Raw genomic sequence first — 72,089 nt, 5'->3', positions numbered from 1 at the left:
GTCCACGTGTTAATAAGCTCACAAATTGGCTCTGAAAATGCATTTCTGCAGAAATTTCTGGCAGAAATTTGTTTTCCCGCAGAAATTTCTGGCAGAAATTTTTTATTTCACTACCAGAATTATCTTAATTTAACAAAATTAGAGAGTATAAGTAATGATACTGCTGCATGAGTGGTAGTTTCATGTTTATTCCAAGTAATAAGCACTTAGCGTGATCAACGGATCTGATATTTTTGTTTGATACCAGAATTATCTTAGTTGAATAAGATTAAACACAATCGTTAAATAATTTAATATAGACTTTCTTTAAATGGTGTCGTTTTCCCTGTTTAAAGCCTATTAGTACCAGTACCAGTATTGGGTTGCATTTTCTAATCTCAATAAGCCTACATTGTTTTTGCATGCGACATGGGTTGAAGGCGAATAGAGACGAAACCGGACATATACTACATACATACAATATAATAACAATGTAAGACGTGTGAGCCATAATTTGAATTCATCAACATGCCCGAAAAGACCAGCGTACCAGATGAAATAATAAACAATACCTATGTGACAATGCATCAGTGTTCAAAGTGTCAATACCCGCGAAAATGTAATTGCCTGTTTGAAACAATGATTTTTGCCGAAGTGGCCACCGAGTTTTCACACCTGTTAATCCCATTCAAGAATGACTAATGTGGTACAATATCCCCTTTATATTTGTTATTCCTACCTTTTTTAACCCTAGTGAGTGAATTATCGTCCCATCATGACAGAAGCTAGTGAGATAACTTGATTGGCGTGTTTTCGCAACAAAGGCCAGTGGTTGAAATTGTATAAATGTGTCTGTGATGATGGCAGTTTATATCACTGTTCTAGTGTACCGTCGGCATATTATCAGTTACATGTTTTTAAACAGGAATAGTAAGAACTATGTTGGTCACTCGTGGATTCGTGCAAAATACAGCGTTAAACAGTTTGAAAATATTCCAATCATTATGATTCATCCATCCACTTCTAAGCACACACAATAGAAAAAGTTGTTATCCATAAATATTATATATTGAAATGTTGGGTTTTGTACATACAGACCTTGAAACTGACAATTTGAGTTTGCACTCAGTTCCGTCCGACCCAGTCATCCGGGAAAATGGAGGTAGTTTGTTTGCAACCCACAGACGTAATAACATGTCATGTGTACAGGAATCGCACCTGCCTGTCTGTCTAATTACATAATGTGACAGAGACAGACCCCAGGTGCACAAGCCATAAAGCAGTGTGGTTTGTTTACGGTGTATAGCCTGATAGGTGTTAAGTTGGTAAATGATTGAAGCTAAGTACTGCATATTGTCATTAGCAGACAGAGTGACAGGTGACAATAAACAGACGTTGCGCTTTGTCTATGACATAGACTGCTTGTCACAATCAATGTATTCTTTGTTTCCATATACATGATTTAAAACATTTCAGTTTTCAAACTGAACTATGAAATTAGCATTTCTAATACTATACATTTTTTTTCAAAAGCATGGGTTGCAAATATGCAGGTACTGTACCAGTGTATTGTTATTATTGCCGAACCAGGATGCTTGTAACCACAAGAAACATCTCTTGTTCTCCCACTTCGACCGCAACGATAATCTTGCACACATCACTTGTGTTTATACGAGTTCAAGTTGGCTTTCCGGTTCAAAATAATCACTGCACATGTGCTATGGGTGGTGAAACCACTTTCCCCCCCTGCGCTGGGGAAGCGTTTTTTCAATCGCGTTATTTTCAACTTCATAACTTTAATTTGCATTTTTGATAATTTGTTACCGAACCGATTCAGAATGTGCAAAGAACTGTTTTGTGTTGCATGTGACCTTGAACCGACAAGACGTACTGGATATACTCTATAAAACGTCTATTGTCCATGCAGCACCAACTGGCATTGTTTCGCTGTATTTCCCCAGTGGCCGCTCTCTGGCTTGCGCAATTATTAACCGCGGTGTCCACTCAAGGCCAACCGAACCGGAACAATGACCGCTTATAGAGACAACCTGATAAACCACGTTAACAGGTGTGAATACTCGGTGGCCACTCCGGCATAAATTATTGTTTCAACGAGGCAATTACATTTTCGCGGGCATTGTCACTTTGAACACTGATGCATTGTTTATCATCTCATCTGGTACGCTGGTCTTTACGGGCATGTTGATGAATTCAAATTATGGCTCACACGTCTTACATTGTTATTATATTGTATGTATGTAGTATATGTCCGGTTTCGTCTCTATTCGCCTTCAACCCATGTCGCATACAAAAACAATGTAGGCTTATTGGGATTAGAAAATGCACCCCGATACTGTTAAATTAATCTTGCACGACGTGAATCCACTAAGAAGTTACAACTGTGTTATGATGAAACGGATGGGAATAATGCATAAGCCTTTTAAATTGTAAAAGCTATAATGAAATACGGTTAAATTCACACTGTAAAATTCTCGGGTGTCTGGTACTAATAGGCTTTAAACAGGGAAAACGACACCATTTAAAGAAAGTCTATATTAAATTATTTAACGATTGTGTTTAATCTTATTCAACTAAGATAATTCTAGTATTGAAACAAAAATATCAGATCCGTTGATCACGCTAAGTGCTTATTACTTGGAATAAACATGAAACTACCACTCATGCAGCAGTATCATTACTTATACTCTCTAATTTTGTTAAATTAAGATAATTCTGGTAGTGAAATAAAAAATTTCTGCCAGAAATTTCTGCGGGAAAAAAATTTCTGCCAGAAATTTCTGCGGAAAAAAAATTCTGCCAGAAATTTCTGCAGAAATGCATTTTCAGAACCAATTTGTGAGCTTATTAACACGTGAACACACTGGCAAATGAACTTTTCGTGTTCATCTCCTCGAGATCTTTCCAATGATATAAAATATGTCTTTGTAGCTTGCTCCCTTCTGTATGTCAAGTTAGGACTCGCTGGCCATTCCTAAGTTGTCCCGCCCGGCCTTTATGTAATGAAATAAAAGTAGGCTTGTTGCTCTACACCCACAGTCAATAACGCATCCACAGTCAGTACACCCACAGTCAGTACACCTTAAGGTGTAACTGCTTCCCGATCAGTACCAGGGACACTCGTCAATACATCCATATGCCATTATTGAATGCCCTATATAGTCAATGCCATTTTCCACCTCCAATTACCATTCAGCACAAATGAATTGTGGTTAAACCGTTCAGTCGTCACGTGGAAGGTCCATGTTCGATTCCCCACATGGATCCAATGCGTGAAGGCCATTTCTGGTGTCCCCAGCTGTGATATTGCTGGAAATTAAAGCGGCGAAAAATGATAGTCACTCACTCACTCTTCCCGTAAGCACGTTTTCCCGCATACATGGTCATGCATGAACGACAGATATTGATTAACAGTGGATATGGCCCTTATTGGACGTGGTCATCGTTGTTTCTGTCTACAAAACGGTCAACAAGAATGACATGGATGGTTCGAAATTATCGCATTTAGGATCAATAATCGAAACTGTTCTATACTCCTCCCAAAAATATAAGCAACACGTATTTTCAGTGTAATATCTTTATCAATCTCGATAGCGATTTTGCCGACGTGTTACTGAAAGGTAAATGTTCAAAGAATACATAACCTTTGGTTATTGTCACATTTATATAATTAATATCAACCGATCACAACCACCATCAGAACTACATGCAAATGTGTGGCAGGAATGTGTTCATCTCTTCACACATTCACTGTGATCGCTGCAAATCTATCTGTAACCATTCCTCTGGTACAACATGTGGGCACTAACTTGATAGTGTCCGTCAGTGTCTGCTAAAGACCGAGAAAGAGTTGATGTTGAATGATGCTGTTTAGATCAACAAAATCACACATATGGCCAGCAAGTCCACCTGATGTCAATCCTATTGAGCATGGTTGGAGCATTATTGGAAGCCACGCTTAAGGTCTCCTTGTTTACCCCCTGAAGTGAAAAGACGTTTGTAAAGTCACCCTGTGAAAATGAATGAAAGGTGCTGTCGTCTAGCTGCTTACAAATAACGCCTCCGTGTTAAACACACTGAACCCATGACATGGTACATTGACACGCAAGTGGAACGGTACAGTGACCAAGCAAAACAAACTGATAACAAGTTACCACTGTGTAGTTTTGTTAGGTATCTACAGTCACCAGTCCGTGCTCAGCATTTAATGCCGTGATAACGAGGAGTTGCGTCATTGAGGTCGGTGAGATGGGCACCGGCCTTTTACATGAAGTTATAATGATATGAATTTCATTGGAGTACAGAAGAAATGATGAATGGGGCTTATATGTCTTGTGAGCTGTATCATTCTGCTTTCCTTCTGACGAAGCGTTCCAACAAACGTGTCGTTTTCTCGCCCTTGTGTTTCTTGAGTCCCCCGTGAAGATGTTGGTTAGAACCGATCTTCAGCACACCGCACTTGTAAGTCGGGTGATCAGACGCACTGATTTGGTTGACACATATCATCGTATGCCAGTGTAGATCAATGCTCATGATGTCTATCACCGGAGTGTTTGGTCCAGACTCGATTATTTATAGGCCATCGCCATGGAATATTGCTGAGTGCTACGTTAGACATGAAACCACCCAATCATTTGCGAGGATCACTGGCTTATTTGCCCCAGACTAGAATATTTACAGATCGACGCCAAGCTGGTACATTGCAGGGTGTGACGTTAAACAACAAAGATTTATCCAGTCATTAGAAACGTTAAAATGATATTACCGCGGGCTTCTTCCGAATTTAAAATAATCCGAAAATAGAATCATGTTTCATCTTTCGTCCACCCACCTCACAGAAGCGACACTGATGTGACACGACTCTGAGGGACGGTTCAAAATTTATCGCTCGGGCGGGAGGGGAATGGGAACCTGTATTCAGCGCCTGAAAAATGGGAACAAACGCTCATCTCGTGAGATTCGTCTATTAAAGGTCATGGAGGAAACAAATCAACCAGTGCAATTCGCACGCAAATAGCTCACGAAGTATTTCGGAGACCACTCCAGCTGAATACCGAAAACCAGGAAAAGAACCGTTGACGTCAGGAAGTCCAGAAAGACCGGTCAGACAAATTGTAGGATGTTGTAAGATAGTGTACAACCATTCACATAGCAGATTGAGGACGGGTACTATAGTGTGTATCTGAGTAGGGTTGTACGCCGCTACAAGGAATGTTCCTTCAATACACATCGGAGTATGTATGTCCATGAAGAAGGGTAACAACCGCCTTCCCCGCCCCATGGTTGGGCGTCAGTAAACCCTATAACAGCTGCCTACTAACATGGTCGTTCCACATTGTCAGGGCAGATGTGAGTTCAAGGTCTGCACTTGCTTGATCTCTTGATGAATGTTAAGTCAAGGAGTGAGGGATCGGATGACCGGTCTCTAGTTCAGCAGCCTGTACTCGCGCACATTCATAAAATGATAAAATCAACACCAAGATCCATATACTCAGTCCCTCTCTTTGTTACAAACCCGCGAAGGTTCGGGGTAGAATAGGCCTTCAGCAACCCATGCTTGTCATGCAAGGCGACTATGCTTGTCGTAAGAAGCGACTAACGGGATCGGGTGACACGTGTCATCGGTTCCCGATCGATGTTCATGTTGTTGATCACTGGATTGACTCGATTATTTACAGACCGCCGCCATATAGCTGGAATATTAATGAGTGCGGCGTCCAAAAAAACTAAACTCACTCACTCACTCTTCATTACAGGGTTACTCCCGCCGGGAGTAAAACCAAACTCACAAAATGACTCGGTTTGGACAGGACAGGCAAGCTCTTAACGAAACGTGGAACTGCAACGATCAAATTGCGAACATTCTGCTGACTTTGCAACACGCACCACCTTGCTCATATTGGCCGTGTTTTTTTAATGTGTTCGACCTACTCCGTCCTTGTCACATTTCCAGATACAACATTTCTGATTTGTTTAAAGTTACACTCTTCATGGTCTCATGTCGTACCTTGTGACAGGAGAATAACTGTAAACACCTCATTGGTGATTCACCGTTAACTAATATTATAAGATCAGTGTTCGAGGTAGGTTTTATACAAGTGCGTGCAGAAATACAATTATAAACATGTAGTCCATATCTTTGTGAAATTTCATTACAATCCCGATTCAGTAGGGGTGGGTGCAGGTACCTCCCATATCCTGAAAGGTTGTGAAAGATTACAACTCATGAAAAAAGGTTAAAATGAACTGTGCACTTCCCCTCCTACCCCAACACACACGCTTTCTGAAACGGCTGTTAAGAAGATGCATTTTACCACGGTTGTTGCATTCGTTAATATTGATGCTATAATTGAACTATATATGAATGTTCATTGCAGGAGAGGAAATCTCTTAACTTGAAGGTCAAGCTGTTCGCCTTCAACCTGTCAATATTCCTGCTGGCCGTTTACCTGTACTTCCGACATCATAGCTACTGTGAGCCTGGAGGTATGCGTTCTTGATGATTCTGGTCCTAACTGATAATTAATAAATGGCCGAGGGTTGATTGGTATATGTACAAATTTGCATTGTCATGGATGCTAAACCCCACTTCCCTTTCTATAGGATTACATAAAAATACGACCCAGGAAGATCCCAGCAATCAACGCTTCTCGTAAGAGGCGACTAACAGGATCGGGTGGTCAGGCTCGCTGACTTGGTTGACAAATATGATCTTGCCCCAGTCGAGTGGATCGATGCTCATGCTGTTGATCACTGGATTGTCGTGCCCAGACTCGATTATTTACAGGCCATAATCTGGCATACTGCTGAGTGCGGCGGTAAAAAAGAATCTAACTAGCCAATATAGAAGTACCTATTTTACATGCTCATGGTGTGAGATTGTTGCATTTTTTTAATATATACTTTTCAGTGTACACTGGGTTTGCAGTGTGTGAGTACCTCACAGTCATATCCAACATAGCGTTTCACGGCACTGTGTCACTGGATTGGAGGGACTACACCTTAATGCTCAGTCACAACGACTTCGTGGACAAATTACAGCGGAAGTCCGAGTGACGATCGCCTCGTGATGAGCTTAGTTATTGTACATATAGAATGGGTGTTTGTTACCGGGTGTGTGTGATTATTGTATGTATTCTTCGCAGTAAAAGTGTTACAAATACTTCAGTGTTACTGAAGCGTCATTGTTCATTGCATATTTGTAGAACCGAACAGTTTGAATGCTTCCTTCATAGAGGGTTCGTGAAGTCGGCGTGTGGTTGGCGATAGCATCGTAAAGCTATCGTCATAGTAACTGATGGTCTGCCTCCGAAATCCGAGAAAGATAAGGAATGAAGGTCAAGGGTATATCACATCAGCTCTAGTAGAAATCAGATTCGGATTATACATAAAATCTTCTTTGTAATAATTTAGCTCTATTTCTGGGGCTAAATGTCGATCCGAGTGATGAAGATGTAGATGGTGAGTGAGTGAACTCCAGCAATATCACGGCGGGGGACACCAGAAAAGGGCTGCACACATTGTACCCATGTGGGAATCGAACCCGAGTCCTCCGTACGACGAGCGACAACTTAAATAACTATCCGACTATCCCATCTCCCCTGTTGTGCGAATGGGATGGTTTATCCAGGTGTGGACCAGCGAATGGGAATGTTTACCCAGCTGTGGACCAGCGGATGGGATGGTTTACCCAGCTGTGGATCAGCGGATGGGATGGTTTACCCAGCTGTGGATCAGCGGATGGGATGGTTTACCCAGCTGTGGACCAGCGGATGGGATGGTTTACCCAGCTGTGGATCAGCGGATGGGATGGTTTACACAGCTGTGGATCAGCGGATGGGGTAATTTATCCCAGTCGTGGACCAGCAGAGGAGCGTCTGGAAGGTGACTGTCGAGTGCAGATTCCATTCGCTGTTTATCTGAACTCGAGGCTTAATTTTCATGCTATTTTTAGTAACCACGAGTTGTATGTGCAAGAGTTCGAGTGGTACGTCGTGAGTAGAAAGAGATCCCATTACGACCGTTTTAGATTACGTGTGCCTGTCTTTGGGTATCAAACGATGACTTGACTTGAGTCTTGATCTGAGTTATAGTGATGACACAGAAGGAATACCACGGTGACTCATGTCCAGTATATTAAGACGACGGGAAATATACCATGGATACGCGAGGATGGACGAACCTTTGGTGACCATGTCTCTGCTGTGACCCTTCTAAATTTAGTTTTACGCCGCTTTTATCAATATTCCAGAAATATCACAGCGGAGGACACCAGAAATGGGCTTCACGCATTGCATCCATGTGGGGAATTGAACCCTGGTCTTCGGGGTGAAGAGCCAATGCTTTAACCACTTGGCTACGCCGCAAACCAAGATGATTCCAGGGTGTCCTGTGTGATATCGTATACTACTAATAAGTGAATGGTTCCTCTTACTACCAACCACGTCCATGTGATTTACAGGTCTCAGAGAGTGATTGAATATTAATGATCGCGACCTGTACCACCACTCACCGATACCCTTCACAGACAACTTTACGTGAACATTTAGCACCCAAATCAATCAGTCAGCCAATCCTTACCCAGATCAAAAGAAATCGGTAGTACGATTTCGACTAAATCCATATGTGACATCCAGGATTGACAAGGGCGGTCGGGTGGCTTAGTGGTTAAAGCGTTTTCCCGAGTTCGATTCCCCACATGGGTACAGTGTTTGAAGCCTATTTCTGGCGCCGTGATATTGCTGGAATATTGATAAAAGCAGCGTAAAAAACTGAACTCACTCAGTCACCTCAGAGTTTACATACATGTATCTGACATTTGCCCAAACAACCTTTTCCATAATTTATGGAGATACTATACCTGTTTAACTACTCTGACTGTAGCTCACAGTTGCTGGTAAGTCGAAATATCGGTTTATACTGACAAGACGAAACCTGTTCATTGCAAGGATACGGGAATGACATGTTCAGCGAACTGGTTTGTCTCATTCAACAAAAGTTCATAAACGATTTATCTGTTTCGCGAGCAGATGTTATTGGATTGTATGGAGGATTTAAGTCAGTTCGAGCAACAGCTGTTTATAGAAATTAAGCTGAGGATACATTGATCTCAAGTGAACAGATAGACTAACGCTTAGACCCTGAATATATGTAACTGTGATTGTAACAAATACATCCATTTAAATTGAAAAGGTGTCCCAGTGATTTTTATAGATTCAGGACCTGAAGAAATTTAGACTTGTTTCATGTTGGGTTTGAGCATTGCAGGTAGGGCTAGGCAATAGGGAAATAATGTGGCACAGGTACTGTGAGACAGGCTATCGAACAGCTTGCGGCGCTTGATAAGAAGAGCGAGGGTGCGTATCTGTATATACACATACACGTCCCGTTAGTTTCACCTGAGAATGTCAGGGCTTTGTCATCCTGACCAGGCATTGAGAAGCAGACGATTGTTTTTGAACTGTGATTCATGGATGTATTATTAACACATGTGATAATTATTTTCATTATTGAAGTCTGACTCGTGAAGATCCGGGTTAGAACTGGTCATTATTAACCAGTGCTCGAGGTGACTGATAGGACCTGGTGGTCAGACTCGCTGACTTGGCTGACACATGTACAGTGATGTGCCATAATTATGTCATAAAATGGCTGCCAGATGGCAGTGGCTAGTAGGTTCGGTAAATTAAATTGTCTGGTGTGCCATATATACAAAATAGAGTCCCAAATTTAACAGGGTACATTTTCAGAGATCACAGGTCACCTAACGGGAATAACTCTCGTCGTCTGCTGCATATAAACAAAGTCAAGGTCAAGTTGACAAGATGGGGAAGGGAAGGTCAAGTTTGTCAGAGGAGGTCCCAAAAATAATTATAGAAATGAATTTGAGTGGATTCAAACAGTCGGATATTTCAGATGCTGTCCAGAGGGATCAAAGCACAATTTGTAAGTTTTTGAAAAGGATTAAAATGGGTAAAGATGAAGGAAATAGACCCAGACGTGGTAGACCTCCACCTTTGACAGAGAGGGCAGACCGTGTGCTAATGAGAACCGTTGAAACTTACGGAAGGAGATCTCTTGAAGACATCACAAGTATTGTTAATGAAAGATAACCAACCAAGGTAAGCAAAAGGACTATTCAGAGGCATTTACACAAACTCAAGTACAGAAAAGGGCTTGTTAGAAAGAAATTAACGGTAAGTTCTGTGAATAGACTGAGAAGAATGGCATGGTGTCGGACACGTTTGCATTGGAAAACTTAAACAAAATGGTGCAAAGTAGTTTTTAGTGATGAGAGTCAAGTGGTCCTTGGAAGAAATACCAAACAATCTGCGTGGAGAACACCTCTCTCTCTCTCTCTCTCTCTCTCTCTCTCTCTCTCTCTCTCTCTCTCTCTCTCTCTCTCTCTCTCTCTCTCTCTCTCTCTCTCTCTCTCTCTCTCTCTGTGTGTGTGTGTGTGTGTTTCCTTTCATGGAGGTGGTACACTGGTTGAAATTGATGGAAGAGTGAGAAGTATGTTTTTATTTTTAGATGACATTTTATTCCCTGTTCTTGCCAAACACTTCCAAAATGATGATTATCTTTTCCAAGATGACAACGCTCCATGTCATGAATCTCGTTTCACTAGAGAATGGAAAACAACCAACAATATCAAGTGTTTACCATGGCCATCACAATCATCAGACTTGAACATTATTGAAAATTTGTGGTTATTGGTCAAAATCAGGTTGCATCGAGTAGCCCACACCATCAAAACAAAAGAGGAACTTTTTCAGCAGATCTCAGGATTTGCAAGCCATACCTCTCCATCATATTCAGGTACCGTATCTGTCTATTCCAGGAAGGATAAGAGCTGTGGGGATTAATAAGGGTCATATCACTAAATAATAACCAACCAAACTTTCTTGTGTAGGGTAAGTAACCCTTACGTTTCACTTTTCTTAAACGCCCTGCCAAAATTGCCCTCAAACATGGCTGCCATTTTATGACATAATTATGGCACATCACTGTAATTGTATCGAGTCTGGACCGGCCAATTCAGGAAACCAGTGCTTGTCGTAAGATGCGACTCATAGGATCGGGTGTTCAGGCTCGGTGACTTGAAACATACATCGGTTCCCAATCGGGTAGATCGATGCTCATGCTGTTGATCACTGGACTGTCTGGTCCAGACTCGTATATTTACAGGCCACCGACATATAGCTGGAATATTGCAGAGTGTGGTGTTAAACAACAAACTAACTTGGATCTCCGAAATCCCCGATTAAGTATGCGGATTTCGGGGTAAGAGTGTCCACAACTGTCCAGAGTGGTCAACGTAGGAGACCACAGATGTAGATTGGGTGGTCCTTATATCTATAGCTGGTCACACTGTCCTCTGTTCACTCCAAGGAAACATGTTTGTTGTGTAACGCTGCTCTCAACAATGGTCCTAATCCTCTGTAGGTATCTGACCCTGGGTGAACTGCTTTGTGCAATCATGTCAAATCTCCTTTTAATCCTGAAAAAAATATAAACAGAGTAGCCTTGTCCCTGACATTGTCAAGTGCGCTTTACCTGGCAACATACCTGGCAACATACCTGGCAACATACCTTCCAGGTGAAGGGTGATCCCTGTGTGATCAGTCACAAGAGCTATATAATCACCGCTTTTCTCAACATTGGAAACGACCGCGACTCACATTACAATGGCTCATGCTCAGCTGTCCTGTGTCCATTGTCGATGTAGGTCAGGATTTCAGTATGTTGTATTTGAGTTATGATCCTGGGTGAAGCTGGGGTGATCATTAACTGTCAAGTGGATCTTCGAGTTCTTCCCCCTCCCTGTCCCCCACCCCACCCAGAAACAATGGCGTTATTGCGAGTCTTTGTGCCTTTTAAGTTACCCATAATCCTTTTCACCGTATTGATGCATGACACAGTACACAAGCTATGATCAAAACAGCGGTCGGGTAGTCGCTCGTCATGCTGAAGACCCGGGTTCGAATTCCCACGTGGGTAAACCCGGGTCCGATGTGTGAAGCCCATTTCTGGTGTCCCGCCGTCGTGACATTGCTCGAATATTGCTAAAGGCGACGTAACACCAAACTCCCTCCCTCGGTCCTTTTTCTACCGATACCCTTCTACCGCTATCTCACGCTTTCTTCTTCTGTCTCTGTCTCTCAACTCAATCTGTCTGTATATCTCCGCTCCCATTCCCTGTATGTATCTCCTAACCCTATACCTGTATTTTTGTCCCGTCCCTGTCGCAGTATGTTTCTATGTCTGTCTATTTTTCTATTTGGTTACCTACCCTGTTCAATGTGTGTATCTAACTATCTGTCCAATTCCCTTCCAGTGTTTGTGATTGTTTTACATAACCCATATTCATTCCTTGTTGTAAATCTTCATTACTTGGAAACTGTAAAAGTACATGTTTGCGTACATCGGTGCTCATGATGTTGATCACTGGATTATCTGACACGGCCTATTTACAAACGGTCGCATATAGCTGGAATATGGCGGTGGTAAAAACCAAACCAAGCATTTTTACAATCTTTCCGCTGCACACCGCCGAGGTTTTCGAATATCGCGTGACAACTGCATGATGTGACGTCATCAACGACGTTTTTGTTGTTTACTTCAAATAAACATAGGTCTGAATACTGAGTTCTCGACGTTTTCATAACATATATTTCCAAATGTGAATAATGTGCAAACATTCGGCGGTTTTCAAGTTATTTTCCGAGTACCGAGTACATATACGAAATTTAGGAGAAAACTACTCCATTGAAGCGTCGCTAAAATCTGTTATCAGTAAACTTTGTCTTCCACCACTATATTTGATTGAACATATTAAAACTTCATATGTATCAGAAATTTGTATCATGACAAGTGTCAACCAGGTCAGCTACCTTGACTACTCAGTAGTACTAGTCGCCTCTAACCACAAGCAGAAGATCAGCTCGAACCCGATCGACACGCGTTTCAAGAAATGAAATTAGTCGGGTCACCAGAAATATGTCCGATTTAACCACCCTAACATACAACAAAATTGGTGTTTAATCACTGAATACCGATTGCTGAATTGTTCGTGAGTGAGTTTAGTTGTATGCCGCACTCATTCCAGCTATATAGCAGCAGTCTGTTAATAATCGAATGTGGACCAGACAATCCAGTGATCAACAGAATGAACATCAATCTACGCAACTGAAATACGATAACACGTGTCCACCAAGCCTGACGACCCGATCCCGTTAGTCACCTCGTGCGTCAAGCATGGGTTACTGAACAACAATTTTAACCCGGGTATGCACGGGTCGAGTGGATCGTGTATTTCAGTAACTGTATACGGATATTATTTTTGACTGGTCGCCTTAGCTGAAATCTTTAAAACAACCTTGTTCCTTGCTACTATCGTGAGTGACGCAGGATTGGTCATGGGTACAGTAATCAGCCTACCACCCTAGAAATATGGTCAACAAATACATACTGGTCATTGTGACTACAATTTATTCTCAAGATGTCACTATTTATATTCCATATAGTTCAACATTACTGTAGCTTTTAAGGCAGTTTCGTTGCTCTGCATCGTTTAACGCCACACTAAGCAATATTCCAGCTAAAAGGCGGCGCCGCCTAAATATTCGAATATGGTCCAGACAATTTAGTGATCAACAGCATGAACATCGATCGATCAAAGCAATTGGAATAGTAAGCGAAGTCAGCGAAGTCAGCGAAACTGACTACCCGACCAGCGTTAGTCGCCTGTTGCGACAACCAAGAGTTAGACCAATTAAATCCGAATCTTCACTGCACCCTGGAGTTTCATTACAAACTAAACTCAACGAAAAAGCCGCCAGGTGATGACTGTTCTCAGAGAATTTTCTGTGCATAGTTCGGCCCCCTATGTACGGATCCGTCAATCGTTTATACAAATGTGAGATTCGGCCTAAATGTGATTTGTCGGCACCATGTTGTTGGAATGGGGTTAAAAATTCCAACATTGATGCAATAGAAGAGTTATTATCCCTTACTACTTGCAATAGATAGTTGAAACTTCGAGGCGTACATCTTCCAAACAGAGAACATTTGCCATACATGGAATGTGAACTATTGTTCCGTACATCGAAAGCTGTCGCACGCAGTCTTGTCGGTGCTTGCCGAACTGGTTTCAATCAGAATTTGTGCGCAACGTGTTCATTAAGAGCTCTCCAAGGGACATAAATATTATGGAAATCGCTTGGAATAATGCTCGCAGGTAGAGCAGTGTTCACAATGGTGTTTCAAACTAACAGGATATTGGGTCCGTTTCAGATGTCTGTCTGACCCACTGAAAATTCACAGGACCCATAGAATAAAGTCAAACAAACATTTCAGATTTAACACTTATTAACAAATAATAACATTATATGACAACAAACATAAAATTTATAAACAGCAAACAAATTTCACGTGGAAGAAATAACAACTTCACACAAAGACATTGTGAAATATTCAGTCAGACACTGGGGCTGGCGGGTTGGTGATTTCTATCTGACCACTGGCGAATCTGCCAGATTTGTCAGAGGGTCAGACGCTATTCGTGAACACTGGTAGAGGGCCCGAGAGTTGATTTAGTGCAAGGTTGCATTAATGCATTCTAACTTCTTAATAAAAAATTGTATTCTAGATAAGTAATTTTGGCTGCATAAATTAAGTAGTAGCCTCCCTGAGGGCTTATGGTTAGCATTGTTGAAAGAAATGCTATTTCTATAGAGAAGTGTGGTGTGATCTAGTGCCTTTAAACTGTTATCAAACTCGGGGTTACGTGCCAGTCGTCATTCGGGGTACTGGCCAAGAGTCGATCACTCGTAAGCGCACTGAATGACACTGATACACATGATAAAACATTGCTACTACTTTCCTACAACAAAACAATGAAACATAAAATGAAGAAAGATTTCTTGAAAAATGGCCACACAGCGAACAGGAAGAATGTTGCATGTCTTCACTAATCTTAAAGCAAGACATGTAGGTAACATTTAATCGAAAATATTATTGTTATGTTCAGAGGATATATTAAATTTCAGAGATGAAGACGCATGACATTAGCTGACAGTGACGATGCCAGTCTCATGGACGTCCGGTATGATCACTATTTGACAGTGATTCATAAAGATATCATCTGCCACCATATGACATCACGTCAGTCACGGATGGTCTGGTCCATACAATTTACAGACAGCCGCCACACAAATGTAATATTACTGCATACGACGTTAAACAAACAAACAACCAACCACACTCAAGCTTGTCCAAACAGAGCTTTCCTACAGACGTGATACGTTAGCAATTTACTTCTTAAACAGTAGCTAATTCATTTAAATGTCCTGTATGATATACCGACAAATATTTTCATGCCATAAAATAAGCATCTATACAAAATTACAGCATGCTACATAAAAAAACAACAAAAGAAAGTTCTAAATGATTTATATCTTCTGTCAGCTTTAGTTTCATGCGTGAACAGAGGTCTACCAGAGAAGTATATACCTACTGAAACACTAGGAATTGGAGAATTTCTTGCATTATGAATGCTGACTAAGGACTTAATTATCTTATGAGGTGTTCATTGTTGTCCCCGGTTTAATTGTACAAACGTGTTGTCGTCATAATAGATACAATGATACAAAAGGAAGCCTGTCCTTGACGTCTGAAATATTACAAACAATACGATCATACATACGGAAGTCTTTGTTTGACTTCTTATATAGTACAAAATACACTGATACAAAGGGAAGTCTTTCTCTGTCCTCTGAAATAATGCACAATACAACAATACAGAAAAATGAAGTTCGTTGACATCTGAAATATTACAAATAATACAATGAAACAAACGGAGGTCTTTGTTTGACCTCTGATATATTACACACTACAGCGATACAAAAAGGAAGTCTTTCTCTGATGTCTGAAGTATTACACAATACAACGATGCAGAAAAATGAAGTTCGTTGACGTCTGAAATATTACAATACAATGATACAAAAGGATGTCTTTCTCTGACTTCTGAAATAGTATACAATACAACGATACAGAAAAATGAAGTTCGTTCACGTCTAAAATGTTACAAACAACGCAATGATACAAACGGAAGTCTCTGTTTGACGTGTGATATAGTACACAATACAATGATACAAAAAGGAAGCCTTTCTCTGAAATATTGCACAATACAACGATGCAGAAAAAATGAAGTTCGATCACGTCTGATATATTAATCAATGCAATGATACAAAAGGAAGTCTGTGTTTGGCGTGTGATATATTACAAAATACAATGATACAAAAGGAAGTCTTTGTTTGACCTCTGATATATTACAAAATACAATGATACAAAAGGAAGTCTTTGTTTGACCTCTGATATATTACAAAATACAATGATACAAAAGGATGTCTTTCTCTGACTTCTGAAATAATACACAATACAACGATACAGAAAAATGGAGTTCGTTCAGGTCTAAAATGTTACAAACAACGCAATGCTACAAACGGAAGTCTTTGTTTGACGTGTGATATAGTACACAATACAATGATACAAAAAGGAAGCCTTTCTCTGAAATATTGCACAATACAACGATGCAGAAATAATGAAGTTCGCTGACGTCTGAAATATTATAAACAATACAACGATACAAACGGAAGTCTTTGTTTGACCTCTGATATATTACACAACACAATGATGCATACGGAAATCTTTGACGTCTGTTATATTACAACGATACAGAAAAATGAAGTTCGTTGACGTCTGAAATGTTACAAACAATGCAGTGATACAAACGGAAGTCTTTCTCTGAAATATTGCACAATACAACGATACAGAAAAGTAAAGTTCGTTGACGTCTGACGTCTGATCAGTACACTTGGAGTGGGGTGGGGTTGCTATGATAGTACCGTAAAATTATTGTCCTTCTGCGTGGGTACGTAAGGTCCAATACACTCAAATTAAGTTTAAACTTACCTTTCTTTAATCGTAGAATATGTGTACATTTAGTTGTTTTACTGCTCTTCGGTGGCAGTTTTTCTAAAAAAAATTCATTGTGTCTGTAATGCAGTTATATCTTCTACGTCAATGGCTGAAATATTGCCAATGTGACTAAAACCTTTATTTGACTCCTCACCCATTCTTTCACGTCTCATATTCGGGAGGGGCTATCAAAAGGTTTTGAGTCTAAAATACTTCTGATATGTGCATGATAAAAATAACTATATGAGTGTAGATGTAGAATGGTTTATATCACGGACATAAACGTAATGTTGGCAAGCACATGTTGCTAGATTCCAGCCAGGTGATATCTAATCACATGTACCCCCTACTGAAGTGGCAGAAATGGATAATCTTGAGTAAAGATCATTCATAATGTGTTTGGTCCTCGAAGGCCACCCAGCGAAGTACATGAAAGAGCGATTGGCAGCAGTATATGGGAAGTCTTGCTCATCATATGCAATCATCAAACGATGAGTGAGGAAATTCCAGTGCGATGATTTCATGTTAGGTTAGTTACTTGTGATGAAAAGTGGATTTATCATTATGGCCTGCGAGCAAACAAGAGTAGATGGAGTGGAAACACGCCAAGTCCCCTCAGACCAAGAAGTTCGACTTGTCCTGACCGACCTGACCCCAAGTGACTACCACCGGTTTCCTAATCTGACGAAGCACCTCCTTGGTAGAATATTTGAGGATGATCATGAACTCAATTCAGTTGTGTAGACGGGATTACAGGACCAAGAAAAGAACTTCTATAGACAGGGCATAAATGTCAGGCAGATAAGATGGGTCAAGTGCGTCGACTTACGAGGCGATTATGTTCAGAAATAAATTGGATTGCATTGATGTTCTGCCTCTAAAACCGTTAGGCTCAAAACATTTTAGTGCCTCTGTATTACAATGATTCAGAAAAAAACGACGTTCGTTGATGTCTGACATGTTGCACAATACAATGATACAGAAGAAAGTTTTTAACCCTTCTCTGACGTGTCACATATGAATCAATTAACTATTCCAACCATAGTTGCTTGACTCTTTGGATGGCACAAGCAAATACTCCCATTTCCCATAATGACCTACGTTTGTTACTGTGCAGAATGTGCACGTGTATCCATACCACATGTTGCATTTAAGGTCAAACCTTGAATATATAGTACTGGAATATACACACATCGAACATGTTCTCTGACGAACATCTTGTAGCTGGCAAATATATGAATATAAATCAATTATATCGAAAAAATTTATTGTCCCTTAAATCCGTGAATGGAACCCATAGTGTCTCAAGAATACATTGTCGTAAGATGATTTTTTAAAAATCATGTTCAAGCTCAATATACTATATATAATATAATATATATATATAATTCCCGTTCAGCAGCCCAGACACCATTCAAAATGACCAGTACATTATAGGACATACTTATAAAGATATCCGCACTGTCCTTGTCGTAGGTGTCTCAACAGAGTCCCACGGTTCAGCCTCTATCTACTGACGAAATGAATGTGACTTGCGTTGTTCAGACATGACAAGAACGTTGTATTAATCAAATGTTACGTTGTATTTCGTTTTAGGTAAAACTGTGTAACGAATGTAACGAATGCGTGAACAGTCCACAAGCGCCTCTGTGCATCATTCACTTCGGCCATGCTCCCCGTAGCTGAGCTGCACCTTACGGCGTTTAGGATTCGGCACCGACTCTCTCCTTTCAAGAGTCTGTTGTCTACAAATGCTCAGAAAGAATCCCATCAAGCGTCTTCCTGGTCATGATGTTGGCTACCACGCCTCTGCCGCTTTGCAAGTCCAATGTCGTTTGTCAGTAGTGTATCAGATGTCCGTTTCTGAGCCTTCTGAGTCGAACACTTCCCATCCAAATTATATTTATCAAGCTTTTGTGTGCTATGCGTCTCTCTTTGATGATACTCAGCATTACTCTGCGGTGTAGGTGACCCTGAGATTCTCAACCTCTCGCTGTCATACGTCCGTTTATTGGGCTCCTCCCTTTCACGATACTCAGGACTACTGTGTGATGACACAGATGATGAGCTTCTCGACCCCTTGTTGTCATGCGTCCGTTTATTGGGCTTCTTCTTTTGACGATACTCAGGACTACTGTGTGATGACAGTGACGTTGCGCTTCTCGACCTCTCGCTGTCATGCGTCCGTTTATTGGGCTTCTTCTTTTGATGATACTCAGGACTACTGTGTGATGACAGCAATGCTGGGCTTCTCGGCCTCTCGCTGTTATGAGTCCGTTTATTGGGTTTCTCCTCTTGACAATACTCAGAACTACTGTGTGAGAAAGGTGACGCTTCGCTTCCCGACCCGTTGCTGCCATGCATCATGTTATGGTTTTCTATGCTGTAAATCCTTAAAGAAAAAACGCATGCTCCTCTGGAAAATTTTCTGAAGTAGCTGTACAACTGAATGAACTCCATTTTAGAGATGAAGGATTTGGAAACACGTTCTTTCAAAATCTTCACGACCTTTTCAGCATCACTGACATTCATATCCTTGATGTCTCTCACTATATCAGCCGTTAACATAAAGATCTTGTCTGTGAGATAGTATTTGCCTCGTCTTTTCTCAACAAAACCCCTTTCTGCCAAATTCCTCGACAGGCTTTCTGCAGCATCTTTTCCGCAAAGTTCAATGAGCCTTTTGCTTGTAGTTGTGGGAAACGTGGGTCTTTGTGCGGTGTTGATATTATCTCTGTATGCCAAAACAAAACACATTTCCCTTTGGAACATTTGTATAAATCTGTCATATCCCACTTCTTTATACATTCGTCTAACAGCTCGTCTGTAGGGTGTTGCCTTCTTCTTGGTAGCAATCCTCCAGAATTCTTGAAGAATATCGAACCTGTTAGTAACATTCATGTGACAGTACAAAAGGTCAGCTGATATTCTAATTTGAGAACAAACGTCCCTCAAGGAATGTCCAAATCCATTTTTGACATGGATCAGATATGTACATTCAGGTGTGTAGTGGAGCAGGTCAAAAAGCTCTATGTTCTTCATTAAAATATTGTCTCCAAGCAAATATCCTGATTCGCTATTGGTCCTTTGTGAGACTATTCTGTTGTACAGTATGTACCCACTGTTGTAATCCCGTTCTCGTTGCTTTGAAAACAATCGTGCGATCAGCTGATTCTCTACAACGTCATTTGTTTCATCCAACAAAAACTCTTCCAAATCAATATCATCCTTGACAGGGTTGTTAGTCTCACTAAATTCAAGGTATCTGATCCAGTATTTGACAGTGTCAGGATCTATGGTTTGCTTTTCCGGTTTGCTTTTCCGGTTTGCTTTTCCGATTTGCTTTTCCGGTTTGATTGCAGGATATAGCCACGGTAATGGCAGTTTGTCCCTTTCCAAACAACACATTTCTATCAGCATAGAAAATTGTTCCTCAATTTTCGTCAAATATTCAACGTTTATTCGATACCAGTTGCCACAATATCTAAATAATGAAATCCCTGAGTCAGTGGGAAAGTGTCCTTCAATCAGTTCTATCAGCTTTCCCTTTCCTTTAACGGTGAATATACCTGTCTCCGTACTACCAAACCGAATAGACACGTCATTCACTAGTTGCTCCAGAGCAGCTTGCGGGATCTTTTTTTTCCTCGCGTAATGCCTGCAAGCCTCAAGAACTGTCTTTAATGTAGGTGAACTTCCTTTCCATTCTAGTATGAATCTTTCAGCTGCCTTTGAACTCTCAAGGCGAAAAGTGTCACTTGATATCCAGCGTTCAACGTCTTTGTGCAGTAGCCTCAGTCGACTTGTACTACATGACTGTTTCAATAATTCGGTCAGGAGTTTTTTCATTTTGTCATCGTTTTTCTTTTTCTCAGCTTTCGAGTTAACAAGTTGTACATGGTCAAACACGTCAAAACGAGGGTCATCTTTGTCCATTTCTACGTCAGTTACATTTCCATCAAATATTTTGGACATCTTTATCAACAACACTGACATATCCTCCCACGTAAGACACTTGTGAAATGTGATACTGGCTTCACTGATCTCAACGTTCACCGAACGTTTTTCATTTTTGGTAAGGAGTGTGTACAATGATGACTGTTTCTTGACAGGCATCTGATATTTGCTCGTGATGTCACCAAGGCAGTCCCAAAATGATAGGAATGTTTCTGACTCCGTCTGCCAGTAGGTTGCATAAGATGAAATCTTTTCCCCTAGTAAATGTTTCGATGATAATACCTTTAAACGGAATTCTAGTATTCGCCGACCAATGCCTTTAGGAAAACGACAGTCGATTTCACCCTTAAGTAATTTCCAAGCAGTGCCAGTGGTGAGTGCATAAATCTGTGGTCCAAGTTCTTCGTCATGGTCAACATCTCTGTAGAAAAACAACAATGCATCATTTCTGTTGTTAACAGTTGGTTCACTTCTCTCTCCTTCAGTAACAAATCGATCAAAGTTCCATGTTTGCTTCGACTGTTTTCTTACGCAATATAACTCAACCAAAAAACCCTTATGCTTCATTTTTTCAACAATATCGGGAAGAATCCTCTTCTGTACAGTAGTCATGGTTGTATTTTGGAGAAATCGACGTATAATCTGCATTGGTGCCATATCATTACGTTTTGTCACAAGTCTTGATATTTTCATTCATGGCATGAGGCCTCGCTTGTCCCTGTTCTGTACACGATTTGCTGAACTCATTTTCAGTGTTCCCCAAGGATAGGTGCGAATTTTACCTGTAATGTTATACAGGAGAATATAAGTTTACAATTACACGAACATTATCAAAACAAAACACAAAGATAAATGCAGGGTATTAAATCGGTTGGGTTTTTTTCTTAATGACATAAAGGTGAATTGGTTTTGGCAATCATTGCCCAACAAGTAAGGCACAACATTAGGATTACCGAACATTGAAATAAACTGCAAGAAACCCGCCAATCTGGTGAGCGGTTGGACATGGTAAAACAAATGTAAATTACAAATTATATTTGAGTATTACTTGTATGAAAACCATGTCTTTAATGCCATGGTATATTTTTGCACACTTTTGAGCAGGTAATAGGTAATTAGGAGCATGAATTATCACATCAAAGAATTGTTAGGATCCTAAATTCACCTCCAACTGAAAAAAAACATGGCTATGTGATATAGTTCACATAATCGTAATCAGGACATTCGAGGAAGTGACAGTTGCTCTCGCATGTACCCCCGTTAAGGTAAGTTAAGGTATCTGATAAATTAATTTCAAATATTCTGTGATGACAGAACTGCATGGATGTTTTATACGAGAATGAAGTAAATTTGCCATTGTAAATAGTGACACGTGGACACCCGTTTTATTTAAAGGTCACAATTCAGCCTATAAAGTTGAAAAAATACCGCGATGAAAAAAGCCCGCAAATCCGAGTTCAAACGATTCACTAATTTTCCCCCATTGCTGAAGGGAAAAGTGGTTTCAACAGCTATGCTGCGCTGCGCTCATAACGAATGGGCAGTGAACAGGTTCGCTGAGGTTGAAACATTATGCCTGCCCGGAGTCGTGAGCTGTAGTCTAATCTTTTAAATAATCTACTCGTTACGTCAAAAAACCCATGTTGATTGTGATGAGCAGACTCTGTCACAAAGAAAACTCCATGTCTGGTTTGTTGACACCTATATGTCTGTCAGCCTGTATTTTAATGACAATCTACAATGCACAACTTCAATCACTGACCAGGTGCAGTTTGAAATTAACACCTATCAGGCTTATGAGCCATAAGCAAAGAGCCGGCTAAGAGTATCCGCAAATGAACCAGTGGCCAATGAAAGTCTCCGTTACACTTGAGTGCACCCCACTGGCTCTGACATGGGTTGGTTTCGAGGAAAGTAAACCTCAAAACAAAATATTGCACATTTGACGTTGATAACGTGGATAATGGCAGTTATTACACACAAACATCAACAAAACAAGAGATAAGTATTTAGCATAATGAGCATTGACATACGAAACACGATGGGATGAGAAATGCGAAGCGAGCCTGCCGAGCCTGGCGACCAGTTCCCATTATTCGCTCGCCTTTTCGATCGAAAATCAGCTCTGACCCGAATAATGACAAAGCGCACAGATCACAGATACATATAATACACAGTAAGTATCTGTCTATAATTTCATAGACCCGTGAAGGTCCCGGGTAGAACAGGCCTTCCGCAACCCATGCTTGCCATAAAAGGCGACTATGCTTGTCGTAAGAGGCGACAAACGGGATCGGGTTGTCAGACTCGCTGACTTGGTTGACACATGTCATCGCTTCCCAATTGTGCAGATCGATGCTCATGTTGTTGATCACTGATTGTCTCGTCCAGACTTGATTATTTACAGGCCGCCGCCATATGGCGGGAATATTGCTGAGTGCGGCGTAAAACTACACTCACTCACTATAATTTCATAACCAACCGCGCTATAATAAATGAGTGCGTAAACAAATGATCTTTTAAACACTCCATCTTCTGGTTTGAACGCGATATGTGTGTAAGATGAAGCTTGGATAGCACATCGCATATGTCTGATAACGGCACTTGGCCGTCTCTATGTATATTGATAAAGTGGTTCTGGACCTTCTGTTGTGCTTTCAAATGACAACGACACCCAGTTACAATATTGACAGTACACATGCACATGAACAGACACTCAGATATATGGTACTTGTAATGAGTTGTATGAGTTCAAATGTCTTCAACATGGGATGAGTTGTTTACTTTGCAAATTTCAGAAACTTGTTTGTCTACATATGTCAAGTCAAGAACAGCTACGTGTGTCAAGTCACGAACAGCTATATGTAGCATTGGGGAAGTGGCAACAACACTGCGCATTGTGCCAACTCTTAACATTTCCCAGTCACCAATAAGCAGATTACAATCTTACGTCATTCTGGTCAACCAAGGACGATAAACGCTTCATTAGAACGACTGTGATACGAGACCGTAGTCCAAGTGCCTCTCAAATTGGAGATGCGCTGAGCTTCACAGACCCACAATCGAGAGGACATTCAAATCATAATCAGTTACATGAATGGAACTTGCATATATACCCGAGGTCTTCTTGACTGGCGCAGCTGTGTTACGTAGACGAAAGTAGCTCTTACTTACCGTTAACGTTAGTTTTGTGAGTGACTCAACCATAGTCCGGCAGTACACCTTTACCTGTTATTCAAGGACGTGTTATCGTCAACAACCACAATCATTCTAAACCAACTTTCTGGAAGAACCCCATGGGTTGGAATGAACCAAACTGACTGTACGTTTGATGAGGAATATATACAACTTGGGAGTGTCATGAAAATAGAGGAAGATATTTATGAACTTGACTTTCATATCGTGAATGAGACCCGTGAAGGTCCCGGGGTAGAATAGGCCTTCAACCCATGCTTGCCATAAAAGGCGACTCAGCTTGTCGTAAGAGGCGACTAACGGGATCGGGTGGTCAGGCTCGCTGACTTGGTTGACGCGTGTCATCGGTTCCCAATTGTGCAGATCGATGCTCATGTTGTTGATCAATGGATTGTCTGGTCCAGACTCGATTATTTACAGACCGCCGCCATATAGCTGTAATATTGCTGAGTGCGGCGTAAAACTAAACTCACTCACTCATATCGTGAATGACATTTACTTCAGCAAAATCTGACTTTCAACGACTAATAGAAATCTGAGTCATATACGTCACTTACCACTTAAGCTATTTATCACTAAAGCTAAAGTATCACTATTAAGTACACCGGAACGGTCGTCAAGTTCATTGCGTCAAACAAAGAGGGTTGTAAATAACTGCACACAGAACAGGAACACCAATGATCGACATCATGAGCATTGATCAATGACATTGGGTTGATAATAGGTAAACCGAATCAGCGCATTTGCTGCTTGAGAGAAGCATAACATACTGAAAACCAAATATAAGGTGTATTTTCACGGGAACGATTGTTTAGTGCTTTATTTCTAACCATAAGATCACTGAAATGTTTAGGCTACATCGGCAGTATTTCAGCCATATTGCAGCTGAATATATTTAACTTGTTAAATTTCGATTACAACTTCTCAGTCAAATACATCCACCATTTACATTGTCAGGCACCAAATCGCCAGAACACAGTCAGCACTCTAACCCACTCAACACGCCACACCTTCCACAAAATAAATCAATAAATGAAAAGACAATAAATAAACACCTCATAATATTTAAAAATGTTTGATAATTGAAACAAGCTGAGGAAATACATAACCTGTATGGACTAATACAGTTAATACGATTAACATATCAACGTAATTTTGCGTCTGAAATACTGTTATGATTGTACATAGGTTACAAGTAGTACGTTTCACACTTACCTAAACTAGGTGCTGAAAAAACAGCACACTTACTCAACGCCAATACAGTCTGCTTCTGGTTGTCGGCTAATCCCTGATATGTGACAGACTAATGTACCGATAACACATGTGTAAGTGATTGTAAGCTCTGTGCGTGAGGCAGGTGTGCAGCCCCTCTGATACCAGGAAGGAAACGTGATCTTATCAGCTTGCAGAAAAAACCCGTTCCTGTTTGATAAACGAACGTTGAGTCAATACTACATACATTGTTCAATATAAGTCTGTTCAAAGTTCGTGACTCAGAAGTTGTGCATAAAATGTCACTGTCAGAGGCATTTATCTCTTTAAAAATGTCAAAATGTTATGTAGGATACGAAACCTAACAAATGTGACATTGTTACAGGCTCTGTACAGAGTTGCTGTTTTTGTTTGTATTTTGAGACGACTGAAATCTACTGTGGAAACTGCTACCACTCCTGAATAAACAAATTAATGCACCAGCAGTTTTCTCAATCGCTGCCTTTAACTTTGACATAGAGTTTTATAATGAATTATTTGATTCTTTTTCTTAAGGTTAATGACACTTTGTTCAAGGCAGTAAATGAAATAGACAAATACAGAATTATGATGAACATGTCATAGTTGAGGCTGCTCAAAAGAAGACTGCTTACTAATTTAAAGTAACCATACGTAAATGTCTTAAACAATATGGTTGACAATCTGCCAGCACATTGCCAGACAGTCTGAGCAGTGTATATACAGTGCTAAGTGACAATGAGTCACATGTGAACACTTCATCCTGGAAAGAGTATTTTAGGACAACGATTGCTCGAAAAGATTTTGATGAACTGCATAATTCACACAAAGTTTCAACTTGGAACAATAGTCAGTCTCTCATCTAATCAAAATATGTATGCCGGTCAAACAGATTACACTGCCACAGTGAACCGGGAATTCATGACAGACAGATAAACGTGTGCGATATTACAAATAGCCTCATAACCCCATTGAGGTGAGCTCAGAATGCTCTTTCCAAAAGTCCAAAATGAAATGGCGGGTTGTTTACAATATGTGGAGTACCAGTTGTGTACTAAGTTGAGGCTAACAAGACTGAATGTTATATTATGTCTAGACAATTTATACTTTGCTTGGAAATTGTGAGCGTAAACCCTATATCAAAATCAAGCATGTCGAGTGTTCACAAAACAACTTGATACAGCATTGAGAGGACGGTCATCAATCCCTTGCAAACCCGATGTTTACTGACAATAATTTTATCGGAGAAAGTGAACAGTTTTCGAACAAATGCTAATCAGAGGAATTTAAAACATTGCTGACATAATAATTAAAATGTTTGTTAAACGTACAATCTTCAGATTCCCGTGCTTTTCGTAAGAGGCGACTAACGGGATCAGATGGACAGTCTAAATGACTTGGATGACACATGCCATCGCATACCAATTGCGTAGATCGATGCTCATGTTGTAAATCACTGGATTGTCTGGATGTTTACAGACCATTACCATATAGCAGGAATATTGCTGAGTGTGGCATGAAATTAAACTCATTCGCTCACTCTGTGTGTTTTTGCTGGTCCGGTATTTAAAATACTCTAGTCTATTCCTTGTCCCCTACCCTTTTCAAATTGGATTAACAGAAGACGTAATTGTTATTAGGTATGGAATTTCAATAGACCTTCCTCTTCTGCTTTGCCAGATATTTTCCACCTGCCAACGACAGAACAGGCATTTTTCTGATGTTATTATCTACAGTTGCTATTAAGACCACTAAGTCGACTCTTCATTTTCAGGAACACTCACATTGTTATGATGGGCAGGTTGAACTCCTATGGGACACACGATATAGAAATGTATATATAAAACAAATATATATAACGTATGGGAGAATCTTGCTTTGTGAACGTTTGGATCTACAGTGTTCAGCAAAACAAACAGATCAAGAGACAGACAGTTTCCGGATAACAGCAAAATGTACTGAAGCAAGTGGAATGACCTGTCAGACTTGAACAAGACTAAATGAGGCCGTATTCAACCAATCTTTTTTCATTGTGAAGCAGCCGAGGATTTTAATTGACATAGTTGTATGAATTCAGTTCATAACAGAAACTGTAGATGCATATTTTGTGGCCAAGAGTCAGCACCAAAGAGTGATTGCTCAGAAATTCTCAATTCAAAGATTGGAGCGCTTTTCCGTCTTACCGAAGGCCTGGATTCCGTTCCTGGCTAGATACTTGTTCATCTCTGTTTCTGCCCTCGTCTAGATTATTAAGATGAATGTAACATAAGCAATCATCTTAAGTGCTGACTGGTTCGTTTACGAGCCGCCGTCTCCAGGGAGAAGTAATACTGCGCCATGCAGTGTTTGCTACTAACCCTAAACATCTGCAGTCACAAAAGACCCAGAACCATAAAAATGTTATCAGAATGTGCAGGCCCTATATTTTAGTTACAATATAGGTGATTCCAATCAAACACATATGTGACAACTGGTCCAGGTACAAACAAGAAATTATTCAATGATATGCTGAATGATAATACTCTTAACTACTGGCAATGAAAAAGTTGATGGCCTGAGAACCTGCAGAAATCAAAAGGTGTGGGTCCAAGTGGTTTTCATTGGGCTTTCGGCGTTAGGACTTATGTTAATTTCGGACGCTGACGCTGACGCTGACGCTGACGCTGACGCTGACGTCATGCTGGACATACGTGTCAAACAGCTTGTGTCGGTGACGGGCACCAGCAATTGGGAAGGAAACGTGTACCCTCTTTTGCGAACATCTGGTGTCATCAATACTTTCCAGGTGTCCAATTGCATGATATTTACTAATGTGTCCTCTGCTCTAAATGAAATCAATTTCTAATGATAGCCATACCAGAATATTCCCTTGCTCTGACTACTGGAATTATTGTCTTGAACCTGTTTATTCTGCCTCAATACATTTAATCGACTTGGCCAAAATCTAAACCTGCCATTGATAACTGAAACACACACGTTGTTAAAACACACAGAAGAAGAACTGAAAACATCAATTCATGATGTGTAGGCTTTGGGGAAATATTTATATTAGACCATGTAAAATGCAATTCAAGGTAAATGACTAGAATATAAACAGAATGCTTGAAAAACGCCGATTTTCCTAAATTTATCATTTTGAATTACCTCCTATTACCTGTTATTGGTATTTCAAATACTGAGAAATATTGTCATGCTAACACCATTGCTGGGATCATAAAGTAAACATCCTTTGTAACATCACTAACATTTTTCTAAAATGATCCTACAATATATCGGTTTAGACTCGTATTTTCTAACTTCGCCAGCTTATAGCAGTGACTCACCAATATCATGTGAAACTTTCAACAAGAAACCAAAAAAGATATTCCAAATATAAACTATAGAAACTAATCCATTTGAAAACAAAGGAACTTCATCGTCTGTATCAAGGACTGAACGAAGCGTACATAACGTCATTCTTAATGAATTGTTTTGCGACACTGACCATGTCGATGTTGGACGCCTCTAGAAGGTAAAACATATATATTTCTATATTGATGTCCAGCCCCCAGTCCAAACTGTCTACAAAGCAGCCCCAAGACGGCATTCAAAATAATCTAGAATGTTGGTCTCCTCACTTCGTTGTGTTCCAGAGGAACCAGATCCTCGTTGCACGGCCACATGAAATATGCAAGACCAACTCAATGTGGGACACTCGGATAAAAACGGTTTGAAAAACGATCATTACCTTACGATATTTTATGTTGAACGGTGACATCGCGACTTAACTATTCGACCGCATGTATAGCTGGTTGCCACACATAATGTCTCTTGTTATCGGTTCTCGCATGACCATGACACGGAAAGTTTTTTCGTCTGCCATCGCTGACCCTCGGCGTGTGTTTTTCATTGTGAAGGCGCTTCCTTTACGTGTGCAATATGTAGACATTTGTATTATGACTCTTCTCTGGCCCTGGTGTCTAGGCTGGGAAGTTGAGCATACCAAACACAAGCCTTTTTCACAACTCACTTTCGCTTGTTTTAGCCTACAGATTAAACTTGACAACATAACTGCTACAGAGGTACTCTGAAAGAGGTAAAATGAGGCCATGCATATACTGAAAGTTTCGAAGGTTCAGACTTGTCTGTTTGTCTCCATGATTTCAACTCCAAATCAGAGTCACACAGCTAGCAAAACATTCGCGGCTACGGCCGATGCTTTTGTTGACACTGGCAACCTCGGCTGCGGAACCAGCAAAGAGGGGTAATAAAACAACCGGCCCGATGATTTTATTACCTCCCTTTGATGTGTCCAGGGTACTATTGGACATTTATTGGAACGTGTACCCTTGTGATTAACGAGGGTGTCCCTGGCTCTGACTATAATGGAAAGTTGCATTTTCGTGGGTTTTCAAGGAGAGATTACTCTTCTTCTCGTCTCACATTACGTCACACGTTACAAGAGGACAGATGTTTTTGTGGAAATCATTGTTACCCTGGATAGTCTTAATTTCTATTATCGTCCCCTATCTCATCTTTTCGAAAGTGTCGGTACAAAATGCAACAAACCTTTAAAATCATTGAAAGTTCAGGGAACGTATTGTATTTTTTATCAAACAGATTCTAACAAGCAAACAAAACTGAACTAAACAATCCTCAACAACATGTACTTAACGTTGTGCATCGCTGACGACACTAAGGATAGCCTTCATAGTTTGTGTTTCCACATCAGGGCGTGTTTACATGACAAACCACGCCACCTCTCGTGCTGAAAACACGGTCACACATCAGTTACAGTTTATATTTACATTGGACAAAGATGGTCTCCTTGCATGCAGCCTTCATCCTCTCTGTCGTGATCACAGTGTGTGAGTAGCAATGTTACATACCATTGTGTACACAGATATACAAAAATAGTATAAAAAAATCACCATGATTTTATTAAGTTATAGAGGTATCAACTGTCTTTCAAGTGTTTTCTCTGTGATGATCCATGACTGTTCTTTGTGTAATGTTATTTTGTAGCTGCATTATGGGGTCAGTATGCATTGTCTAGATCAGTAAAGGTGTAAAAAGAGGTGTGACTGATATATTTTGTTCAGTATGTGATTGGGGTCGACATATTCATACCAGGGAAAATATATATGGTTCAACCTATCCAATGTATATGTGTTCCGTGTGTATGTCTTTCTTGTATTGATTATGTTGCTGAAATTGTATGACTGATATCAGTAAGTAAATGCACGAATCATCTTATTCAGCACTGGCATATGAAGAATGCTCCAAGCGACAGAAACGGTCAAGTGATGGCCCTGGGGGCAGACCCGACAATATACCACAGAAGAAACTGACATGTGCTGATCGCTGCTGTGGGGACCTTGACTCGAGGTATTGTTGCTCTACGAGGTGAGTTAAAAACAAACAACGCCAGCCACCAGAACCTCATGCTGGTCAGATCAGATGGTTACAATGATGCCGGTATTTCCTTACACGAACAGAGACGCTGATCAGAGAGGTCTTATCAAGTTTTTTTTGTCATGGCCAAATGTAAATATGAATACCTGTCATCAATAATGTCATGTACTCTCACATTAACATTCTCGATAAAGCAGTCAGTGTAGAATTGAAGGAACTATTGCCATGGTGACTGGTCTGGAAGTATGTGAGATGACATTACTGCATTGAGGGCGGGAAGGTGTTGGCTGTCTGTCAAGCGTGGCTGGTGACTGTACTGGATGACGTCTATATGGTTAATGTTGTCGCCAACCATGACGAATAAACAATTATCCAGCTTCCAGGTGTAAGGGTAAACATGGAATTAGAGCAGCATACCTGCAATCACGGAAATGGCGTTGACTCAGAGAGGCATGTTATGTTTTGTCATGATATTTGCCGTACTACTGGAGAATTATGACCACGTAGTGAATCAGAATTATTTGAACTCTGACAGATTGAATTAATTATCTCACTATACATTTGAAAATGAATAGCGAGTGTATTTGATCTGAAGCCACTTTGACAGTCTTTCGCTTATTCCACATCGTGTCATTGGGTGAAAGGTTCTCAGGGATGACGGCCGACGATGACCATGTTGCTGACACCAGAGACAGTATGGCTGATAAACAATAATTAGATAATGACGATTAGGTTATCAAAGCCTCGATCATAAAACACTCATGGGGGCTGTGAGGCAATGTAATAGATAAGAAACTCGCTAGTTATGCCGAAGACCCGGTGCTTTTTTCTACAGATTTTCCACCTATAGGGACAAAATGTGAAATCTATTTCAGGTGTCGCGATGTTGCTGGAATAATCATTCGACCTATGGGCTGCAATTATTTGGGGAAATGCCTGAGATGACAGGAAAAGTAGTGTTTTATGAACTAAGCAATATCGTTGAACTACGTTAGGCTCCACACAGAGTACCCATACGGGAAATCGAACCCTAGTCTTCAGCGAACGATTTAACCACCAAGTTACCCCGTAGCCCTTGGATTATTATCACAACACATTTTACATCATTTCAGCGCTACCACGACTGTTCTGTCGACTGCTGCGGTTGCCGGCATCGCAGTTGGTGTCGTGGTGTTCATCGCCATCATAGTAGGAACCGCCCTGTACTGCGCGTGCTGTCGGAAATCTTCGATAAGAGAAGAAGATCGAACTGTAAAGACAAACAAACGAGCTGTCAAACCATCAGGTACAAACAACACTTAATGAAACCTTAGTTCTTGGGCACCTGTGAAGATCCGGGTTAGTATTGGTCTTCAGTAACCCATGCTTGTAAGAGGCGGCCAGTGGCATCGGATGGACAGGTTCGCTGACACGGTTGACTTATGTCATCGTATCCCAACTGCGTAGAACGATGGTGACGATGCTGATGCTCATCACAGGTTTGCCTGGTCTGGTGGCGTGGAAGAGTTGAAGACACGTACGATGTCTTATTATGTTTACTACTGTTGTGTTTGAATTGTGTTGTTCTCAAACTCCTTCTTTCCTTACACACGTGCATTTTAAAACCCATTGAACTCCGAGGCATTTTAAGGCATTTTACACAACAAGGCGGTGAAATATTGTCCATGACTTCATGATCACTCGATTCGTGAACCACCATTGAGTTTAGTGTCCTTGTGCAGGACTCGTTACCTTTCTACCGTAGTCACTTGACACCCCATTACAACATGTATTCAAAAACGATTAATTTGTGTTTCGGAACATACATCTGATATCTGTACCTTGCGCATGTTGATGTCTGCGACTGAGTTTGTCTTGTCCATCATGCTTTGTGTTAGTAACTGATTTAACAATGCATTAAAAAAACGGACGTAGTCAGTGAATGGAAACAGCGGTTCTAACCCATAAGCATGCTCACTGTTCCAGGAGGGAGTGATGGTATGACAATCCCATTCTTATATATATTTAGGCTTAAGGTCGCGTTAGAACTCAAAAAGTTTTGTGCGGTGTTTGGAGTGAACGTAGCTCTGGCTAAGATAAAATCTAAAAAAAATCAGATACGAATAGAACTTCAGATTCAGGATATTTCTGAACTTGTGCACGTACATTTATTACCATACGTCATTTCAGTCGGAATTTGCTTTACATTATACAGACATATTTACGCAAACTTATGTTGTTTTCTACAAATGTAAATTATTTTATCCAGGTACTCCGAACCCAACCTTTAACCCCGGATACGGTTACCCAGCTCAGTCACACCCAGGTGGCGCCCCACCGGCGGGATTAGGTTACCCTCCCCCACCCTACTCGCCACCAACACAAATAATCTCAACGGCACCAGCTTACGTCCCCAACTCCAAGAAGGCCTCACCTCCTCAGGTAGACCCGCCAACGATGAAGAAGACTCCTAGTCCTGCATCCGAGTATCCAGCATCCGTCAGTGACAGCCATGTCTATGAAACCATTCCTTAACGACGGATTTTGCCTTTAAGAGAGCCGTGAGGACTTTCGGTCTACCTCTCAGCTTTGTATTTTGTGACTTGTGTTAATATGTGTCAATTTGCTTGTGTGATAAGGGTTGTCATTCTAACCCTGAAGATGAATTTGATGTAAAATAACTATTTGTAGATAGCAAAGAGAATTTCAAATATTCTGTGCACATTTTATAAAAAAGCTGATACCTTTATGATATAATACATCACCACAGAAGAATAAAGAAAAACAATTACCCACGAAAATAGATTTCATTCTCTATAAAGCCTAATGGCTGTTACCCGTCATGTATCTCTTCTAAAAATGTTCAGATCTTCTTATTGGAGTGGGCACTCTGCAAGTCTCTGCATCAAAGGCCACTTTCGGTGAGCCTTGCCGGGTTGTTTGCATACCTTTCCTGAATCATGCGTTCATGTTCACCTGGGACTCTGGAAAGATGAGCCGCCGTTATCATCAAATGTGTCCGGGGTTTGTGAAGGGTTTGTAATACAGTGGTGGTTGAGTGTGTTCACTCTTTTCCCTATATGTCTCTAAATAACTCACACGAAAATAACACAGATTCAGCAGCAACCGTGAGCTCCGTGACGCCATGTTGCTGCCGCCCATATTCCTGCAGGATATGAGATATTTTCTTGCACTCATCAAAATGGTGAAGAGTTAATCTCTCTCCTGGCATCATGTGTGGTGGTAGTAGATCTTTAGTTGAAGAGGAGAGCGATGATAATAACACTAGTTATGAAAATAACGCAAAGATGACATGATCCAAGGGCATCAATGGTTTCAATAGTTATGATCTCTTATTCCTGTAAGGTCATTAAACAAATTCATCCTCAGTGTGAACTGAGACGTGAACCACTTTATAATCATAACAATGCCCACTGAACATTTAACTTAAAAAAAATAAAACTTAAAAAAATCCGGGTTAGAACTGATCTTCAGTAACAGCTGCTTGTCGTAAGAGGCTACTAACGGTATAGGGTGTCAGGCTGCTTGTCGTAAGAGGCTACTAACGGTATAGGGTGTCAGGCTGCTTGTCGTAAGAGGCTACTAACGGTATAGGGTGTCAGGCTGCTTGTCGTAAGAGGCTACTAACGGTATAGGGTGTCAGGCTCGTTGACATGGTTGACACATGTCATAGAATCCCATCTGCGTAGATCGATGGCCCTTCTGTTGATCACTGGATTGTCTGTTCCAATTTCGATTACTAAACGGCAACCGCCATATAGCTGGACTACTGCTGAGTTCGGCGTGAAACTAAACTCACTCAATATGTGAAGTCCATTTTTAATAATGTGAACCTTACATCTATTATGTACTTAACACGAAATTGTGCTGTAGTAACGACATGAAGGGTCGGACTCTGAAGACCCACTTCTCTCGTGTGAATAAATACAGAATCATTTCCTTGACCACACGTCTGTGCAGTTCTGCTTTGTATATAAATAATTCTACTTATCCCAGTAAGTGACCATGGTGAATGACTTCACACTCCACTGCGTGACCCCTTGCTACAGTCAGCGGCATCCCAAACGCACCTGCGATGAATATACCACAGCATCTGTGCGTCATGCTTTCATAATCACATTGGAAAATGCGACCTTATCCAGATGAACCACAATCACTATGTTTTGTGACAACCCTATAGAAATCTCTCCAGTTGGGTCGTGCATAGTCATGGCGTGTTGTTGTGTTTAGCGACGGCATACCACCACGCCCTGTCACTGTGACAGAACTCTCTTTACAAGAACGCCAACGAATTAAGTTATTCAAACCGGCGGTGTTGGGAGTAACTGTTCGTAATTATATAGAGAGTTATAATGGCTGCAGCTTGAGTCACATCCGTGATGCATGGTCATAGTCACACATTACACTCCCTTATACATGGTGCTCCTGCTTCTCTTGTTCACAACCCTTTCAACAGATTAATTCAGTAATTTAAAATAATATTATAAGATAATGCATGATTAGAGAATAACTCTGGACCAAATTATCCTATTAGCCGTCTCTTACGACAAGCATGGGTTACTGAAGATCAATTCTAACTCGGATCTTCACGGGACAAAATTATATGTATCAATCACTGAAAAATGACGGTGATGACACCGGCTGTTTCTGAAAGGGTTAAACACTTTGCGCCCAATCGGCCGTAGCTCCCAACAATGACAATGGTAGCCTCCCCAAACCCCTACAGCCTATAACCTCTACAGCCCATAACCCCTACGGCCCATCACCCCTACAGCCCATCACCCCTACGGTCCATCACTCCTACAGCCCATAACCCCTACAGCCCATAACCCCTACAGCCCATAATCACTACGGCTCATAACCCCTACAGCCCATAACCCCTACAGTCCATAACCCGTACGGCCCATAATCTCTACAGCCCATAACCCCTACAACCCATAACCCCTACAGCCCTAAACAACAAAGTCCATGTTCATGGTTCAAGTTGGGTTCAAGTTGGGGAGACAACCCCACCCCAACAATGTACATAAAACCGTATAGCATTGATGCCGGATATAACGCTATCAGATGTATCTTATACACCAGTATGACAGTTCCAATCAAGAAATCAACACAGGGGGGAATGGAATCGTTCTCGGGAACGTCTCTGTATTCTGCTTGCAGCAAGGGCCCGTTTCTGCATACATAAACGTACCTGGGGTACACATGTGCATTACCCGTCCCGACAACGGGCCCTTCAGCGTTGCAGACAGCATGTATGAGCCATGCAGGTTCGGTGTATTAGCTGGTCAAATTATTTCTTCTTTTTACCTGTCTGTCCCTTGAACTCAGTACTTCTATTTCAAGTCCTATTTCTGCGATCAAGCATTCGACTGATTTTTTCTACTGTGGTTGCGCTTTGTGCAATACAAATGGGCTAATATTAGTGTCGGGAACCGGCCTATTACCCTTGAATGCGAATAGTGAATAAACTTTCCTCATCACTGTTTTCCTTCACATAACTGATGCAGTTCTGATGGTACTCGCGTGACACCTAGCTAACCGCACTTCCCGATCGTCCAGTGAGATTATTCATGAGTTTACAACACTTTGAAGGAATAACGTTGGTCGACGCGTGACTAGTTTATTTACACAAAATATTACAGGGACGTCATGAATGTCGAGCCAGTATATCATGCCTCAAGGACGTTATAGGTTGTCAAATATTGTGCAATGTCATGTCCATGAAAGAGTGACGCACGCGAGGCCCGCTGTTTACTAAGAACCTCTCATGCGTTTAGGGCGGAAGGGATTTCGAAATAGCAGTGACGAACTGGTATGAATATCGTCCACATTGTGTAGGTATACGGGCGATATGCTCCACTGTGTCTTCACCAGGTCACAGGTCATAGGTTAGCGGGTCGGTTGTACCTCTACATCCGGGATCCACTCAACTTGAGGTTGAATTGTCGACATTTTGCCGCTGATCAGAATGATTTCGTCGAAGACTGTGTGGATTATTCTGACATTAATCACAGCATGTGAGTATATATAGTGTATAATCACTTCCAGTATCCTGTTTGGGTATCTAGATACCCTGATTCATGTGTTAGTCCCTGTCCCTTCATGTCCCCATTTTTGACCATGTAACTAGAAACTCGAAGACAGGTTGTTCACTGAACCTAACCAACACTGTTCCAGATAATCTTTCTTGTACATACAGGAGATGCTCGTGGTCCCTGATCCAAATTCTAATCCTAAACCTTGAAACTATTTGAAACTTGCTAAACGATCATGTTCAAGTATTACATAAAGTATGAGAGGGAGATCCGGGTTCGTTTTTCCCACACGAGTAGAATGTGTGAAGCCTATTTCTTGTGTCACCCTTCGTGTTATAGCCTAATTATCATTAAGACCGGCGTAGTACCGTGCTCATTCACATACAATAACGGAAGGAAGGGTGTTAGTAAGCTGAGACCGACGTGTCCAGTTACTACCACTTCAATTGTAAAATACTGTGTTTTGGACAGACACGGGTATTGTCTTTGCCCGTTCCCTGAGATCTGAATTTTAGCTGGAAGCTGACAAGTTTACCCTTTCATTCTTCACCCACATTTTGTTTATTTAACTCTGCGCTCAGAATCTATACAGAACATTTCAATAATCGATGTCAGGAGCAACGTTCACTCGACTGACGAAGACTCACGATCTACCATATCACCAAAACCGATGACCCTCCGATTTACTTTGCCTCTTACGAGAAGCAAACTGAGGATTTCTTTCTTTTTGGATTCCCGACGTGTTGATTGCAAAATTAATTGTCACAGAAATTACAAAGATGAGTAAAGAAATCACGAGAATTAGGTTTGAGGGAATGCACACATGTATGTAAAGAAACCGGAACAGGTTTGAATTAATACTGCGGTCAGTAGTAATTATAGTAATGCCTTGTTTCAGTTGTTTTGTTCGTGTGATGCATGGCCTGATGGAGATTATATTCAATCTGTTAAGTCATGTGGGGATGTGGGTTATGACGCATTCAAAATTACATACGTATGTGTCTTTGTCTTTCGTACCTATTCAGACATATTCTTCAAAATAGTAGGCCAACATCAATTTCATTTTACGATTGAAGAAATAACGACATAAATCGCAGGCAGTTAATGTCGATATGATAATAGGAATGTTTTGAGAGTGCATTACCACATGCACTTCCTGATGACCACAGGTCGGAGTACATTAATCACCTTTGAAAGATAGTTGCTGTATGACGTGGAACTTTCATTTTCAAAATAAATAAACACTTAACAACTGTGTGATGCAGAACAAACGTCAGAATTAAGGTCTATTGTGATTTATCGGCCTTGAAAACCGTTCAAGAATGACACCCCGTGCACGTGTATGGACCTACTGCGCTGTGCTCGTGCATCACAAGTTTTGTGTTTATGGTGGTGATATAGAAACATGGTACTGCGTTCTTACTATGTCTGGTTATAAAAAGAATATCAATCCTGATACTTGAAGTACCCATCCGAATTAAAAGTTCAGTTTCCCCTACTCATTTTAAGAGTATATTTCGATTGTATAGTGATATCCCACAGGTATACCTTACTTTGACACATTGTACTGACCCAAACCGACCAGTCTTTTAGTGGTTTGTGACGTGACTGTTGGGGATCGAACCCCGACCTTCAGACCTATATGGACAGGCGCACTATCCACTATCCCCCGATGAGGATGGGGTGGCTCGATGGGAATGGTATAGAGCTGTTCAATATCTATTACGTAGTATCTATAATATATTATAATTTCTATCTAAGTATTGTATTCGCGTGTTGACCAATATGAGTTCGAAGGATCAAATATTTATAGTATTTGTTGTTGCCACTCAATTGACAACTGAATCATATTTGTGAGGACATGTTTGAAAAGCGTTTACCTGTAGAAGCAAACCTCTGTTATGTTAGTTTTAATGGCCATTCACACATACGCACACCTCACAATGCTTGACCCGAACTACTGACATGTTGGTGGCGTTCAGTTAACCGCATTCATCATGACATTGCGTATATCATCAACCGGAATTGAACATTGTGTTCATGTCCATGGGGGGCGGTGGGGTAGCCTAGTAGTTAAAGCGTTCGCTCGTCAGGTCGACGACCCGGGTTCGATTCCCCACATAGGTACAATGTGTGAAGCTCATTTTCTGGCGTCCCCCACAGTGATATTGCTGGAATATTGCTAAAAGCGGCGTAAAACTAAACTCACACACTCATGTCCATGGTATTCGTTACATAATGAGAAACACATGCTTAACCTCACACACCACGGCAATTATCTCGTCATGTAGTGAATTTAGTTTTACGCCGCTTTTAGCAATATTCCCGTAATATCACGGCAAGCATGTGTTTGTGTACATAAAGAGTGAGACCCGTGAAGGTCCCGGGGTAGAATAGGCCTTCAGCAACCCATGCTTGCCATAAAAGGTGACTATGCTTGTCGTAAGAGGCGACTAACGGGATCGGGTGGTCAGACTAGCTGACTTGGTTGACACATGTCATCGGTTCCCAATTGCGCAGATCGATGCTCATGTTGTTGATCACTGGATTGTCTGGTCCAGACTCGATTATTTACAGACCGTCGCCATATAGCTGGAATATTGCTGAGTGCGACGTAAAACTAAACTCACTCACTCACTCACATAAAGAGTGAAGGTAAAAATATATGCCACTTAAAGATATATCTAGTATGAAAAATGGTATGTACCGTATTTCCTCTAATAGGCGCCGGATTTTAATAAGCGCCACGGGTAAAGCAGTCAACTAACAGTTACGGTAACTACACCATGCAAGTGCAAAAGCCAGGCCTTAAATAAGCTTCATATCTGGAAGTCCGCTGACAAAAATACACAAGCACTCGGGCGCTTATTAGATAGAATACAGTACATCAAATGTGGGTTATAACATGTAAAAAACTTGTTCACGTATTTCCTGAACAGTCTTATGTGACTATCAACAACAATCACCATTTCTTCACTTAGCATGCGCTTACCAGATATGCTACAAGAGAACTTACGGGGGCAGCATTAGGAGTCTCTACTGCTCGGACTCGTGTTGTGGGTCAAGCTACAGTCGATATTGCTGTACACGGTAGGTCACACATGTGTGTGCACGTGCGTGCGTCAGTGTTGGTGATTGTGGTTGTGTGTGTTTGTATGAGCATGCAAGAGCGTGTCCCCGTGTGACGCTTGTGTGCGTGTGCATTTGATAGTTTGAGAGCGCATTTGTGTCTGCGTGTCATGCGTGCGTGCAACATACTCCATATCGTACGGAGTCAGCAACCGTCAAAGGCAGTTTGCCTTAAATGTATGACAAAGATGGGATAAGAAGTGCTGGCAGTCGAACGTATAAATGGCGATTTAATATTTTTAACATTTGGCTACAGACAAAGTGCTCTGTAAATAATTACGATATCAGCCTTTTAGTTATTGTTACTACGTGAGCTAGTCGTGCACTAGTATCAAATGATATACACATACACAAAAGCTAAGCGCCATCTACTACTTTTGTGATCTGCTACTTTGGATACTCAATATTAATGGTAACTATGATGACGAGATCTATGCCTGTCATTGACATCATTGGTTTGAATATGTTTGGCAACAAAACGGGTGATGACTCTGTGATGACGACCCATTTGCCTTGCAATGGCCCTGCATGACATGTCAGCATTTTTCATGCCTATCATCTGCCAGCTCTCAGCGGTAGTTAACTTTCTTCTCACCATAACTGACTTTCTAACTCTAAAGTGAAAGGAGAATCTCACAACAGACCGGAGAAACCAAGAGTGTGAAACCTGATTTTTAGGATTCGGATGGTAGGGAAATGGAGTTGCACGTGCAGAACGTTTTCCTTGTCATATCTTGACAATCTCAGGTTCAAGAATCTATGGAAGACTAATTCAGTGATAAAGATTTATAGTTTGTATTTCTGATCTTCAGTGGTGAAATCAAGACACTATAAAAATAATGGCGCTTAACTTTTGTGCATGTGTATATTACATCATCATCATTGTCGTCATTTTTCTTCTCCGTGAAAGAGCAGTGAACAGATGACATCTCCTCAGCATGTAAATAGTCGTGAAGAGAAAATATTATCTATGTTCCAGTGACACACAGAACAATCAATCTCCATTGCAGGTACTCGTATACGGGAGTATACACAGGTAGCGGGTTCGGGACTGTTGGCCTCATTGCCATCATAGTGACCTGCATCTGCTGCTGCAGGCGGAGACAGGCACAGCATACTCGTTTAATGACCACCAATCAGCTTGCTGTCGTATCAACAGGTAAAGCGGCTTCTTTGTTGACGTCGTGGTATTTACTTCCAGTGAATAATACAGTGGGGTGGGTGGGGTGGTGTTTGGCCGGGGTGCAACCTACTTGTGGTATGAAAGCAACATCGTAACATCTTCCAGAATTAAGGCGATATACATCTTTAACGTGCATTGTTAGACTCATTGTAATGTCCATGGAGAAGGATTGGCCTGGTGATTAAGGCGATAGATCGTCACGCCGAATACCCGAGTTCGATTCCCATTACATTTACAGTGCGTAAAACCGATATCTGGTTTTCCCAGATGTTATTTTGCAATGTGAAACCATACTCTTCCCCCACTGCAAAATCTGTCGTAGTGGATGATTTGACAAATTTCAATAACGACTTTTTAATAATACCATGTGTAAATATATCAACTTCTTTGGATATCAATGTTGAAATTAAAATACGAACAAGTGTAAGTTTTCCATCTGTCTCACTGGGTCGAGTTGTGGTTCGTTCGTCACGTTAGCGTTCGTTCGTCACGTTAGCGTTCGTTCGTCACGTTAGCGTTCGTTCGTCACGTGGCAGACCCAGGTTCGATTCCCCATATGAGTACATTGCACGCGAGGATAAACCCAAACCGGATCAGTTTCCTTGTCTGTGTTTGTAGACCTCTGTTTGCATTGTATTTTACGACAAGTATGTACTCACAGGCGACATCTGAATAGAGCCAGTCCTGTTTACGCAAGCAAGATGATCCCCTCGTCTGCCGTTACCCGTCTATAACATTTTTAACCCAATTTAAGACTGTTGTCTCTTGCAGCAGTATTCCGTCTTGTTACCTTACTTCATATTCATTGTGTACATCTCTCCATCGTAACGTTATGACAGAGCAGGAACAAAAGCGACCTCTCCTAAACCAGGATTAGAGTAGCGTCCTTTGATAACGGGTTTCTATTACTGACTGACAGCCCGGTAATTGCAGTTTATTTCGCATAATACCCGCAAATACAATATATACACGAATATGAATCAATGGACAAATATGGTGACATTTTAATGTTACAAATAATGAATGTACCATCAACAAATACACGACCTTTTTCACAGCATATCCACTGGACACGTTGGTTTCTTGATTTCACTCTAAACTATAACCATTGAATACGAAACTCTGGCCACCCCAGGAATCGGGAACAAACTAATATAGCCATTTAAAGTGCAGGCAAAAAGAGAATGAACCAACATTTTGTCTGCAACCGGTACATATGAAAATCTCTGCAGTTGTCAAATTCACGATGAGAAGAGTTCTATTCATTTAACCTTTCTCTGACTTAGGCACAGTCAACACAGGAGTTGTCAACCAAGGCTTTCAATACCCGACTCAACCTCCTGTGTATTACCCTCAGCCGACAGCAATGGCACAGCCACCCCCACCCTACTCCGCCGTCATGGCGGAACAACCTAATCCCCCGATGGCGGGACCACAGTATCAACCGATGCCTGCGGCACCATTTACCACAACAACAACGACGACGACACCATTACAAAATGGACCATCTCCTTCCAAATCGTCGGCTCCCCCTTCAGAGGAACCTGTATATACACCTCTAGCATAAATCGGAGTATTGAATACTGATATAAAACTTAATGAAATACCAACTGTGAGATATTGTACGTATTAATTACGTCGTATACATGTTATAACTGTTTTGATGTACAGTAAACCTGATGGATGTTTGAAACACTGTTTGAGATCATTCGTAACTACTCGGGTCATTCCGGAAAGCCGGATTACGGAAAGAGGCGAGTAGTTACGATTGTGTTTGAGATGTGTCATTACATGTTCACTGACTGGGCCAACATCGGAATTGAAATATTGAGATGCCCAGAGAAACAATCGTTTGTGGTTATGTGTTTTCATCAGTAACCATATTGTCCTCGTAAGGTGAACCACAAACACAAAATACGACTATGATTCATAAGTAAAGTTCATTTAGCCATATGTGTTCTGATATCTTCGATAAAAAAAGTTCTCGATAAGGAATATTACTAAAACCGAAAACTTCAAAGTGCACATTTTTTAAAAATTCGAGATGGTATAAGCATCTCCACTGAGTTTTGATCCCATACTCATAATACCACAGAGAATTAGCTGTTAGGTGACTAAGCGCTCATATTTAGCAACGTGTGTTAGGAGCGTTCATTCTGTTTCACCTGGCGAGGACTAAACGTTCAACTTCCTGATTGATATGACAAGATATGTAATATAGAACTGACCTTCAACACCCATGCTTGTTGTACAAGGCGAGTAAGGGATCCGGTTGTCAGATTCATAGATTTGGTTGACACATGTCATCTGTTCCCAATTGCGTAGATCGCTAATCGTTGTTGATCCTTGCATTGTTGTTTACATATCGCCGCCATGTAGCTGGACTATTGCGGAGTGCGGTGTAAAAATAAACTTACTGACTCAAATATGGAACCGAGGCTGTATTGAAATATCGGTGTGTAATCGGAAGGACTATTATCTGTACCACGTAAAGCGTAACCCAACATCACCATGTCACAATGTAAAGATGTCGCACAGATACGTCGCGTTCACGCGCGTATCCATAGACACAAAATTATATGATAGACAAGAGCTGAATATTCGGGAGTCTATTACTGCAATTCTGAAACATTCAGTCAGCGGAGTGTGGCACCACGAACCTTGAAGGTGTATCGAGTTTGAGTGATATGGAAGGACATTTAGAGACGAGTGTCGACGGTATTACTTGTTTCTTCAGATATGTAAGATCTATATAGTTTGTATAATGGGTTAAAATGCATACAACCCCTTAATTAGTTTATTTTTGAATTTGTATTTCACGTGTTTACGTGTTTGCCTATACCACATTCGTATTTCACACATTTCCAATTTCGGGAGACTTTACATAAGTGATAAATTGATACGTCACACTACCCTCAATAGAAGAATCGTAGTGCCACAGGCAGCATTCTGAATGGGAACTTCAGCACACTTTCATAAATGCTTGTCTAAATTTAACAGGTAGGAACGACGGGTATTTGGATGATCAACTTCTTAGTACCGAAAAGTCACTTTTTCACGACAATGAAGTTCATAAGGACTTTTCATTCCTGTGACACACAACTCCCAGAATGCCTCTAAAACAGTTCAAAATCAAACACGTTTATATAATTGAATTAGTTTATATAAGGTTAATGATGATAAGAAACGGAACCAGTTTGAAGTAACTCTATTATTAATTCTGTTCCATATTCATGTTGTTTGACCCAGTAATAATGGAGTTCATGTTTAAATATGTTTAAATAACTATATGTGTCAATGATAATATGTAACGTGTGAAATATGCACGAACAGTGTTCCTTTAACTGATGTACGTTGTGTGGAAACACATTCACTGGCAACTGAACATTCGTGATTGTAAATATGCATATTGTATGATAAAACATATTCTTATATGTTCTAACTTCTTCCTGATGTATGCATGACAACCACAAGAGATGCATGTGAGGATGTGATATTGTGATGAATAACATAACCAAGGAAACACAAAATCACAAACCTGTGATTCTATTTGTATGTACATGTATTATTTTGTTATCGTTTATAAAACTCAAAGTTCATATGTATATTGATCATACTGAAATAGTTTAAGAGCACAATAATCAAAGCTCTTATCATTGTCATTAAAGTCTTAGACTGTTTTGAGAGTTTATTTTTTCATAATAAACATATTTGAAAAAAGTGTATTCCTACTTTGAATTCTTATGTAACATGTGGATGGTTGTTCTTATTCATCGTATAGTGCAACTGTTACACAAACGAAACAACAGTTTACAACTTTGGCTTTTGTCTTGATACATACGAAAAAGGTCTTCCCACAAGTAGCTTTGTTTTTCCATTCCTTTACATGATTTATCAACCGAAAAAGCATCATAACAACAAATACGTTGTAGGTGAGTACTAAATTTTATAATATCACAATTTTGTTGGTGTCTGTGAAGTACATGAATAAGATCCTACGAGGCGAATTCTGCATCTACAATAAAGACACCTTCGAGATTTGATTTCTTTGTTGTTGTGATTATGGGAATGACTTAGATACGTCGAAGTCTGCGTTCAGCAGTATAGATATATATACATACTTGTTGGATAGATATAACGACATGATAGCTACTGATGCGTGTCAAGTGGGCACATATCAGTTATGCCCCCCAAGCAATGTGTGCATGTAGCATAAACAAATTAAAGGTCGTATCCCACATTAGCAGATCCAAACTCGATCATGGGCGCATGAAACGGACGAAAGAGTTATTTCGGCCATGGTGCTTATTTGGCAAATCGTTATAAGGCTGCCTCGCTGAGATCCACGTATATGACAAAAGCGTTGAGTGATTTCCGATTTTAACACTGAAAAGCTATTTGGATGTTTACCTTCACACATTTGAACATAACCAGGATGTCGGTATAAAACCAGGGAATCCTTTCAAGACAGGGCTATCCTTACACGGTCAGGAAATCTTTGCACGACCACGGAATCCTCACATAACCACGGAATCCTTACATAACCACGGAATCTTTACATAACCACGGTATCGTATCCTTACATAACCACAGTATCCTTACATAACCACGGTATCCTTACACGAAAAGAGAATCCTTACATGACCACGGAATCCTTACACAAAAAGGGAATCCTTACATAACCACGGAATCTTTACAAGAAAAGGGAATCCTTACATAACCACGGAATCCTCACATAACAACGGAATCCTTACACGAAAAAGGAATCCTCACATGACCATGTCATCGCTACATAACTCTGAAACCTTTCCAAAACAAGCATCTCCTTACACAACCGGCGTGTCCTATAGCCCTCCATAGTGAACAGTTAAACAACATGTCACTATAGTATAAGGGTGCAGAATGTAAATGTATTCCAAGTGCCATGCCATGTATTCTGGCTCAGAAGAGTCCCAGCATGAGCCTTCTCATATGAGGATCTTTTTCTCACAATGTTTTTCTCACTGAAGGCGGCTGTTGATCTACCGTTTGTCTTACCCAGCCTCCTGGGTTACAGGAGTATTACCGACTGCGTCTTGATTTAGAGGTTGGTTGTGCAGGCAGGTATTGTGCTCTTTGTTCATACGCCTAAATTACTCTGCCTGTACAGTGGGTACTGAGCTGTACCTCAGAGTGTCATGTACACGGTAACGAAATCTGAGCTCTTCGGATATATATGCAGAAAAAAATCAAAACAGTTGCCCGTTTCCATCTGCCAATATTTCGTAGTGCCATGACACAGTTGGCACGTGTGCATGATAGTCATGCATAAAGTGCCTTCATAGCGTAGAAGAAGAAACAATTAAGTTTCTTAAATAATCTGATATTGTGCAACGTCATAGATAAGGATGTGCCCAGTATGCATTGACAGGGCTATTTTGTAGACACCTCGTCACGATCTAATGCCCTTCAAGGACAGAACAACCTACACTGGTGAGTTCGGATCGAGATGATTCTTCTGAAAGGTTCATGGATCGTTGTACCTTGGATCACTGCCTGTAAGTATACAGTACTATCATGCTTAGAACCTGTGAAGGTCCGGGGTAGAATAGGCCTTCAGCAACCAATGCTTCCTACAAAAAGGCGACTATGCTTGTCGAAAGAGGCGACTAATGGGTTCGGGTGACATGGTTGACGCATGTCATTGGTTCCCAACTGCGCAGATCGAAGCTGTTGATCACTGGATTGTCTGGTCCAGACTCGATTATTTACAGACCACCGCCATATAGCTGGAATATTGCTGAGTGTGGCGTAAAACTAAACTCACTCACTCATTCACTCAATATAATGCTTAGTATTGTGAACACAACAACCCGAAAACACTTGAGATGTACAGAGCAAGTTTCTTCAGCCTTGTGTAATACTACATCCTAAATATCTGGCAAACACTTTCCAAGGCACCCCGATAATTTGTAATATTTATCAAAAGATTTATAAACTCGATTAAGTAACCTAACTTTAAAATGAAACAACGGGTGGGTAGTGTTCACAGGTTTGCGTTGATGAACCACTAGACCAAATGCCAACGTTATAAACGAAGCATACAGGGACATCACACACACACACACACACACACACACACACACACACACACACACACACACACACACACACACACACACACACACACACACACACACACACACACACACACACACACACACACACACACACACACCACCACCACCAATGTTAACAGGTTTGACTAAAAGAAGAGTAGTTTAAAGAATTTTGCCCATTTAAACACTATTGACTGAATGAACTATCCTTCAGTGAGAATTGATAAAACAATCTGTACATACATTTGCGTTGGAATGTATGAATTTGAACTATCCCAATGATGACATCTTACGGTCGTTTTTCTTTCACTAATTGCGGTCACAATAGATTGACGTCATTGTCTTAAGCTGTTCACGTCCAATTATAACATTGGAATTAATTCAAGCTTTCACATGGATATAAAAGCCCTGTTCATTTTGAGCCTACAACCGTTCATTTTAGATTCACTTAAATCTCCATACAGGACAGTTCGTTAGACAGAAATGTGTACTGATTGTGAGATGTCTGGTCACCACATCCCAACGATAATGACCGGTGTCTCTGTTTTGTAGCGTATGCCTCCCAATTGTGCTATCGTTGGGGCTACAAGGCTTTATACTGTCCCTACAAATGCTGCAGTACCGCCGACACCAGACGCTGCTGTGGAGATGGAAAGTAAGGTTTCATGTATTACATGAAGGTACATTTTATACATGTAGATGACTATATAATGATGTCTACTGAACACAACAATTAATGTCATCTCGATGAGAGAAGCCTTTAAAAGTCTATATTAAACTGGTAATTAAACTGGTAACTTTCTGCATGCTGTACATGAAAGATGCATATAGACATCTGCAACACGCACGCACACAGACAGACACAGACAGACACACACAGACACACAGACACACACATACATACATACATACATACATACATACATACATACATACATACATACATACATACATACATACATACATACATACATACATACATACATACTGTATGTTCACTGCGACAGTACCAACATGTCGATGGGGTACAGCTGGATCACTGCTGTTGGAATGATCACCTTGTTGGTACTTATCCGCTGCTGCTGTTGGCTCCGGTCAAGACAACAACGTCACAACGAGACCAACCTCACCACTGGACTCGCCGTCATATCCACAGGTAGCACCATTATATATATATATATATATAGTTCTCCTCTGTAATTTGAAAGGCAAGAGACGTCCGTCCACACACAGCTGCGATCAGGTTGAGTGTACACGTGCCGCATGATATCAGTCACCGGATTGTCTATTCAAGACCTGACAATTTACGGCCCGTGGACACAAAAAGCTGTAATATCGCCATGGGCAGCATAAGACAACATAACACATGTGGTGGCTGAAAGTAAAGACCCTTCTGTTTCCCTTACCCTAGGCTCCCTGCCGTCTTCACCTGCACTCAATGCAAGTCACGTCTACCCCGATCAGCCTCCTGTTTACTACCCAGGAATGACACAGCCACCCCCATCATATGCCGAAGTAATGCCTGAAACAGCCTACCCACCGACGGCAGAGTTTTCGTCGCAACCAGCACCAAGAACCTGTCATCCACAGACAGGTTTTCTATGTCCTGCCTGTTCGCAGAACACACCAACGTGTTTATAGTGTCTGTTATGATACTGTGTTCTAAGACATCACATTTCTGTCACGAGGGAAGACTTCAAATCAATAAAATGAACATCATTGTGCAGGTATTTCATGTTTAGGTTCGAATTTAAGGATTTTCCTGATGATGTTGCGTGTGAATGCCTTCACTGCAAGGCTTATGTCTAGTGTGCGAACTAGCCACAGGCCATGGGTACTAGCAAATATCCAATCGGGCCATGAAATCTCCAGTCACTGACCCGGCTGGTTAGTGAAATTCCATGGTGTCATTTTGTAAATATATCCCTTTCGCCGACTTGTTAAGTACTAATACACTTTCAAATCAAGTTACCTGGGCATATCAGACATGTGTTTTCTTATTTGTTTATGATGATATTTTACCTTCTTGTAATCGTTTGCATAGTTTCTAAATTCAAATTTCGGGCTAAAGAATTATTTTGTAGGCATACGTAGCCCGACTGAGTTGCAAAATTCGGAAACTATTTCGCACATTGCCTGTGTCACCGCGAGACGTTCCCTCCCTCCACCCCTGGCTGATACAACCGAAATGCTGTTCAATGTGTCTGTAAACAAATTCTATCATTTAATCATTCACGCACTCACCAACTCATTCATCATTTATTGACTCACGAATTTTAATTCATCTACTATCTTTCTCTCTCTCACACATAGACACGCACAAGCACATCGCACATCGCACATCTTCACACACACACACACACACACACACACACACTAATCGTTCATTTCAAATACATTGTCTAATAGTTGGACTTTATTTCGTTATTTCGGCGTCATATGTGTACGGAAGTAACTGGATATGATTCAACATAATACTCGTACACGCAAAAAGTTATATGTTGGTCCTTATAATACCTGAAGCATTTTTATTTTTCCTAATCGTGATAAATATTGTTGTGTGAGTTCATTATCTATTTGTGATGGATTGAGCAGCCTGATAAGCATGCGTCTTTGTTGAACAATATATGTACACACGCGGTGTCCAATAAAATTTACATATGAATGTTTAGTCCTTCTAATTTGTTCACAAAGTCACTCATTTAGGAACCAATTGGACATTCCATGGCAGAACCGACACTGATAATCACATTCCGCTTGATAATGGTCCTAAATTTTCTAAGCTCTCTTAGCGCTTGGATTGTCGTAAGTTAATGTAAATGTATGGCACTTATGACAATCTTAACGCGACTGAAAGAGCTTTAAAATGTAGGCCCAGGTTACTGGAGTTTTGAAATTCAACATTCAACACTCACATTCGCTGCATTGATTTCAGGGGCGGATACACTTTTTTGAGAAAGTTGGGGTGAGGATAGGGGTCCACACTTCATTTTCACCTGAGTTTCAATGGTCATTTAACAAAATTGCAGGACAACGTACCCATACCCCACCTACCCCAATCCCTCCCCTGAACCCGCCTATGAAATAAAACCCCAGGAAACAGGACTATAGTTTGGTCTTCAAGCTCACAAATCGATCAAATGCAGTCGTCTGATTTACAGTTCTTGCCAGGTAATGGCTACCTGAACACTCCCACGACAACGTCACAGTGATACACACAGAACGGAGTAAACAACTCGTCTGAAAATAGACCAGTAACCCTATAGCTTAACTCAGATTCGACATTGAGGTAGGACCATGTCTTGACTGCTGAACCCAACCACGGCTCTCGACAACCAGTCGACTGACGTATGCCATTAATTTCTCCAAAGCATAGTGCTCCTTGAGTCACTCCTCTACCTTGAATGTACACTGGTAGTGCCCAGTCAGCTGTCCAGATGCTGTCGTGTGTTCGAGGACTGCTGATCTAGGGCGTCACGCTCTGTGCATTCCGCAGCACAGACAAGTCGGGTGCCCTGGACGATGTATACACCTGCACACTTAACTAGGTCAATGACGGCCATGTTGAACGGTGTCATGATGATTTCCTATAATGGTGGATGTGTCATTATTCCTTTAATCGCTGCCTGTGAGTACATCTAACAAAATTCTAACGTGTTCGTGTGTATGTTCAGGACATAGATGTGGATTTCGACCTCGGTAACGCAAATCAACCATGCGTAAATGTTCATCGTTTTCGGGAATGATACTGTAGCCGGTATCCCCTGCTTGAAATATTTATTATATTATGTTAATCACTCACTCAGTAGCACTACACGCAGGTATATACTACCGCCCTTTGTCCAATTTTCTGTTGATTCTCCAGTTTGTAAATTTTAAACATGTATTCATCATCAGATGTTTCCTCTACGGCATACGCGCAGGAAATGTGTTACACCAAAGCGTCTGATGGAACATACAGGAAGAGATATTGCGAATTCAATTGTTGTGGTATAACATCCTCATACTGCTGCAGCGAACCAGGGTAAGGACACGTTGGTTTGTAGTCGTATTTCATTGCCGAGACCCCATTCCTATGTTTTGATTAGTCACACAATGTTTGTTTTATGCCGGCTGCCAAACAGTGACTCAGGTGTAGAGTTACTTCCCTTGGGTGTGAAACAGAACGTGGCTCATCGGTAAATCTTGAGCTTTCATGGGACGATACGATACACGATTTGTGAGTTTAAATATTGGACCTACACTATAAAATGAAATAAATATATAAGAGGCATAAGGTAGTATTTTTGGAAAAATAAGGCTAAATGTACTGAAATTAACATTCAAGGTCACCACCGAAAATAGCAAAGAACAGTTGTCGACAGATAGCTTTTCTTTTGAAATTGCCGTGAAACAGTTTAGTTGTAGTTAAGCCTTATCAATGCGACCTGATCTGCATACCGGTATATGTATCGTAACGTGACTTTGCTGCATCGCTACACCATATGCCGTCGTTAAGTGCGATAAATGACTGCGATAATTGACTAACGCTTGTTAGCTCCAATGAAGCTCCGATCATGTATGGTTGGAATCGAACTCTGGTGTCTGCCATGAAAGTGCTCGTAGATCCAGTGGATAATGTTTTCGCTCCTCTTGTCGGTTGCGCGGTTTTCAATTCTCCACAAGGGAAAGAAAACTTAAACCCATTTCAGGTGTCTCCCGCAGTGATATTGTTAAATGCGGCATAAAATTATACTCATTTACTGTCACAGGTTTTACTTTTCCATCTAATTTAGTATCTTTGACGATAGTACACTACTGCATGTGCTGTTCAGAAATACATGTATTTGGTAACACAACATAAGAAGGAGCTCCAAGGGTGACAATTAATCGGAATAGTGAACATGATGTATGTAATGGCATAAAGCTGTCTGTATGTCACTGATAACGTCTTGGTCTCCTTTTCAGCACGGCAGATACTGGACTTATTGTTGGACTCGTGGTGGGGATTTTGGTCGTGGTTGCCGTGGTCGTGGGTGTTGTGTTATTTTGTGTCTACCGACGTCGTAAAGCACGAAGACAAAATGAAAAAGTGTCCACACACAGCCACGAAGACGATATCTCAACAGGTAGTTATCACGACATTGCGCTAGGGCTTTCTTTCTCCTTGAATGCGGTGGTGTGTAGACCTGTAAGTGAGCATAGCGCTCAGGTCGCAAATAAGTTGAAAAAGCAACGTTGGGTGAGGACAGTCCTTGGATGGGTGACTGTGTTTGGCAGCTTTAGGGTTTCTAGGACGTCTGTCCTACCCCACAACGAAGCGCGTGTGATACATGTGGTCTCACCTTAGGCAAGTGAGTTTGTTGAAAATTGCCTCAATTCACCCTGCAGAAATGGGTACCCGGTGGGATAAGTCATGTGACTACAACCTCGCGGCTTACCGGCAGCTTGGGTTTTCCGGGGTAATAATTGCCTGGGCCATGAGCATGTTGTCGGTGTGGGTTTTGATCGACTTACTGAAAAAGTCTCAGTCAGTAATATTCCAGGTGTTCAACGGCTGTCTGTAAATACCGAAGTCATGACTACAGGCCTGGATGGTTGATCTAGTGAACGTCGGCCAATGATGTGCCCCTGATGCTAGACAACCGACACCGTACCTATACTGACCTGGGCCTCATTTCACAAAACTCTCGTAAGGCTAAGGTCTCGTAACTTTTCTCGTAGCATTTGTACCTGGCATACTGTAACATAGGAGGTGCAAAGGCTACGAGAAAAGTTACGAGACCTTAGCCTTACGAGAGTTTTGTGAAACGGGACCCTGGAATCTAAACTTCAGATATCGTGATAGTACCAATTCAACCTGACAGTTGCTCGTATTGTTACAGCAAGAAATATATGTCGTACCTGTGGATATCTGACGCACATTCTTACCCAGCCACATAACATTATAACAGCTTGATACTTTGATAAACCCTTGTTGCTAAATGAAGACCGGCTTCAACGTCAACGCACTAAAAACGTTAAATACCTCAACGTCAACGTAAGATATTGAAGACAACCAGATGGATGGTTTATCAGTTTATATGTATATAAATGTATGTATAACGTTAACATGACGCACTCCTTTTGGAATTCTCGGCGACTATGCATTGCAAATGTACGCATTATTGTCGTGTTTGTGATCTATGAGCATATTAACACCAACGCCCCCTCCCCCCCCCCCCCCCCCCCCTTCACAAACACCAGCTTTTCCAGTCCAGTCCAGGCAGTTAAAACGTGATTTGTTCCATGAAGCAATACTATCTAACACATATAATACCAAGTTGTATTAATGGTATTTCCAAAATGTCTGTAAAGCTATTGCACAGAATTTATTATGCACGATATTGATATGCTGCCCGCCTTCTGTACAAATGTGTTAATGAAAAGGATGTCAATTGGACAGCCCTTGGGAGTGTGAATGTTTACAGTTCAAAGTATAATATTTATATCAAACTCGAACTTTGATTTTTTTACAGTTTATGATGTAAGTATTATTTCCCAAAAGTACTGTTTTAGGTGATAAATAAATAAATAAATAAATATAGGTATAGATTAGGACTAGATTAGTATTATTTTCCGAAAATCAATGTTTTTATCTTGCCTGCAACACGGTCGGTGAAATAATTGTATGTAAGTAAGTGGTCTAGTTTTACGCCGCACTTAGCTATATTCCAGATGTATGACGGTGGTCTGTAAATAATCAAGTCTGGACTAGACAATCCAGTGATCAACAACACGAGCATCGAACTACGCAACTGGGATACGATGACAAGTGTCAACCAAGTCAGTGAGCCTGACCACCCGATCCCGTTAGTAGCCAAGCGGGTCAGTGAAGATCAATTCTAGCCCGGATCTTCACGGGTGAATATAATATACGTTATTTACATTGTAAGTGTAATAACGCCTGTTTAATATGCTCAGTTTCAGACGAAGACAGCTATCCAGATAAAGGTTACAGATCCCCGCCGCCACCAGACCCGTATTACCTGCCACCAGTAGAGATGAAACCTCTCCCCTCTCCTCCTCATCAGTTCCATTCATCCACTCACAGACCCCCTTCCACGTCTTCTGCATCACGGTCTACCACAGTTACGGGTTCATCCACTCACAGACCCTCTTCCACGTCTTCTGCAACACGGTCTACCACAGTTACGGATATATGATAAATAGGTATTGTTCTCACACAAACATGTACCGTAACAAGTGTTATGGTGAGGTACAGGCTTTGGGTTACCATGATAGAAAGCTTTTTACTATGACATAAAACGCTAACCCACTTCAATCACGACATGTTTTGCTTCAGATAAGTAGTAAATAAGTAGCAGTGTGTAATATTTCATCAACCTTAGCATGTCAGTATATCATGTCAGTAAGTGTATCAACTTAAACAAATATATATACATTTACAGCCGAGTAGAGTCCTGTAAAATGACACACAAGCTATGATACAATGTGTCATATGTGTCATATTTGATTGTTTTTATGAAGTGAAAACAAAAGGTATTTTCAATAAAACTGCTCACAGTGGCTCATGGTGCAGGCATCATGTGTATTCGGCATATATCATTTCATCATGCGTATCATATATGTAATTCCAGTGAGTGTGTTTTACTACCTATATATTTTTAGTCTGAAAGTATGTACAACTACATCACCATTTCCCAATGAATTTTATCCACAAATCTCCGAATGAGGAAGTACATGTTCATCATCACGACTTCACATTCATCTTTGTTTTCCACCCTGTGAATACAACATTATATAGTATTACACCATTACCACAAGTATATCTATAGTCACTATAGCCTATCATGATAACTATCAACAATTAAGTTAGAGTTGATTAAAATGTTTACATTTTTGATATATGTATAGGTTTGTGCTGAGAAATACATATTGGGACATGTGGACAAACACATTCCTTTTACGAAGACCATGAACGTGTTAAGATGTTGTTATGTTGTAATTTAAGTTCATATCTACATTGATGTAGTTACTTGTAAAGCTTTAAAAATAGTGGCAGTTCTTTTAACCCTCTGAATATATACAACTGAAAGTGCCCTGCGTCAGTGATCACCAGCGTTATCAAGAGAAAGCCGCAAAGACATGGCCAAGTGAGTGAGTGAGTGAGTGGGTGGGTTGTAGGGTGGGCGAGTGAGTGAGTGAGTGAGTGAGTGAGGGTTTTGCAATACTCAAGCACTATCACTGAGGGGGACACCAGGAACTGGAATCACACATTGTACAAACGTGGGGACCAATGTCTTTGGTCTGACGAGTGAACCACTAAACCTCTCCACCGCCCCATCTGTGTGTCGGTCATCAGACAACTTACTTCGATCTCTGTAACATTGTATGTTATATTGTTATAACACTCATTGTTAATGATTGTTCCGTTCCTGTATACTCATCCATTTGTATTTGCATATGAAATATGCCATGTTTTTGTTGGTGATATATTTTCAAGCAATCAATTGCAGGCAACGATTGTGTTCCCGGAGTGTATAAAATGTACAAAGTAAAGTATCTTTCAAATCCTCCTTTTTTTGTTTGTTTGTTCTACACTCGTCATGACAGAAATGTTTCAGTTTAAAATGAGTCTTGTAACTGACCTCAAAGATGATGGGCCATTGCCGTATGCTGGTCTGATACAGAAAGATTCAGTGATTGGAAACTTCCAGATGCGTTCTCAAAATGCAGTTTAGTCCAGGATTTGTGCCTAGAACAGTTTAGACACGTTGATGTGTCGAAGTGTTATATATCTAGGAAGAAAGTATAGATTCTCATCGTAATATTCTGTCTACTGATGTTACATCAGATAAAAGCATGAAAAACTAGAATGACATTAGTAGCTAACCAAACGGACCATCTACGTATAATAGTTGCAAGTCCCTGGGGATCACACATATTTTGCACATAATGTGTCTTTCCCATTCTTACGAGGCACCCATTCACAACTGGGTGGACTGGGGCACATAGTCACAGTACTTTGTCCAAGTTTACTGCATGTTACTATATCCGCAACTAGGTGTTTGCGCGTATTCACGTGGCCACCATCTGGTCATGTACCTGTTATAGTGCAAATATTTCACGCATAATAACTATAATATTTAAAATGTATAAGAATTCACAAATATACCTATATTGCAATGTTTCGTTCTTACAAACGAAGTAACCCACTCAGGTTGTAAAATACATGCCGCCAGACATAGACTTACTGTAGACAATAGATGGCTGTTTGCACTGGGGTTACCGGCTCCATGTCACTTCCTGATTGACAAGCTGACCACTTAATTATAATCCCACAAACAAGTCGGCGGTCAATCTGAGATGCTTCTGGCTAAATGAAACGGTAGCCTTTGTGTTTTTATTACCACCGTCCGGTTTCAGTCAGACATACATTAGGCAATTTATGAGAATATTGTGTCAACCAGGAACAACCCATGAAATAACAAAGGGATAATGGTGACAACAATTTACAACTGCTACGCGTTCCTCCGATATATAAGCAGGTGCAGTTTGACTGTCAAGTCACTCTGCATCTGAATAAACCTTGGAACGCTAGCAACTCTGATGTCATCATTATCCTGAATTCAGAGGGGTACACAAAGTACGCAGTCTAGACTACCAGTTGTCCGACTTTCATTTTTGTGGAAGTCGCGGTGGCTGAGCGGGCTAGGCGGCTGACTTTGTGTGCTGGCGATTAGGTGCCTGACTCTGAGGGTGCGGGTTCGAATCCCGGATGGGACTCAACCGAAAAAAGTACTAGAATTTGTACTTTACTAAGAAAGTGAAATCCCAAATATGACATATGTTGCATTTGACCACTTTCTAAATGGCATCGTGTAATCATACATTAGGCAATTTATGAGAATATTGTGTCAACCAGGAACAACCCATGAAATAACAAAGGGATAATGGTGACAACAATTTACAACTGCTACGCGTTCCTCCGATATATAAGCAGGTGCAGTTTGACTGTCAAGTCACTCTGCATCTGAATAAACCTTGGAACGCTAGCAACTCTGATGTCATCATTATCCTGAATTCATCTGTTTTACTTTAAGGTAAGACATTTTTCATGGTTGTTTCTATGTTCCTTTTATTACATGTTGAAAGTGTTTTGTGATTACTGTTTTAGATATCGGTAACTTCAAATCATATATATTATTTTAGATGTTCGGCTAATAGACTTACGTTCATTGGTTTAGTTATCGTTCAAATATATTGTGAAATTGTTAAAATGTTTGGGAAGGTTTGAAACCCAAGAAACATGTGTACACTTACACGTAAGTGAAACTATTATGTTTGTTGTATAGCGCTTGTATTGCAATGGGTACGGTGGTGCGTAAAGGCACTACCGTAAAACATCTACAGTACGTATAATAGTTAAATTATTTTAAACTGAGGTTACCAATAGAAATCTAATGTGTTATCGTATGTTTGTGTATTGTATGTGCCTTTCTGTAAACTTTAAAACATGTTCCAGCAAGGTATTACACAAACGTATATTGTCCAACTTACGTTGATGCTTTGATAAGTATAATGTTATGTATATGAGTACAAATGTTCATATCAGTTATTTGTAATAACGTACGTCATCGTGCGTTCATATACATATGTATATTTAAATATATATCACTGAATTGTAATACCATATTTATTTAATGTTCAAAACGTTGATGTTCTGCTAAGCTTAATAGTTATGATTTTGAATATTATATGTTCAAGCCAATTGTAATATTGTACTATTGTTATCATATCTCATATATTGATTTGAACTGAAATGTTTATGCACTCTGCATCTGAATAAACCTTGGAACGCTAGCAACTCTGATGTCATCATTATCCTGAATTCATCTGTTTTACTTTAAGGCGAAAAATACCGTGAGACAGCACGTGCTCAGCTAGTGGAGAATCAAAAGATCCCAACCTTCAAATGCGTGGCCAAAACAGAGGAGCTACACCAACAGTGTTTCCCTACGGCCGGCGGACTACCCGTTCAAGCTCAGAAGGTGAAGACTCTACCGCATCAATTCCCCCAACGAATAATATCAGCAGTGAATCTCAGGATATTCAAGTTACTCCAAGTGAACCAGTCATCTTAACACAAACAATGCCAAACCTCCCAATACGTCTGGCAAAGTTCTCTGGTGCCTCTGGAGAAAGTTTTAAAGTATGGGTGCAGAGACTAAAAGCTACAATTAAGGCGCACAAACTGGATGAGCTCAGTCAAAAGCTACTTCTCCACATTTGGATGGCGAAGCAAAAGTGTATTTTGACTCACTCTCAGAGGACTTTGAGGAAACCTCTCTAGAGAAGTTTCTGTCATTGCTGGACAACAGATTTTCCCCATCAAAATATTTTGACACTTCTATCCTGGACGTACACCAAAGAAAGTTGGAGACAGTGGACCAATACCTCGACAGGGTACAAAACGCATTCTGGGAGTCAGCATCCAGAAGGATATCATTGTATCTTATGTCACCAAGGGCTTGCACCCTGCATACCATCTCTGGGTCAGAGGTAAGGATCCTCAGTCATTGGATGAGATTAGACAACATGCCAAGTTCGTTGAACAGCACCACACCATAACTCCACCAGGAGCGTCCAAAGAAGAAGTTGACCTGATAGTCGTTTCAGCATTGGCAGCATACACCCAGGCACAGCAGATGAATCTTGGACAATCGCCATATCAGTGGCCGAACAACAATTACCAGATGGACCAACTGCCATATCATGGGCAAAATGGCTACAACCAGTCATGGACACATCATCCAGTGAATAATCAATGCTCCCAGCCAGTCCAGTTTGATCATCAACAGACAACATACAAGCCCCAAGGCCATCGACAGCAACAAAACTATATACAGCATCACCACCAAAAGACCCACTTAAATAGATCAAAGGGAAATAACAACATGTCCAAGAAACAACATGGTTTGAGGGCAAGACGTGAACCTGAACGATGCCATAAATGTGGTAAGATTGAGAAATGTTATCCTCCAGAATCATGTCCCCGTTATAACTTTATTTGTGGAATATGTAACATGAAAGGCCACCATACCACTCTGTGTAAGAATAAGTCTTCCCAATAGGATAAGGTGCCTGATTCTCATCGAGGTGAGGTCAGGCAAGTTGAAGAAGTTCAGTTAGTTGCCCCAACTGACAAAAATACCATATTAGCATCCATTAACTCAGCGAAGACTAAGGCATTGGTAGATACTGGAGCATCTATATCATGTATAAAACTTAGCTATCTTCAAAAAGCAGGTTATTCACAAGAACAGTTAGGCCCCACAGATTTCGTGAATGTAACAGGAGTAGGAGGTGAAGTTCACCCAGTGTTAGGTACAATTACACTGCCTGTTAGAATAGCAAATGCCACTTTTGATCACAAATTTCATGTCTTTTCCTACCTTCACCATGCACTTATCTTAGGCTTTGATTTCATGGAAATCAACAAAGCACACATTGACATTGGTCAACGCACATTTTCACTTTGTGATAACCTCTTTTCTGTCAATCTCGTAGAAACTAACTCTGGCCTCGCTAGATCACTTAAATCTTGCAAACTTGCACCTAAACAAGAATGTGATGTTCCTGTCATCATTTCTCGAACTCAACCCAGTAGTGTTTGTTTACTTGAACCCATTGCGCAACGCTCATCTCAAATCCTGGGAGCTAAGTGCTTAGTTTTCCTTCATGGCAAGAAAACCAGGATGCGCATCTTTAACCCATCAGAAGAGGTAATCTTTATCCCAAGAAACAGAGTGCTAGCAACAGTCTCTCGTATTCAGGAAGACAACATTCACACGTTGACTGATTCCAAGCAGTCAGATGACATCCCATCTATTGATGCTGTTACTGTGGAGTCCAGTGCTAAAGACCATATTCAGTTTGATCTCAGTGATTCTGACCTTTCCGACAATGAGAAACGGCAACTGCATCAGTTCCTACAGACTCAAAGAAATGTCTTTGCCACGGACTGGAAAGAATTAGGTAAGACCAACCTTCATTATCATTCGATAGAGACAGGTAGTGCTGATCCTGTACGGATGCCCTTCTACCGACAATCTGTTCAGGTAAGACAGGAATGTGCTAAACAGGTAGAGCAAATGTTGGAAGCAGGTATTATTCAGCCAAGTGAATCACAATGGCGCTCACCAGTCGTCATGGTTAAAAAGAAAGACGGATCCTTAAGATTTGCCGTGGACTATCGAAAGGTAAATGCTATCACGAAACCGGTATACTATCCTCATCCAAGATTTGATGATGTTATTGATACAATTGGCCAAGCCCAGGCAAAACTATTTTCTGTTCTAGATTGCGCAAGTGGATTCTGGCAAATTCCATTGCATCCCAAAACCGAACACAAATCAGCATTTATAACACAAGAGGGTGTCTTTGAATTCAACCGGTTACCTTTTGGCCTAAAGAATGCACCTATGGCTTTTCAGTCAACTTTGGCTAAAGCTCTCAGAGAAATCAATTGGAAATTTGTATTGATCTACATAGATGATTTGATAATCTATTCCAAAACATTTTCAGAACACTTGCAACATCTCAAGACTGTCTTTTCTAAATTAAGGAAAGCAGGTCTCACCTTGAAGCCATCTAAACGCAAATTTGCAGCAAAAAGCGTCAATTATTTAGGACACATATTTTCAAAAGATGGTATCACTGTTGATAGTGACAAAATTGAAGCAGTCAAATCGTTCCCAGTTCCAAATTCTCAGCAAAAAGTCCGCCAATTCCTTGGATTAGCCAACTATTACCGGAAATTTGTTCCAAACTATTCTAAAGTTGCTGTTCCACTCACACGGCTGTTACAAAAAGAATCAAAATTTGAATGGACACAAGCTTGCCAGAAGGCATTTGATCATCTAAAATCAGCTTTAACTAGTGCTCCAATACTTGCCTACCCTGACTTTACAAAGCCCTTTATACTAACCACTGATGCAAGTGGTGAAGCTCTTGGTTACATTCTGGGTCAACTGAATGATGCTGGTCAAGAGCATGTCATAGCATATGGAGGTAGATCACTGCATCCGTGTGAAAGGAAATGGTCAGTTACTGAGCAAGAATGTCTTGCAATTCTTGAAGGCATCAGGACCTTCAGGCCTTACCTAGCTGACAGTAAATTTAAAATTTACACAGACCACAAAGCCCTAGCTTACATTCAGACGTGCAAGCACAATGGCACTGGTCGTATTGCACGTTGGTCTCTGATCCTCCAGGAGTATGACTTTGAAGTATTTCATCGTGCAGGTAAGTCAAATCAGAATGCTGATGCTCTCTCCAGAAGACCATATGGTGAGCAAAAGAAACCTGTAAACACTGAGGATTTTCCACACTTGGCATCAGCAGCACCTCATACTGTCACAGTTGAGGACAAATGAAAAAGGTGAGCAGTTGGAAGTGACATTTGGATACCTGGACAAAATGCCTTGCATAGCAGCAGTCCACACTCAGCCTGATCCAGTTACTCAAGAGGTAAGTAAACGTCAACGAGAGTGCCCTGATTACATCCCTATTTTCAACTATCTGGAGAAGAAAGAAGTTCCACCTGAGTACACAGAAGCCCAGATTAAAGGTTTAGTCGGACGTGCAATGGAATATGACATTGTCAATGATACACTGTATCACATCTACCACCCCAAGCACAGAGGCGCTAAACCAGGCAGACCATCTTCAATCACACAGTTGGCAGTTCCCACCCAGGACCGAAAAGAACTACTAGCTGCATACCATGACTCACAAGTCGGGGGATGTCACCTTGGAAGGGATTCCACAAGACAGGCAATTCAACAGAAATACTTCTGGCCCAACATGTACCAAGACATCGAGGAGTATATCAAGACCTGTGACATCTGCCAAAGATGCAAGCCACATCAACATAAAAGAGCAGCCCCCATGGTACCTATGCCAATTGAGGGAACATGTCAGCGTCTCCACATTGACATCCTAGGACCAATGCCCAGAACCAAGAATGACAACAGGTATATTCTTCTAGCCATTGATTCATATACAAAATGGACAGAAGCTTTCCCGATGAAAACCCTGGAAGCTACGGAGGTTGCAGGCTTGTTGGTCAAGGAGGTTTTCACAAGGTACGGTGCACCAAGATCTTTGGTCACAGACAGAGGCAGACAGTTCACCTCTAAGCTTGTCAATGCCATCTGTGAGCTGTACAAAGTCAAGCATCACTACACGTCACCATACCACCCCCAAACAAACGGAGTCTTTGAGAGACGAAACAAGGATATTGCACAAATCCTGAAGGTCTATGTCAACCCTCAACAGGACAACTGGGATGAGGTCCTACCCTTTGTCATGATGGGTACCAGAAGCTCCCCATGCCAGTCAACAGGTTATACACCTCACTATCTTCTCTTTGGGCGAGAAATGCTGTTACCCTATGACACAAACATCCTACCAAAGGAGTCTTTAAAAAAGGATGTGACAGATCGCCTAAAGGAACTTTTGGATAACCTGAAGATCACTAATAACATCGCCAGACAGAACATGGAAGCCAATCAAGAACTGTCCAAGAACAGGTATGACCAAAAAGCCAGTATACCTAAATTCATTGTTGGTGACATGGTCCTCCTTCACTCTCCAGCTGTCCAGAAAGGCCTCAGTAGTAAACTTACCAAGAAATTCATTGGGCCCTTTACAATCCAGGAAGTAGGACCAAACCACACCTACAAACTTCAAGATTGTTCAACAATGAAATTATGGAAATCTCTGGTGAATCACAATCGTCTGAAGATGTATCATCAGAGGCAGCCAGCAGATGAAATTTCGCCACCCCGCCAACATCAGGAGATCCTTCAGAATCAGCAAGCTTTGGTGCCTGACAATCAAAGCCAAACAGGGCAGCAACAGGATGGAAACCAACGTGCTCCACCCTTGTTAGACACCAGTGGTCCAAATGGTCAAGTAGATCAACGTGACCCCAGTGATTCTACAGATCAGCCAAATCAAGGTGACCAGTCCAATCAAACCTTCAACTTCACAAAGCTGTTGAAGAGAAGAAGGAAAAACAATAAAACTGAATACCTGGTTAAATGGATTGGATCACAACCAACATGGGAACCAGAAGATAACATTGATATTGAACATAGAAACACGTTCAATGCCAAGTACAATGCGAATGGTCGAAGGAAGAGAAAGAAGAAGACGTTCTTCAGTAGGGTTTAAGCAGCACATCTTTCTCACCGAGCCTTTCAACTCTCATCTTCTTACTAAAGCCTGTCTTCTTGCTGACAACTGTAATTTAGCAAATGGGATAACATAGGTCTCAACCTTAACACATAGGTGTTATATTAGTGCTAGGAGATAGAGACGGCCGCTCTACTTCACCCCAGACTTATCTCACCCCGTTCTTTTATCTTTTTCCTCAGGTAGTCTGAAGATCTGGATCTTTTTGCTTTGGCTCATGCTGCTTACTCCTTCTACACTTGCTTCTGATGATATCATTCAGTGTGTCAACTATGGTGTTATTTTCAAACCCATGTCTCAAGTTCAGTTCGCCAGTGAATATTGGCATCATACGTACCAACTTGACATCCCGTCAACATTTCATATTACATCAATCAGTGGATGCCATAATGACAATGCAACTTGTCATCTTGTTAAATTGATTCATTCACAATTGAATTCTATAAAGATGAGATGTTCAACAATGTTGAATGAAACAGTATTTCAAATTAATCAAATACTACCAGTCTCATCATTCCCAAAAGGACAAAGGTCCAAACGGGCACTGTTAGGCTTCATTGGCCAGCTTTCAAAATCATTGTTTGGCACTGCAACATCTAAGGATGTCAGTATTTTAGCTAAACATATCAACGCTTTAACCAAGCACGAATCGCTGTTAGGCAATGTGTTAACAGAACATGAACACAAACTGACCTCGATTATGGCAAATGAAGATATTCGATTTTCAAATGCTCTTAAAGGCATAAAAATCAATCATGACGCAATCAAATATGCTACAGCAAGCATAGAGGCGTCATATAACAATCTTCAAAATGCATATGTATCCTTGTCATCGGTCTTGCTTCACCAAATTGAGCAAGCTGCACTTATTGAGCATAAATTGCAGGAATTCAAGCTAGGAACTTTAGATCTGTTAAAAGGCAAACTATCACCACTCTTAATCTCCCCTGCAATCCTTAGTGAAACAATCAACCATATTCAACACCTTCTTAAAAGTAAATATAAAGGTTTCAAATTGTTACAAACTGATTTACAGTTTTATTACAATAATGCTAAGTTCTTGTATGCCAGGACAAAATCAAACAAACTATACGTAATTGTCAAATTTCCATTGGCACCATCTGATGTATCTTTCACGCTTTACAAAATCATTTCAATGTCAGTTCCTGTAAATGAGTGTATTAGCCACTCAACACAATTACTTAATTTGCAGCCCTTTCTTGCAACTTCTATTAACCAGCAATATTTCACCACTCTCAATTTGGACCAGGTTTCTCAATGTTATGGCACTGCTACCTTACACTGTCCCTTTAAACTAACCTTAGCCACCAGAACACAAACGTCCTGTGAAATGGCGCTATACCGTAACAGTAAAGCGGAGGTCAAAGCACGGTGTAATTTTAGGTTCCTCCAACAGGAACAAAAGTCACAACTAATTGAAATAACCCCCTCGAAATTACTGGTCTATAACTCTCCATTACTAACCCTCACTTGCCCTGATGGTCAACGAATCATCACAGGTTGTTCCTTTTGCATGATCGCACTGCCATGCTTATGTTCTGTCTGAACACAGAACCTTGTCTTTCCGGCTCATCTGGGAACTTGTCAAAACCTTACCCACGAGGATATCACCTACTTGCATCCCGTAAACTTAGCATTGCTACAGCACTTTTTTGAGGAATCAGCATTAGATACTATTACTGGTAATACATTATATAATGAACCAGTGCACGTCACGATTCCTGATTTTCATCTTTATACAAATCAGTTTTCAAACGTTATTGCTAATGATCATAAGGATCACCTTAGTCTTAAGCGTATGGCTAAGAGTGTTAAAAAGAATGAAGTTATCTTTCAAAGTTTGACAGACTCTCTCTTGGATGGTAAAATTAATGTAAAGTCGTCCTGGTTAGATCTAAGTTTTATCTTCCCTGTAGTTGCTGCAGTGCTATCAGCCCTAGCCGTGGCTGCAATTATTTGGATGTTCTTCAAGATCAGAGCTTTATCTGCCACTATCACCATCCTTCAAGCTACTGTTTCTGTTAAATCTACCCCCATCCCCTCATTTGAATACCACAACCCAACCCCACCGCCACCGAGCAATATCTATACGATCCTCAATGCCATGTATGAAAACGTTCCAATGATATTTGTTTTCATATCATTCGTATTAATTGTGATTATTTTATATAAATTATATACCAAGAAAGCACACCACACCTTCATTTTGCTGGAACTTACTACCGGCTCACTATGTGAAGTAGTGCCAATAATGTCCCTTTCATTGTGTCCGTCATACTGGGACATTCACCCACCTTCCATTATCAAAAACTTGTATACATCAAGTTGCCTTAGACCTACTCTCAATGTAACCTGGCCCAATTTTCAAATTACAAACAAGCTTACCCAGCAATCATTAAAGATTCCCCTTTCAGTAAGAATCTCACCATTTATGGCAAGACGTATAAACGTCATACTCTCTCAACCTTTTGCCACAAACATCCTCACCATGGTCTATATGAAGTTCTTCCTATGGACAACTAGATTATCATTACAATATAATTCTTACCATGCATTGTGTCATTATGTACGAACCTAATTATACTGGTTCAATAGAGAGGAGTATTTTTCATGTTATGTTCATATTTTGTTTTGTGAACAATATTCTCATAGATTCATTTTTCACTTTTTGCATTTGAGGACAAACGCTTCTCGTGACAGAGGGGTATTGTTATAGTGCAAATATTTCACGCATAATAACTATAATATTTAAAATGTATAAGAATTCACAAATATACCTATATTGCAATGTTTCGTTCTTACAAACGAAGTAACCCACTCAGGTTGTAAAATACATGCCGCCAGACATAGACTTACTGTAGACAATAGATGGCTGTTTGCACTGGGGTTACCGGCTCCATGTCACTTCCTGATTGACAAGCTGACCACTTAATTATAATCCCACAAACAAGTCGGCGGTCAATCTGAGATGCTTCTGGCTAAATGAAACGGTAGCCTTTGTGTTTTTATTACCACCGTCCGGTTTCAGTCAGACATACATTAGGCAATTTATGAGAATATTGTGTCAACCAGGAACAACCCATGAAATAACAAAGGGATAATGGTGACAACAATTTACAACTGCTACGCGTTCCTCCGCATCTGAATAAACCTTGGAACGCTAGCAACTCTGATGTCATCATTATCCTGAATTCATCTGTTTTACTTTAAGGTAAGACATTTTTCATGGTTGTTTCTATGTTCCTTTTATTACATGTTGAAAGTGTTTTGTGATTACTGTTTTAGATATCGGTAACTTCAAATCATATATATTATTTTAGATGTTCGGCTAATAGACTTACGTTCATTGGTTTAGTTATCGTTCAAATATATTGTGAAATTGTTAAAATGTTTGGGAAGGTTTGAAACCCAAGAAACATGTGTACACTTACACGTAAGTGAAACTATTATGTTTGTTGTATAGCGCTTGTATTGCAATGGGTACGGTGGTGCGTAAAGGCACTACCGTAAAACATCTACAGTACGTATAATAGTTAAATTATTTTAAACTGAGGTTACCAATAGAAATCTAATGTGTTATCGTATGTTTGTGTATTGTATGTGCCTTTCTGTAAACTTTAAAACATGTTCCAGCAAGGTATTACACAAACGTATATTGTCCAACTTACGTTGATGCTTTGATAAGTATAATGTTATGTATATGAGTACAAATGTTCATATCAGTTATTTGTAATAACGTACGTCATCGTGCGTTCATATACATGTACATATGTATATTTAAATATATATCACTGAATTGTAATACCATATTTATTTAATGTTCAAAACGTTGATGTTCTGCTAAGCTTAATAGTTATGATTTTGAATATTATATGTTCAAGCCAATTGTAATATTGTACTATTGTTATCATATCTCATATATTGATTTGAACTGAAATGTTTATGCACTCTGCATCTGAATAAACCTTGGAACGCTAGCAACTCTGATGTCATCATTATCCTGAATTCATCTGTTTTACTTTAAGGCGAAAAATACCGTGAGACAGCACGTGCTCATACCTAAGGATTTGTGAGTTCTTCTTAGTGCACAGGAAAGAGTCCGCAGGGAAAGATGACTCCAAGGTTGTTACCCGGTCACGGGTGGGTTCGATCCCAGCACCTGAACCTCGCTGGTTCACTAATATGGGGTATTGGACAGCTCGCCAACCACGCCACACACGTCGGTCAAGTGATATCACCTGAATTTTCATAATAACATCAATTCTGACTCATCTTTCCCAACAAAGTTCCCTTGACAGTTGCACTATATCCCTCATTATCAACATGTGAATGTCCTAGTGGTTCCCAGCAACCAATACTTGACTTGACTTGATTGGTGTATGTCATCGCCAATAACTGCCAACAACTGTATTGTATAAGGCAGGCGTGATTGTTTACATAACGCTGTCATATAGCCGGGAACGGTCTGACCGCATATCGTCTACACATCATTTCGCCTAACCCTTATCGAAGCAAATTTAGGGTTGGCTGCACATCACATAAATGCTGTTATACCTGTATGGCTCTTCCACCAATGAGGTATTCTTCCATTAATGAAAATATACTTTTGCAATGACGATTTATACTTTCATGGGTCATATATTCAACGAGTTAATAATGATCAGTCATTCCCTACCCGAACACCACCATGACACATAATCATCAGCACAGTACAGTTTCTGTCATTTCACAGAAGTTAAATTCTCAAATTAAAATACCAGTGTCATCAGAACAGAACAACAGCACAATTACTGTAATTTCACAAAAATTCCAATTCACAAGTTGTAATACCAATATCATCATACGTCAGTACCAACACCACCTTCAGTGACTCAGAACAATTAATGTAATTTAACTAGATGTCCACCTGCATCTAGAAACCGCATTACAGTTTTTGCGTACCGTTGCCATGTGTTGTTTCAGTCTCTCAGTTCGTGCATCTCTGTCCCTGCCAATACGTGCACGAAGTTTCACAGCAAAACCAAGACCTGTCTGTCGTATGGATCCAGGGAAGATCCTGAGTACGGAGTTAAACATTGAATGAACGAACGAACGAACGAACGAACGAACGAACGAACGAACAAGGCAAAAATGTCCCGTGAACACTATCAGAATATTTTCTGACACAGCATTTATAGTTTATGGTTCATGTACCTTTAAACATTTCTGCTTTGATACATTGCATTTGCACATACTAGTAGGGAATATTCAACAGTAATACCCGTTTATATCTTGAGTGAGGTAAATGGTTAAACAGCTTCCTTCCATCTATGCTTATGGGGTCTCATTTTTTAGATGCACTCTTAAGTGGCAGAGGTAACGGAGCCGCATCACATTTATCTAATATTCTTTCAGATGAGGATGGTCTCGATTCACACTCTATGAAACAGGGAAAACTTACGCTCACGTTGGATGGGAAATAACTAATGTAAGCTTACCCTGAGTGTAAGCCCAGCAAAGAGGAAGTGTAAACGTTATTTGCTTCAGCACAATGACTGCATGGCGTTTAGTGTGCTATATTTATACCTGAGATGTAAGATGTGCTTCACTTCCTCCTTTCAAAAACAGTAACACGGACTCTCGAGACAGAAGCACTGTTGCGTGTAGCGGAATGTTGCCAGTCTGCAGCAAGATGATGTCTCTGAAAACTGGGTGGATTCTTCTCTGCCTAGCTACTGTTTGTAAGTGTTAACACTATTTCTAACCAACTGGTCATCACAGTAATTACGTGTATAGTGTATACTTACAAAAAGTGACTCAAAACTGCCTCTAGGTACAGGCTATCATTGTGTTCTCTGTCACAGACACCAGTTTGGAAAGAAGATATAAAGATTTCATGTCACGTTATCCTGACTACCCGCCCTGCATTTTATCAGGTGGGGCAAGTGCGTTTTACAATGTAATTCTCAACAATGTATCCTGGACACATATGAGTCAGCGGGCCTTACTACTCCAAACTTTGCTATTTGTTATTCGATGATGTAACCGTCCAATGCGGGTGGTGGTGGGGTAGACTCGTGGGTAGAGCGTGACATGCTGTGACATTGCTGAGAGCAGTGCAAAACCAAACCTACTCACTTAGCAATACGATTCTCCGCTTTGCCCCAACCGATCAGTCTGCATCACGCAGTTAATTTGATTAGCTGTGATTAAAGCTCACAGCAAAAATAACTTCGTTTCCGTTTTTGCGGAAACCTGATGGATACTGGGTAGTGTAGGTTTCCGTTTCAGGAAACGCACAATGAGAGTTTCCACATAGTTTCCACAACTGAAACTAACAAGTCTTGGTTTCCGTCATGTTTCCGTCAACTGAAGCTGTAGTTGGTAGTTTCCACTTAGTTTCAGTTCACTCAAACCTTTATACTATTAGCTAGAATAAGTAAGTTTATGGTCTTGCAAAACCTTGTGGATCCTGGATAATGTAGGTTTCTGCTAGGTTTCTGTACAGGGGGTATGACCGTGACAACGAGAGTTCCGCTTAGCTGTATTATCTGTTCTATTTGTTACATATTTATTTGAAGATAAAAAACAAACTCTGGAAATGTTATGATTCAACTGTTTCATTTCTTAGAATAGTTCACATTTTAATGCAATAGGGCAGCTGCAGTAGCACACAATTCTGAAGCATTCGGAAGCAGAATTCTCTCCACACAGAAGCATTTACACCTGTGTGTCAATAGGTAGGCACACTGAATGAAGACGATCGACTTTGCAGCGAAACACTGCACAAAGTGCTTTGTTCTTCTGTAGATGTTTGTTGGTGTATGCGAGTCCTGGTTGATATCTGGCAAAACATCTGAATCCGAATCAATCAGGCTCTCAGTCACACTTTGTGGTGGTGTTAGCTCGCACACCTTAAATGCGCTACTAATATCTGGGTCAGTGTCTGGAAAAGGAAAGGACATTCATTTTGAATCAATAACTCCACTGAGAAAAATCACTGAAAAAATCACTGAAAAAAGCTTGTAAAATCTAATATTTCCAATAAATGAAACATAATTCACAGCAATATATATGATAACGTTGACACTATCCATTTAAAAATACCAAATACATTATACAACTTTCTCACTTTCAGTTACAGTTACATGTATGATAGATACATTAAATATATTAAACATGGATAGCAAAGTGACAGTGCAAACTCGTTTTTAGTGAAATCTAAAAATTCTTTGATGACTTACCTGTTGAAAACTTGTCATCCATCCGAAACCTCTTTGCAGACAGATAAATATCTTGTCGTTACGGAGATGGAGATAACGTGCTTTTCTTGAAACAAACGTCTGGCAGAGAGGACAGAAAAGCTGGAATTTAAAATATATGAATATATATTACGCTTGAATCCGTGTACAGTCACATTTTGAGTGAGGTCAAAAAGGTGTATTCTATGTATCTACAGTGTTTGCTTCATTGTAAAGGTTATATGAATAATATTGTTATAAAAAGATATCACAGATAATATAAATTAATATAATAAATTATAAATACCAATGAAGGCCTCTTGTCATTCTCCAAGTTTGTTGGTCCACAATCCATATCTCTAAATCAAATAATTGACACAATGATTCTTTCAGAAATATGAAACGTGAGGTGTGATGATAATGTGAATGTATTGTAGGGCTAACACATGCAACGTGTAATGATGAACATGGTTTTAATGGTTGTAAAATAAATATTAAATCATCGAACCGATTAACCGGTATAACTGAATAAACAGAACTGACACAAAGCATAAGATACTACATGATTAGATAATCTTGTGAATTTATGATGTGACTTGGTTGAAATATTTCTGGAGTACAAATTGTATGAATAGATATAAGGAAGTCATATATACGGAATATTCTGGGTACCCATGTGAAAAGAATATTGAAGAAACCAACCATTTTTCCGAACTTTTTCTTGTGATTGTAGTTTTTCTTGACAATTACTTGTCCCTGCAGTAGAAAGTGGCACGAATAATCCATGGAAATTATGAATGCTTGCATGTACAAATGATAGCCAAAGGTCAGCACAATTGTCCTTTGTGCTTCATTCTTCATTCACATTCACAAATGAATTAAGGTTTGAAAGATATTGTGACACATCACGAAAATATAGTAGTAGTAGTAGTAGTAGTAGTAGTAATAATAATAATAAGGGCCGGATGATGTACGCCTCTTCGTGGTGGGCCTAGATAGGGGAATTTTATTCCCTGAACCAAACGTACATCACCCAGTTAGGGCTGACCCCCCGAAGCTGGTTTTCTTACTGGGTTACAGACAGCCAAGAGGAAAGTTTACATTCACTTCCGCAGCCCAGTCAGCCTTCCTCCGGTAGTGACACCAACCACACTGGAGATGGGACTTGCCCCAGGGGAAGGCACAGAACCCGACCAAGAATATCTTGGTCACAACATCTAAAATCCACACTACTAGAGTGTGCGAAAGCGACTGGATGGCCTGAAAATCCACGAATTAACGGCAAGTCGCTTAAGCTGCATTGGGACAATGCCATGCCCATGTATGCTTACCTGACGGAGCAAAATCTCCGAGACCAACTCCGGCGGCTAAAACATCTCGTGCCCCGTGAGCCAGTTCAACC

The 72,089-nt window shown here is 40.6% G+C and overlaps 6 protein-coding genes and 1 long non-coding RNA gene across 7 annotated transcripts in view; 6 read left to right on the top strand and 1 right to left on the bottom strand.

Annotated features, from left to right (window-relative positions):
• Window positions 1-7,170, top strand: part of LOC137274129 (post-GPI attachment to proteins factor 2-like) — a 22,392-nt gene extending 15,222 nt beyond the window's left edge. The window contains exons 4-5 of the mRNA XM_067807141.1: window positions 6,375-6,483; window positions 6,908-7,170. Of these exons, the coding sequence (XP_067663242.1) occupies window positions 6,375-6,483; window positions 6,908-7,053 (255 nt within the window). The 3' untranslated portion in view covers window positions 7,054-7,170. The remainder of the gene's footprint in view (window positions 1-6,374; window positions 6,484-6,907) is intronic.
• Window positions 7,171-18,747: 11,577 nt separating this feature from the next.
• LOC137271942 (uncharacterized) lies at window positions 18,748-25,426 on the bottom strand. The gene is made up of 2 exons (XM_067804324.1): window positions 25,345-25,426; window positions 18,748-21,716 (listed from the first exon to the last, which is right to left on the bottom strand). Exon 2 carries the CDS (start codon window positions 21,625-21,627, stop codon window positions 18,748-18,750), a length of 2,880 nt encoding a protein of 959 aa, XP_067660425.1. The 5' UTR covers window positions 21,628-21,716; window positions 25,345-25,426.
• Window positions 25,427-30,086: 4,660 nt separating this feature from the next.
• Window positions 30,087-33,535, top strand: LOC137274112 (protein shisa-4-like). Its single transcript, XM_067807110.1, has 4 exons — window positions 30,087-30,206; window positions 30,600-30,744; window positions 31,866-32,038; window positions 33,002-33,535. The coding sequence occupies exons 1-4, from the start codon at window positions 30,158-30,160 to the stop codon at window positions 33,265-33,267; spliced, it is 633 nt and encodes a 210-aa protein (XP_067663211.1). The 5' UTR covers window positions 30,087-30,157; the 3' UTR covers window positions 33,268-33,535.
• A 2,713-nt stretch (window positions 33,536-36,248) lies between these two features.
• LOC137274111 (uncharacterized) lies at window positions 36,249-45,146 on the top strand. Its single transcript, XM_067807109.1, has 4 exons — window positions 36,249-36,773; window positions 39,773-39,881; window positions 40,931-41,079; window positions 42,390-45,146. The coding sequence occupies exons 1-4, from the start codon at window positions 36,725-36,727 to the stop codon at window positions 42,668-42,670; spliced, it is 588 nt and encodes a 195-aa protein (XP_067663210.1). The 5' UTR covers window positions 36,249-36,724; the 3' UTR covers window positions 42,671-45,146.
• Window positions 45,147-46,533: 1,387 nt separating this feature from the next.
• On the top strand, window positions 46,534-49,872 carry LOC137274109 (uncharacterized). The gene is made up of 4 exons (XM_067807107.1): window positions 46,534-46,640; window positions 47,754-47,856; window positions 48,209-48,357; window positions 48,613-49,872. Exons 1-4 carry the CDS (start codon window positions 46,592-46,594, stop codon window positions 48,840-48,842), a joined length of 531 nt encoding a protein of 176 aa, XP_067663208.1. The 5' UTR covers window positions 46,534-46,591; the 3' UTR covers window positions 48,843-49,872.
• Window positions 49,873-50,451: 579 nt separating this feature from the next.
• On the top strand, window positions 50,452-55,756 carry LOC137274108 (uncharacterized). The gene is made up of 4 exons (XR_010956170.1): window positions 50,452-50,829; window positions 51,099-51,225; window positions 52,149-52,309; window positions 54,144-55,756. It is a non-coding gene; the product is annotated as an uncharacterized lncRNA (long non-coding RNA).
• A 13,316-nt stretch (window positions 55,757-69,072) lies between these two features.
• Window positions 69,073-72,089, top strand: part of LOC137274110 (uncharacterized) — a 25,592-nt gene continuing 22,575 nt past the window's right edge. Inside the window, exon 1 of the mRNA XM_067807108.1 lies at window positions 69,073-69,187. Coding sequence (XP_067663209.1) covers window positions 69,118-69,187 — 70 coding nt within the window. The 5' untranslated portion in view covers window positions 69,073-69,117. The remainder of the gene's footprint in view (window positions 69,188-72,089) is intronic.

Source organism: Haliotis asinina, chromosome 2 (genome assembly GCF_037392515.1).
Source record: "Haliotis asinina isolate JCU_RB_2024 chromosome 2, JCU_Hal_asi_v2, whole genome shotgun sequence".
NCBI classification, from domain to species: Eukaryota; Metazoa; Mollusca; class Gastropoda; order Lepetellida; family Haliotidae; genus Haliotis; species Haliotis asinina.
Note: the sequence above shows the minus strand (reverse complement) of the source record. Positions and strands in the feature narration are given on the sequence as shown.

Excerpts from the sequence above, each read along its gene's own strand:
- LOC137274112 (XM_067807110.1), top strand. The coding sequence starts at position 30,158 with ATGGTCTCCTTGCATGCAGCCTTCATCCTCTCTGTCGTGATCACAGTG. Across the intron at positions 30,207-30,599 it reads CTCTGTCGTGATCACAGTGT|CACTGGCATATGAAGAATGC; the intron begins GTGAGTAGCAAT and ends CATCTTATTCAG. Across the intron at positions 30,745-31,865 it reads AGGTATTGTTGCTCTACGAG|CGCTACCACGACTGTTCTGT; the intron begins GTGAGTTAAAAA and ends ACATCATTTCAG.
- LOC137274111 (XM_067807109.1), top strand. The coding sequence starts at position 36,725 with ATGATTTCGTCGAAGACTGTGTGGATTATTCTGACATTAATCACAGCA. Across the intron at positions 39,882-40,930 it reads AGTCGATATTGCTGTACACG|GTACTCGTATACGGGAGTAT; the intron begins GTAGGTCACACA and ends TCTCCATTGCAG. Across the intron at positions 41,080-42,389 it reads GCTTGCTGTCGTATCAACAG|GCACAGTCAACACAGGAGTT; the intron begins GTAAAGCGGCTT and ends TCTCTGACTTAG.
- LOC137274109 (XM_067807107.1), top strand. The coding sequence starts at position 46,592 with ATGATTCTTCTGAAAGGTTCATGGATCGTTGTACCTTGGATCACTGCC. Across the intron at positions 47,857-48,208 it reads CGCTGCTGTGGAGATGGAAA|TACCAACATGTCGATGGGGT; the intron begins GTAAGGTTTCAT and ends TCACTGCGACAG. Across the intron at positions 48,358-48,612 it reads ACTCGCCGTCATATCCACAG|GCTCCCTGCCGTCTTCACCT; the intron begins GTAGCACCATTA and ends CCCTTACCCTAG.
- LOC137271942 (XM_067804324.1), bottom strand. The coding sequence starts at position 21,627 with ATGAAAATATCAAGACTTGTGACAAAACGTAATGATATGGCACCAATG.